This window comes from Zeus faber (genome assembly GCF_960531495.2).
Source record: "Zeus faber genome assembly, chromosome: 14".
Lineage (NCBI taxonomy): Eukaryota > Metazoa > Chordata > Actinopteri > Zeiformes > Zeidae > Zeus > Zeus faber.
In genome coordinates, this window is record NC_137200.1 from 13,292,579 (window position 1) to 13,353,855 (window position 61,277).

Genomic DNA, 61,277 nt, shown 5'->3' on the forward strand with positions numbered 1-61,277 from the left:
TTAAATTAAAGCGACCCTTCACATTACCCTTTTCAAGCTCTGTACGTTCACACTTTCATATCTTCTAATTTCTTTCTTGGGCCACGCATTGTTTTGGGTTGTCGGATTTATTTCAAAAAGCTTTAGAGATGAGAAAATGAACCTGTCTGACCAGAAATGGGACCTGTAGTGAACTCCCAATGTTTCCTTTAATTAGCCATAATGCGAGATTATGTTATTAATTTATTATTAACATTAGTTATATTATTATTAGTTATTTCTAGCCTGTATAAGACTCTGATTTCCGACCAGTGTCGATTATATATATATATATATATAATCGACACTGGTTGGAAATCCGAGCCTTATACTTATATATATATATACGTTCATGTCACCAGATCTGTGATCCATTTATTATTTCTCTGAACCTTTATTGTTCTGCAAAGACGTGGCCCATACAGTCACAGTGGTATAGGAGGGCAACGCCAATGTTGTTTTTCTTTTCTAAATATATTCCTCGAGCCGCTACAGACACTTTGTCGTGACATAGCCTCTGGTCAAAGAAAGGAGCTCTCCTCGGCGGTTCTGTCCCATACGACCCGGCAGATCCTCCTCATTCTGTGGGCACGGCCCGCCACTGGGCCGTGGACCTGCTGTTTTGGGCCCGGCTCATTTTGAACGCCCTGCTCCTCCCAACGGTGGTCACATGCGTCAGATGGATCTGCATTCGACTCTCCATTTGTAGACTTCTGAGGACTCTGGGATCTGTCTTGTACGTCTCTGTGGGTTTTTAAACGGTCCCTTTGTTCTTTTATAATGTGGTGACTTCCTGTGTCCTCAGGGTGGTGTTGGTGCGTCCGGACCTCCCAATCGCTGCAGCCACTGATCTTCTGGTTCCTTCGCTGTGACAGATGTATCAGCTGATGGTGCTGTAGGCTACCGATGCTGCTGCTGTTGGTGGTGGTGCTAGTGGTAGTGGTAGTGGTAGTGGTGGTGGTGGTGGTGTTTGAATGTCGTTTGAGCTCCGGGCTCTTTTGCTGCAGTTCTGGTTCTGGTTTGCAGTCAGGACCATCCAGGGCTCCATCCTGCGGGTGCTGGTGCTGGTTCTGGTGCTGAGTGTGTTTTTGCCAGAAGTTTCTGCGGTGCTGCTCCAACTCGGTGAGCAGAGGAAGGCCAATGTCCAAATGCATCTGCAGGTTTTCCAAACACTCTTCCAACTTTAAAAACGCAGGGCTGGATTGGGAGAGAAACAAAAATCTTAATAGGTTTTTCAGAAAAATCATACCTGTGCAGACCAGTCTGTAACAGTTTTTCTTTTAATCCAATCCCTAAATTGTCCCTTTAATAGTCATTTACTACGGACATTTTGGGCTGTAGTAGCTGTGTAAGGGTTATTCATATTTTCGACTGCAGTGGTGTAAAAAATGCGAAATTAGAATAGTCACAGTGATATATGCCATTGGCCGTGATGCCAATCCCCACGTCAATCACATTGTTTCACAAATGGAACATGCTGATCAACTGTTTTATCAACTGACCAAATATTGTATTTGCATTTGCATTTAAAAAACGTAATAATAATAATTATAATTATTATTATAATTCATTTCATTTTACTTTCACATTTACGTAAAAATAAACTATTTACAATTCACAATACAATAAACATTCTATTGTGAGGGTAGGCATCTTATTGTGTGACCTCTGATATTCCAAATTTTATGTGAAATAGTCTGAGGCCCTGAGGCCCATCACATTGAGCCATTATGTCATTTAAAGTATATTGGGCAACAAAAATATATATTTTTTTCTAACTTATTAATAATAATAATAATAATAATAATAATAATATTATATATAAATAATATCCATAAATATCTTAAGTCATATTTCCCCATCATCATTAATTTACCTTGCAACAATATCTAATATAACAATGTGAAACATCCAAAAAAAAAAAAAAGATGTAGTCTTTAATATTTATTTATCGGGCACCCCTTTGCAACATTGACTTATTATTATTTTTTTTTAATGCTGCTGTTTTACCGTGTGTCTGCGTCCAGGTCACAGCAGAGGGCAGCCAGGGGCAGGAGGGCAGGGGGGCACGCTGCAGGGTGGTACTGCTCCAGGAAACCGACCACGTTCAGCCCAAAATCTGCATTCCGGGGAAGGTAGTCCGGGTCTGCACTCACCCTGCCTATGATCTGTCAAGTCACCACAGAAATAACAATTAATTTGTTTCAACAAAAGCAGAACTTTTAATAAGAGCATCAGCAGAGGTGTTGAACTTCTGGTGCTCAAATTCGTTATTTGTCAAAAATCTACGACAGTGCCTGTGGAATCAATATATTGCAGCAGGGAGTGCCATAGGGGGGAAAAAACATTGAATAGCTTTAAAAAAATAGTTGTTACTGAAATGTTTAGAAGCTATGCCCTTTCTTTTTAGATGATAGTCTTATTGTTATTTTTAATTACAGTGGGCCTTTTTTCTTTTTACAGAAAGTTGAGTAATTAATTCCATCAATATTTTGAGTGAGTTAGTAAGTATTAAAAGTAACAGAACACTGCAACTTAAATAAATCCAGCTCCTTGTGTTTTATCAGAATAATCGACACCAACCGCACGATAGCTTCCATAACTTGTGTTCCTACCTCACACACCATGATGCCGAAGGAGAAGATGTCAACTCGTTCATCATAACTCTTTCCTGGGAGACAGAAGAGACATAGAATATATATATATATATATATATATATATATATATATATATATATAGTCCATATGTGATCATCTTGAAGCCAAGTCATTTAGTCTTCAAAAGCAACAGAGCTCCTATCGTTCCATGTTTTCCATCTGATAAAAAAATACTTTTATATAATACGTTTATACATCATCTTGATCTGATTGATATAAAAACTTTGTCTGAGTTTCAAATCTGTAATTGTATACTTTGTTGATTCCTCTGGGGGAGCTCTCTGCATTTGATCCATCCTCTTATCTGACGCATCTAGGAGCAGTGTGCTGGGGACCAACTCCAGATCTTGACCTAATGCCTTGCTTATTTGGGGTGGGGAAAACTGGAGCACGGGGAGATCATCCAGACTCCACACTCCGAAGCCAAAGCCTCCCATATCCCGTGTGTCTCTCTACTCACCGTGGATCATCTCTGGTGCCATCCAGTAGGGGCTCCCCACCACCGTGTAGCGCTTCCTGCGGTCGGGCCGGCGAAGCTCGACCAGCCTCCCCGTGGAGCGCCGCTGCTCCGCGGGAGCTCCGCCTCCACCTCCACCCTGGGTCCTCTGCTGCATCACCAGCCTGGCCAGCCCAAAGTCCGCCACCACCACGCTCTGGTTCTAAAACAGGGAGTGAGGCACGGTGCACATATTTAAACTGAAAAGGCGTGAGTTGAGTGTTTTTTCCGATTATTTTGTGTCATGTGGTGAATTGGTGTGATGTGGTTTGATATAGTTAGACTGTTAGTCTAGTGGAATGACTTACTTACCTCTCTGACAAGGCAGTTGTTCGAGTTCAGATCTCGGTGGATAACGTTCATGGAGTGCAGGTATGCCTGGAGAGGAGCGATGCTTCATGTGAACAAATATTCTCCACCAAAGTACCATCGAGCATTTATTTCTATTTGCTGTAGTGGGTTAACTAAAAAGAGCTTTACCATTCCAGCTGCGATGTCCTTAGCAAAGCTCACTCTCACATTCCATGGGAAATCCTCATCCTAGAGAACCAGAGGAAACAAATTGGGATTTCCAGACGAGATTGAACCCTCATTTTAGGGTTCATAACAGGGACAGCCAAGACTAGTTTATCCTACCATTTTATTAATGGTCTCCCTGAGTGTCCCTCCCTGGATGTATTCCGAGATGAAATTTAGCCGTTTGTCTTTATAAAACAGGCCGATGAACTTGAGAACGTTGGGATGATCCAGACAACGCATCACCTTGACCTGACGGAAAACGAAAAAGCCAGATGGTGAGTGTGAGTGTGAGGTCATTCGCTGGGCCCGAAGTGAATGAAGGAAACAAAGAAAGGGAAATTGTGTTCTCAGGAAGTCTAGTTTCCAGCTTCATTGGGTCCTACTGTGCTATCTCAGACCAACCTACCTCCTTTAAAAAGGTCTTCTGTGTCTCTTCGTCGAAACGTATCAGTTCCTTCATCACCATCACCTCCCCTGTCTCCCGGTGCGTAACCTGGACAACGGCAACTCCGTCAACGCACTGAGCGCCTTCTTTCAACCGTGCTTCAGCCGATGTGATATGATGTCATTTGTGTACCACGGATTAGGCGTTCTGTACCTTGACAGCTTGTCCGAAGCAGCCCTTGCCAAGCACCTCTCCATGAATGAGGTCTGAAGGTCTGAAGATGCGGTGGCTCCTGTCTCCAGGATCAACGCGCAGAGACTCGGAGCGAACCATGTCCCTTCGTTGGGACAGAAGGTTGACGGAGCCGGCGGAGTGGGGACACTTGTCTATACTACAGCTACGCCTGTCACGCAGGAGACAAAAGAGCGTTGATCAAGGGAGGGGAAACAATGGGCAGTAGGAGCAACCTTTTTTAGCCCACACTGATGTCTGAGATCGTACAAGATGTGTCTAGAACGCATTCCATGCTGCTGCGGCGGGGACGCGTTCCTCCTGACGGCTGTGTCCACGTCCTCCTGTGGACTAGGCTCCTCCTCCTGTGGACTAGGCTCCTCCTCCTGTGGACTAGGCTCCTCATCCAGACTTGGGAGTTTGCACATTACGTTGAGTTTGTCACAGATGCGGGTGTCGGGGCCGCCGGCGGGGCTCTGGGTACCGCCTGTAAGGCGGCAGTTTCCGGGAGGCTCAGGGCAATGCTCTACGGTCAGCCGGAGGGTCCTGGTGGTGTCCTGGATCGCACGGTTTATCTGAAGGATATTAAATCACCAGGCTTTAAGAATGTGACATGGGCAAAATGTGAGCAACTACCTTGTTGACACCGAGTTGAGTCTATTGAAGCATTTGTAGTTCACTCAAGACCTGACTCCACTACATACAAACTAATATGATTACTTTAAATGTATTTCTTTCTGTCCTCAGTTTAAAAGATTATATATATATATATATATATATATATATATATATATATATATATATATATATATATATAAGGCAGTTTCCGGGAGGCTCAGGACAATGCTCTACGGTCAGCCGGAGGGGCCTGGTGGTGTCCTGGATCGCACGGTTTATCTGAAGGATAAAAAGGAAGCATTTTTGTCTGAATTGTCTCTACTTTCATAGTCGATTTTTCATAGTAGAGCACGATTTTTAGGGCACACCATACATTATGACATAATTTAGTATAAATACATAGTTTGTATTTTATAGAATATAAAATAGACACCGATCAGCCACAACATTAAAAGCACTGACAGGTGAAGTGAAATACATTGCTCATCTTGTTCCAATGACTGTCTGTCAAGGGGTGGGATATTTTTAGCGGCAAGTGAACAGTCAGTTCTTGAAGTTGATGTGTTGGAAGCAGGAAAAATGGGCAAGCGTAATGATCAGAGCGGCTTTGACAAGTGCCAAATTATGATTGCTAGACAACTGGGTCAGAACATCACCATGTGGGGTGTTCCCTGTAAGCAGTGGTTAGTACCGATCAAATCTGGTCCAAGGAAGGACAACCGGTGAACCGGCAACAGCTTTATGGACAGCCAAAAGGCTCATTGATGCGCATGGGGGAGCAAACTCTAGCATGTCTGGTCCAATCCCACTGAAGAGCTACTGTTGCACAAATTGGTGAAAAAGTTAATGCTGATAGCAGCATTAACTTTTAGAAAGGTGTCAGAACACAAAGTGCATCGGAGCTTGCTTTGTATGGGGCTGCATAACCGCAGACCGATCAGAGTGCCCATGTTGACCCCTGTCCACCACTGAACGCACCCACAACGGGCACGTGAGCGTCAGAACTGGACAATGGCGCAATGGAAGAAGGTGGCCTGGTCTGATGAATCACATTTTCTTTGACATCATGTGGATGGCCGGGTGTGTGTGCATCCTTTACCTGGGGAAGAGATGACACCAGGATGCACTATGGGAAGAAGGCAAGCTGGTGGAGGCAGTGCGATGCTCTGGCCAATGTTCTGCTGGGAAACCTTGGGTCTTGGCATTAATGTGGATGTTACTTTGACCTCTTTCGGGAGGATAATGCGCCCTGCCACACGACAAAATGTATTCAGGAATGGTCTGAGGAACATGACAAAGAGTTCAAGGTGTTGACTTGACCTCCAAATTCCCAAGATCTCCATCGGATGGAACATCTGTGGGATGTGCTGGAACAACAAGCCCGATCCATGGGGGCCCCACCTCGCAACTTACAGGACTTAAAGGATCTGCTGCTAACGTCTTGGTGCCAGATACCACAGGACACCTTCAGAGGTCTTGTGGAGTCCATGCCTCCACGGGTCAGAGCTGCACGAGGCACGACACCAATGCAATATTAGGCAATATTTGTGGATATGTGGATTTTTTTTTTCCCAATATTTCATTATTAGTAAACATATTCCTTAAATAATCCAATGCCTTGTGACGCCCCTGCCCTTGCAGCTAGTGTTATTAAACTGATTTGTCATGCATGTCATGCATTAATGGTTATGATCACCCTTCTCTATGTTTTTGTGTATGACAAATTTCATGTTATGGTGTTGTGCTTGATTTTGTTTGTTTCTTTGTCGTGTATTTTTATTTTCTCTAACCGAGACCCAAAAGAACAAATATGAAGTTGCTTGGGTACAATATTTGAGTTGGATTAATAGTCTACTGTACCTCTTCCAGGGGAATGTTGCAAACTGGCAACCCGTTTACATCTAGCACCCGGTCACCAATGTGTACGGAGGACAGCAGATCTGGAGCGAGGAGGGTCGAGTCGAGTCTGAGAGAGCAGGGGAAAGGGAGTTAGTGGCGTCAGACTAGATGAAACATTTTTTTGTGAATTGACAGTAGTTTCAAATCAAAATTCCCTCTGTCTGAGAGCCAGACGACTCACTCTATCACAGTGACAAGAGGTACTTTCTCTCGGCTGAGCTTTAAAGTGAGTCCTCTTCTGCCTTCCGTATGTGGCGGGAGGGACACTAGCGCCACCATGTGGTGGCTGCTGTTCAGCGAGGAGGCGGACTGGGTCCCCCGGCAGAAACACTGTCCGCTATGAGACAGATATATATAAAAGAAAGCAAAAACAAGGTCGGCAGGAAAGGTCGGCACACCAAAGAAACAAGAACGAGCCCCGAGTCATTTCAAACATTTGTTTGCGACGAACGAACCGTTCGTGAGTCTTGCATCACGACGACTGTGTTGAAATGATTTTTTTTTTCAGAATAATTTCCCCCCCCTTGTGTTTTTAAGTTTACCAGTAGAGTTCGGAACGTTCCACTAGTGTGTATGTGTCTCCGTCTCCAATAAACACGCCGCAGCGGCTGCAGGTGAAGCACTCCGGGTGGAACTTCTGCTCTCCAGCGACCTGCGCGGACAGGGAGGGTGAGGGAGAAGTAGCGTGACTTTACAAAATATATATACTTGACAATGACAATAAAGAGGTTCGACAAATGTAGTTTAAGTCAAGGCACTTTGGAAGTCAGTAGCTGTTGTGGTTTAATTAGTAACCCTTTATGATTAAATCTAGTCACCCCACATGAAAACCCTTTATATATTATACAAAAATCAATGCAAGAACAAACCAATTTAATACCTAATTTAATATGAAAACTAACCTTTAAAAATTCCTTTGAAAAATAGTACACTCTGTAAACCACCAGATGGTGCCTCGCAGGACACCATCTCCTGAGGTCATATAAGGGACAAGCCCAAACTGAAGAGCATATATCAGCCTTTTTTTTTTTTTTTTTAACTTTTGGCAGCTGATAGAAAACTACAAATGAACACCATCTTCAAAAGAAGGAAGGTTGCAGCTATGACGGCTGTGATTGGCTGGCGGAGAAGCGACGTCAGAGAACGGCTAAACAAAGAAATAAGGCTACGATTGGCTCAAAACATACTTCTGATTCTCACATAAAAGAGGCGAGATATGTTAAACCAGCAAACAGCGCGCCGCGACAATAAAAGATATGAGAACAAAGGGATGGATCAGTTCTGGTTTCGCGAGACCAACTCCGAGCTTCGTTGCTGTGTCTGTATTTATGATACACAATAAAACTTTTTTTTTTTTTTTTTTCTCCAAGTTTTGAAGGTCGCAGGAAGATAAGAACACCTCGCTGAGACCCAGCTTTTCAAAACCTCGGGCTGAGCTTTTTTAATGAGCCCGAGATGGAGGCTCTCCTGCACGGACCTTGGCTGTAAATCTTCCCAACGACAATTCACAGATTTTGGCTTAAATTCTTTTCGACCATAATAACCAACTTGTGCCGGAGAAACCACCGGCTTTCTCTGGCGCTCGTGGGAATTGCAGTCAAGCAAAATGCGTGAACTTGTCCAAGCATGGTGAACCTCATGGACAATCGATGAGGTGTCGACTGTTCTTTTGAGTTGGCGTTTACCATGATGAGTCCCGTGGTGATGGTTTCCTTGCAGCCGTGGCAGGGCTCCCCGTAATGAGAGCGGTAGTGCTTCTTACAGTAGAGCTGTTCCGCCCTCTCGTAGTACCAGTAGGAGAGGGCACAGCCACACTCAGCGCACCTACGCGGAGGGAGGAACGATGGGGTGAGAAGATGTGAATGGAAAGCAGTGATTGGCATGTGGAAAAAACCCTTCAGAAAGAAAGTACATTACACTTAAAGTCCCCGTGAAGTCAATTCCGAGATTTGTTTTGAGACACATACATGAGTAATTGCTTAAAACATGTAAGAAATACTGAACTATGAAATACTAAATTGTGGTGTTAGACTAAATTAGGGACACGTGACGTAACACGTTCCAACCTGGCACGACACCACCGATTATAGAATTGGTCGATTCAAGAAAATGTTTCCCTTTGACGTTCCCTTATTTTAATGAAGCTGCTTTCAAAAAGGCTACTGCTGTTAGAATGTGGGTCATCATCATACGACCCATCATCATATGAAAAAGTGTTTTTTTGATGATTCATGTTGCATGAGAAGACTACTCCCATTCCAAAGCTTTTCTGATGAACCTGAGCCCTGGAGGTTGATAGGTCAACAAGCGTAAGTATCAAGATGTGTCATCACAGCCATGTCTCCTCTGACCCGCAATGAAATGTGCTCACTTTCAGTCCATTTCAACCTCCAAACGGCAGAAACCCTCAAACTTTTACAAAGGCTACCCAAAGGACAAAGCCGTTTTTTTGTTTGGTTTTTTTTTGTAGACTGGGAGCTCTTTTACCGTCACAACCTGCTTCCTTATCTCTCAAGCATGACCGCCATCGAGGGCGTCAACTTCCTGGACGAAATAAAGCCCAATGCTTCCCCCCTTCCCCGTGTGCGAATACTGAACAATGCACACAATAGAGGTTGGGAAGGTTTTTTTGTTGAAATTGAATGTAATAAAAAAATTAAAAATAAAAAGACTGAAGATGAAGAAGGACGTACAGCGGCTTGACTTTAATATGAGAAAAAAAATTACTTTGAGAAAGAAAATTTTGAATAAATGGACACGGTCTGTTAAACAACGACTTGACGTAGCTGTAAATAGTTCATTGTGGGATCATATACAGTGATTGATTACACTATTGTAGTTGAATCTGCTATGAAATACCAACAATTGTCAAACGGATTAACTCACTAATCCACTGCTCGTAAATGGGAACAAGTCAACTATAACTAGTTCATCATCGTGACGCCCTGGAAGCCTGGTTGGATGGGATTAGGCTGAAGTGCTAAATCCACTTGAAGCTGCCTGACACACAGGGTATCATCTGAGGAAATGACATCGGGATAACACCATCAGTACGACGCAGCTGCGCCGTACTTTTATTCCTGTCCTATTGTTTTTCTGCCGTGGCCGTGGCCCCTGAGCCGCACATCTGCGATCACTGCGAAAGGTCTGGGCCAAAGCATCACAATTAGTGGAGATGTATCCTTCTCTGTGTTCTGTTTTCTGCTTCCCCCTCCACCCCTTTCTACCTTCTGTCCTGTCCGAGCCTTCTCCCTCCCCAAAGTCCGACAAAAATAAGGCGACTGTTTGGTTATGATGTCATCGCCTAGGTCAAATGTCAAGCTCCCGTGATGTTGTTCTTCCTGACACTGTCTGCAGCTCTGAAGCGCTTCCTTTTTACGAAATATAACTGTTACAGTAGACCGTTGCAGGGACACGCTAGAGAAAAATACCTCCCTCAAACTGTGGTTTTTACAGTAACTGGAGCCAGACGGACAGACAGAGAGACAGACAGACAGACAGACATAACAGTCGGGTGGAAGTACAAAGAAATGTTCAGCAAGCCTTATTAGTATTTTAGAGTGGAAGGTTATTGCATGACTAGATTGTTGCAGTCTCTCTTGGTCACACAAAACGCACACACACAAACACACACACACACATACACACACAAACACGGCGGCGGCTCCCACCTCCCTTTGGTTCCCCTGCGAAACCTCTGGTCCCGACGTGACATTCTTTCCCTCTGGAAGGGCTTCAGGGGAAGACAAAAACCATTTACTTGAAAAAGTCTCCCACTCCAGGTCCTCTGTGTGTCTGTGTGTGTGTGTGTGTGTGTGTGCGTGTCTGTGTTTCGTAGTGTGGTGCGCTGGTCGGCAGTCAGTAGCTCACACACTTCCTGTGCAGATGAGTTCCCCCTCCACACTGAGTGGGGTAGAGAGGTGTGAGAGAACAGCGACTAAGGAGCAGCAACTGAATCGCTCTGCTGCTCTGAACCGGCTAACAGCCTAGATAGATAGATAGATAGATAGATAGATAGATAGATAGATAGATAGATAGATAGATAGATAGATAGACAGATAGATAGATAGATAGATAGATAGATAGATAGATAGATAGATAGATAGATAGATAGATAGATAGATAGATAGATAGATAGATAGATAGATAGATAGATAGATAGATAGATAGATACATAGATAGATAGATAGATAGATAGATAGATAGACAGATAGATAGATAGATAGATAGATAGATAGATAGATAGATAGATAGACAGACAGATAGATAGATAGATAGATAGATAGATAGATAGATAGATAGACAGATAGATAGATAGATAGATAGATAGATAGATAGATAGATAGATAGATAGATAGATAGATAGATAGATAGATAGATAGATAGATACATAGATAGATAGATAGATAGATAGATAGATAGATAGATAGATAGATAGATAGATAGATAGATAGATAGATAGATAGATAGATAGATAGATAGATAGATAGATAGATAGATAGATAGATAGATAGATAGATAGATACATAGATAGATAGATAGATAGATAGATAGATAGATAGATAGATAGATTGATAGATAGATAGATAGATAGATAGATAGATAGATAGATAGATAGATAGATAGATAGATAGACCTAACCCTAATAACAAACATACAATACAAAAAGAAAAGCAATAAGAAATAAATATGTCAGGATAAAAGAATAAACCTGAATATATGAAGCAGTATAAGCTTGAAGAATTTAAGCAGTAAAATAGAATGTTGACAACAAACCTAAAATGAAAAAAATAACAGTAAAATAAGTATATTTATTAGGGTATTGATTGTGTTGTGTTTTTTAGGGTTCCCTACAGTTTTTTTTTTCAAGATGTTTTCTTTTTGTTGTCGCTGCTGTGCCTCCACTACAAAACCAAATAATATGCACTAAAAACACCAAACATTTTTAAATCTTATCACTGTATTTTGTCTTCCTTGATGTTGTTTTATACTGCTTATACGTTTGTTATATATTTTGTTATATGTTATATGTTTTTGTTTACTTTTGGGCATTGGGTATTTCCTCGCATGAATCCAAGTACGAAAAGGGAACATTTTGTAACATTAAGCAATTTCCTGACTTTGTCTTGTATGTGTAATATGCCATGGTATTTAAAAATGCACAGTAGTTTGACAGAAAGTGAAGCAAATAGTGATTGGTTGAGTTGATAGTGGCCGGGATAACAGAGATACCCCCCCACCCGCTCCACATGCGGGGCCCCATTTGGCCCCCGGACCACCAGTTGAATAGCCCTGGCATGGGCGCTAACGCAAACAAGGTTCATTACTGGGTCACTGCACCCGTGCTGCAGTGTGTAGTCTTGTCAGGAACTTATGTCAATGTGTAGATCCAAACCCTGTGTGTGAGTGTGTGTGTGTATGTGTGTGTGTGTGTGTGTGTGTGTGTGTGTTAGTGTGTGGGTGTGTGTGTGTGTGTGTGTCTAAGCTCAGTCAGTGAAACAGGAGCCGTTCCAATCAAACACGGGGCGTAATCTCTTCATGAATGCCCTAATCACCGCATCGGCCCCGAGTCCTGATTCCCAAAGCTCATGACACACATAGAACAATGAGGGATATTCATCAGGAGGAGGATTCAAGTTCCAGTTCGGGAAATATATTGGAAGCCAAACACACATTTGGAGCATCTATTGATATTCGTACGGTGTGCGCTGCCGGAGAGGATTATAAAACGGATTGTAAATCCAAATATCAGTGGTTGGAAGAAAAAGTACTCTAAGTACAAATGTAGGCGTAGCGGTTGCAGTTCAACAAAAGACGACCAAAATGACCTCTCTGTAAGTTTCTGTTTTTATTTCCAAAAAAAATTAACCGTCAGAAACCGTACACAGCCGTCCACGATAAAGTGCACGGCGGTGTCCGCACAAAAGCCATTTCCTTCATGGGATGGATCGAACAGATCGGCCTTTTAATACAGGAAAAAATAAAAATAAAAATCTGCCTCGTGATGGGATATCCCATGAGAGATACAACTACATTACACTTTACCTAACCTCCCAGTTGACATCAGGAAAAAACGCTTCAGCACGACGCGGAACTTCACACACTTCAGTTTCTCTTCGATAATAGTAACATAGGTGAACGCTGGATTAGTGCCACGTGCACGCAAAAAACACAGTAATTCAATAATTAAACGTTGCCTTGATGGAAATGGATATCTAAAATGTGTCTGATAGCTGAAACATTTATTCATGCTTTTGCGATACAGATGATGCAATCTAAAGTCAACTACATTTGCATCCGTTTTTGTTTTTTTTTATTAAAGGAGGTGGTTAAGGAAGCTTATCCGGGCAGGGTGTGTTTGACCCGCTCTATTATAGTTCATCTTACCTCGCAATAAGCTTCATAACACCTTTCTGAACGACAAATGTACAGCAGTTGCAAACCTTGGAAGCAACCAACATTGGAAGAACATACGCAAAGAAAGACGAGAATTTATCAATCGACAAACACAATTCGCCGATGTATAGCCTTAAACCAAAAATAAAAAGGTGATATTAACAAGGACATTGGAGGGTTGATGCACGGAGAGCCGCTGAGCTCCCGCTTTTGAAAAGTGACCCTGGGAGCTGTCTTTTTTTACGATCTCTCCGATTTGTTTTGAGCTTGTGAAAATGTTCGCGCCCAAACAATGTCTCTTGTTTGGGCGCGAACGGTGCAGGCCGCGTCTTGAATTCAATTAATTTTATCCCGAACTGTGACGCAGGGGGGGCGGCGTTTGTTTGCCGGCACAGAGACAGGCGAGGAGCAGACAAAAACACATAAATGAACACAAATCGCTTTACAGTACAGTCCAACTCCATAGTTTGGCGTCGACAGCTATTAAAAAGACAGAAAGGAAACAAAAAAGAGCCTTGGTCTTTAATTTGACAGGAGATTGAAGCACATTGAAAAGGATAATGCAACGTGTGGGGGCCGCGTAGACGCTTCGGCTCCCACGGCAGTCGAAGTACATTCTAAAAACGAGTAGCACCGCCTTCCAGAGGGAGGTCACTTCCTTTGCCGTTGGCCTCACTTCCGCCTCCTGCCGCAGTATTTGCCCTGGCAGCCGGCACCTGAGGAGCGACCGCAAGCACAGAAATGACTTGGTCCGCGTGACTCGAGGTACAGCGTTTCTTGCAAAGAAGTCTGCGTGCTAGTTCTGCCAGACAACTCGACGGCGCCACGCGACGCGGAATAAAGATTGTTTTAAAGTCAATCCCGGAGTTGTCTGTCAGAATCAGCGTTGGATAGATGTTATTTTGGATGATGTCTTTCTTAAAATGTCCGTGCTGTTACCTCTGTAACCCCCGGATCCCAGCAGGGCCTGCATGGCTGCGTACTTGGCTGCCTTCTGTGCCTTAGCTGGAGAAAGGGGAAATGCGGCAAGAGGAAGTATTCACACCCGCTACATAATAGAGTAGTAGTATAAAAGCAGTACTTTCCCCCCAGCAAAAGTCCTCACTTCAAAATTTTGTTCAAATAACCGACGTTAAACATAGCCTCGTATCAAGTGTGATAACCTCACGTTTCGTTGTGTGAAGACACTTTCCACTTTTGATGCATTGTCCCCGATTGGTTTGGCTGGAGGCATTGTTGTGATGGTGTGGTTTTTGGTTGACTCAGTGGTTTCCTCTTATTGTCAACTAGGCTCAAACGTGAAATTTAACCCCTTTGTGACCACATCGCCTCCATGAAAAACTCACAAAATAAACTAGGACTTGCACAGATAGTGTAGTAAAAAGTTTGATATTTTCTTTACTCAAGTACAAATAATTGTAAAGTACAGTAGTCAGTAAGTCTCAATTAGGCGACAAATACCCTGATCAGTGTGCAACTTTTGAGTCTTTGACATAAAGTCGCATCAACCAATAAAGCAAAAGTAAGCGTACCCTGAACTCATGTCAGGATTGTTATACTTTACAATATTTTTTACAAATATTTAAGCATAAATGCTGAAAATCTCTTTATTTTTGAGGCAACTTTCTATCTTGCACAGGGCTTTTAATGGCATTTGGTCTGGAAGCGATTTCCTTCATATGAAATAGACAAGGCAACAAAAACACAGTGTGTGTGTGTGTGTGTGTGTGTGTGTGTGGGTGTGTGTGTGTGTGTGTGTGTGTGTGTGTGTGTGTGTGTGTGTGTGTGTGTGTGTGTGTGTGTGTGCGTGCGTGTGTGTGTGTGTGCGCGCGTGTGTGTGTGTGTGTGTGTATTAATTAGAATGTTTATCGCAGATGACGGAGGGGGGTTATCTTACATTTCTGTCCGGCTCCGGCATATCCTTAGGAACAATAACAGGAAAGAGAAGAGACAGTTCAGTTACAACAAACAACTGATAATTCTCACCATGTGCACTTTCAGCCTTTTGTTATCACAACCAAGAATGAATGAACCAACACCCCCACACACTAAAAATAAATCCTTGATGATCCAGCATCATCACATGAACTTAATATACTGTATATACTAAATATGTATAATAATATCCTTTTTTCCAATCTTCCTTTTAGAGATTACATTTGACATTGGAAAAAGATTAAGTCCAAATGGCGAGAAACAGAGTTTTGAGTTTACCTGCCACACTTCCGAAGCCAGGGCCACCGCCCATGCCACCTGTTGGGAAAGCCTATGCATTACAGGCCATACTGGATTCATACCGGCACCAGCACCACTTAAAAGGCCTTCTTAAAATGTTGGCTCCCATCTTCCCATTTTCTCAAAGGATATTTAACTTTTTTTTTTGAGGACTTAAATGTTTGCGGTGCGGGACTGCATTTCGACGCAGTGAGGAGCTGCAGCAGGGTGGTAAGGTTCTCACAGAGGTAGAAAACCCGGGTTCAGAAAGCAAAACCCCACTCCAGGATTTTGAGGTGGACTATGTGGATTTGCTGATTAGCGTCTGACTCAGAGGTCAAACTAATGGATGAAATCAGCTGATCAATGCACGGCTGGAGCGAAAACCTGGCAGGACTTTTACTTCCTGACCCGGGAATTTTCCACTGCTGGGTTCTCATAAAAAAAGAGCGAACATATACTTGTTATTAATACCTAATATACTTGTTTAATACCAGGGACGTCGTTTTGGGGGGGGGACTGATTATTTAATTCAAAATCAAAAGGGTTATGTTTCAGAGACTGTCGCATCAATCATTAGTTACGGCGCCAATGCTCAGTAGATTGAGGGATGCAAGCAACTCGCAACTTATTTTCTGTGGTGTCTGTGCGCTGTAACCTGACCTGATGGTCCACCCTGTCCTCCTCCTCCTGTTCCCGCCACGCTACCTGCACGGGAAAAGGTGGGTCAGTGTTTGGAAATCCAAAACAGTTCGCCGTGGAAGGAGATTTCTCCACAACCAAAACACACGGCGTGACCAGACACATGGCGGGCGACACACTCACAATCGAACAACTCACTGAGGAGTGGAAAGGCATCATTTGAATTTGGATGCTATGGCTCTTTGAAGCAGACGTGCAATAGTGTTCATAAAAACAATCACTCCTCAAGATTTGAGAGATTAGATAGTTCTCCAGAAACGATCATGCAACTATTTCGAACCAGTTGCACAATGTTCATTGTTGATGGTAAATGGGAAGTCGGTTTTGGTTTGTTGTTTGTTTTTTGAGACTTTTTGATGCAACAAGGTTTCCACCCAACAGAAAATGATGCTGGTGACACCCAGAGAGTGGTTTTGCTGCCTTGCTCACCTGGTATGTAGCCAGCTCCTCCATACACCCCTAGAAAGGAGTAAAAATGAGAAGAAAAAACCCAACTTAAATGATAGCATACAGCCTGGTTTGCACAGTGAGGCTGAAAAACTGGACTCATATTGTTAAATTTTAAACCTGACGTAGGTGATGCTCAGATATCACTTCGATTTTTAACATCATTTAAATGATTAATTATCAATGCTGAAAAGTACGTATTCGTACGTACCCCAGGATTTTCACAAATACGGTCATAGTTATGTGAAAAACTTTTATTGTGTTTAGCCTTTTACTCAATCATGTAAGGCAGGTGTAAGCACCTTCAAAACCTATTGGCTTTACGGGTGAACTTACCTGGGACCCCACCCGCAGTACCTGCAGCTCCAACGCCAGGACCGCCTCCAACACCACCTCCTGGACAGGTGGAGGTTCAGAAGGTTGATCACACACTTAAAGCGCTGAGTACATTTCTATCATTCAGTATTTCATGTGTACAAGGCTAAGCAACAATGCCTTGTTTGTTACCCATGTATTACCAATTGGAGAAAGATATCTTTCCATACTGTAATTAATTACATGCAAAACGACTAAATGAGAGTAACAAGAAATTACCTGCTGGTAGGAATCCCCCCAGTCCAGCTCCATAACGTCCTGCACCCGTACCGCCAGGCCCATAACCTCCAGTGCCAGTCCCGGCTCCAGCGGGGCGGAACCCACCTGGACCTGTACCTCCAGGTCCATAACCCCCAGACCCAAGACTACCAACCCCAACGCCACCTGTACCGGCACCTGCTCCAGCAGGGAGAAGAGGTGTATAAAAGTTAGTACATGAAAATATTTAACTCACTGAAAAAAAAAAAACCCAAAAGAAACACTCACCAGGTCTGTAACCGGCTCCCTCCAATGTGGAGGATCCGTAACCTGTTTGAGAACAAGATGTGAGAAGTAGTCAAACACCAGGCCTTATCCTGTTGAATTAATCTTGTGTCCAGTACTGGTACTGACACCTTGACTTAGACTCATTGGCTGCTTAGATATGAAGAATTTAGCATCGCATGCCAAATAAGGTTTTCATTAGACTCAATAGATTTGTAATTAATCCAGTTGTTACAAGGCACAACATATAATCCATACTAACCTGACTTAGATGGCTTTCTTTTTCCCAGTCCTTGGCCAGCTTGACCAAAGCCACCAGGTCCAGTCCCAGCGCCACCTGGCCCAGTCCCAGCACCACCCAGTCCAAAGCGACCAGGCACAGTTCCAGCACCACCAGGACCAAAGCCACCAGGCCCAGTCCCAGCACCACCCGGTCCAAAGCCACCAGGCCCAGTCCCAGCACCACCCGGTCCAAAGCCACCAGGCACAGTTCCAGCACCACCAGGACCAAAGCCACCAGACCCAGTCCCAGCACCACCAGGTCCAAAGCCACCAGGCCCAGTCCCAGCACCACCAGGCCCAAAGCCACCAGGCCCGGTCCCAGCACCACCCGGTCCAAACCCACCAGGCCTGGTCCCAGCACCACCCGGTCCAAAGCCACCAGGCCCAGTCCCAGCACCTCCAGGTCCAAAGCCACCAGGCCCAGTCCCAGCTCCTCCGGGTCCAAAGCCACCGGGCCCAGTCCCAGCTCCTCCAGGTCCAAAGCCACCAGGCCAGGTTGCAGCTCTTCCAGGTCCAAAGCCACCTGGCCCAGTCCCAGCACCACCAGGCCAAGTCCCAGCACCACCGGGCCCAGTCCCAGCACCACCAGGCCCGGTCCCAGCACCACCAGGTCCAAAGCCACCAGGCCCAGTCCCAGCACCACCAGGACCATAGCCACCTAGCCCAGTCCCAGCACCTCCAGGTCCATAGCCAGCTCCACCCAATGAGGATGCATCATATCCTGTAAAGCAGAGTTGTTAGGCAGATGAGGACGAAATACCTTCTCAATAGTATATCGTGTATAGCGATGTGATGGCAAAAGAACACTGCACCTGATTTGGATGACTTTCTTTTGGCTAATCCTTGACCCCCAGCAGGATAACCACCAGGACCAACCCCGATGCCACCAGGACCGTAGCCCCCTGGACCTGTACCAATACCACCTAATGCAAAACTGCCCGTCCTTGTTCCGGTGCCAAGTGGTCCTGCACCAGCACTGCCTGGTCCATATCCACCCTGTCCCGTACCTCCGGGCCCAAAGCTGCCAGGCCCAACTCCAGCACCTCTTGGCCCATAGCCATCTAGAGCCAGACAACAGTTCCATATTATACTTTATTGTCTTTCAGTGATGACCTACCATCATGAAATTGAGATCGTTTTGAATTGTTATACGGTTGTGATAGTCTAAATTAGTGATGAAAAGACATGACCAAAAATGTCTCACTACATGATGTTATAATTGGTTTCATTTGAAAAACAACAATTTTAGTCACATATCATACTTTGAGTTACAATGTAGATCAAACTATTGGCCGCAGTTGACGCGTGTTGCGTAAACAATTTTGCCGATATTATATTCCTCCATGTCACCCAGCCCTTACTGGTGCCAGCACCGGCTCCACCGGGTCCAGTTCCTAAGCCTCCACCTCCTGTACCAGCTGCCGCCCCATAACCTGAAAATAAAGGATTGTGTCGTTTCAATTACGTGTAAAACTGTTCCAGTAAATAAGTCTGCTCTCTTATTTATTATCATACTTTTGGATGCTTTTCTAGGGGCAGAACCTGCTCCTGTGGAGTAGCTGGACCCTTTAAAACAAAAGCATAACAGCACTGTATTAAACCATAGAAACACCAGTATAAAATGTCCCTTTATCTTGTAACTTTTGTCATACTGGATCATTCAATTTCTGTTTCATATTAATAGGTAGTCTTGTGTTGGAACTCACCTCCAGGTGCTACTCCAGTCCCGAAACCTCCTGGTCCACCACCAACTCCTGCTCCCAGACCTCCACCTAGAAATCCTCCCAGGCCTCCACTCACTCCCCCAGTCCCTGCTCCACCAGGACCTCCACCTCTACCACCCTGCCCGGTCCCATAGCCGCCAGGTCCGTACCCGAAACCTCCTGGTCCCGTACCATAGCCCCCGGGACCACCGTAGCCCCCAGGACCGGCTCCATAACTGCCAGGCACAAAGCCACCCTGCCCTCCTCCAAGCGTGCCATATACTGGAAAGAAATATTCAGTATATTTTTAGGTAAATGGCAAATCGATTTAAATTGTGCTTCCCTCGACACCATGGCCACCAAAAGCACTTTACAATCAATTTCTCTAATCAATTAAACTTGAGCAAACATCCAAGGAATAATCGGTCGGGCAAAGTAAGCAGTTGGCATCTTAAAGCGCATCTCAGCAGTTTTTGCCAGTAGGTGGTTGCTGGGCAGAGGGATTGAACCAGAAATTCCCAGGTGAACTGCTCCGGCCTCTTAGCAAGCTTTTTAGAGGCGCTTCACACTTTTCACATCAGCATGCTGTGACGTCTGTAACGATTTGCCAAATGCTTCCATCTGTAAAATGCTTAAATATTCTCATCACGTGCAGCTTTAAAGTTGAAGGTACCTTTGCCAGGCTTCCCAGATCCATGTCCTGCTCCAGCTGCTGTAGGGTAACGCACCCCTGAGAAAAAAGAAGTCATGAGAGGATTGCACATATTTCAATGATGTGTGCGTGACTTTTGTGATTGGTAAGGAACATTAGCTCACCTCCCACTGGCAAAACTCCACCAGCGCCATAACCTGTGATGGAATTATGCAAGGGTAATAAAAAAAACGATTTGACATCAAGTTTTAAAGAATGTACGTATGTTACTCTCATGCTACTCATATTTAGTTCTGATACGATTGCTCACTTTTTCCTGGTTTAGAGGTTCCTGTTCCAACTCCCCCTGCTACGCCACCAGTCCCGGGTAAAACGCCTGCGCCACCACCCACGCCTACTCCGCTTGGACCACCTCCAACTCCGCCCGGACCCACTCCTGCTCCGCTTGGACCACCTCCAACTCCGCCCGGACCCACTCCTACTCCGCCTGGACCACCTCCAACTCTCCCTGGACCCACTCCTACTCCGCCTGGACCACCTCCGACTCCCCCTGGACCAACTCCACCACCAACGGCTCCAGCAACAGCACCATCAGGCCCATAGGCTAGATAAAAGGAATGTATAACTTATAACAGGAGCAAGTCACTTTTCACTTTCATGATTTTGTGAGACTTCCTGAATTTCACATTTGGCCAAAAGTAGCATAACTATATCAAGATCCCAAATTAAAGAAAAGTCAAACATTTTTTCACAAAGGTCAGATATTTTATACACAAAACTTTGAGATTGATCCCAAACTTCGGCAAAACAGCACCACAGCAGCCACAGCGGTTGATCGTTGATCTGAAAATGGCACCTTTTGGGGGTTTTGTCGTCCATCCTCCCCCAGATTCTTTGGGTCCTGTTCCACTTCCTGCTGCTGCTGGACCTCCTGTCGGCCGGCCTCCTCCACCCTCAGAGCCTCCCCCTTGCCCCCCGCGTCTTCCAATCGCATCTCCATCAACGGGTCCTTCACCATCTCCTTCACCCGGTGTGTCTCCCCTGGGGACGCCTGCAGATGGACAGCAGGAGAACACCATCACACCAGACAAACTCCATCATACCAGGGGAAGTTATGAAAAGTATGTCTGGTAAACATGCCGCTTGATATGTCTTTTGTGAGCCAAATTATTGTGAACTGGTTCTCCAAATGGAATTAGGGTCTGAGTATTTTGCTCACCTGGGGGTTTTAGAGGTCTTGCTCGAGGTAGCGTCCCACCTGTGACATTTCTACCAGCACCTGTAAAATCCAAATCGGATGACAGTATCAAAACTATGTCGAGAGCTATGTAACATGCATTATTTTTTGTCTCATCAAACCAGTTATGTCCTTATGCGAATAAAAACTCTTTCTAAGTATTGTTATTCCATTTGGCCACTAACTTCCCCATGAATGCCATATTGAAAAAAAGGTTTTCTCCTCCAACACTAACGACCGTCATAACATCACCCATTCCACTAATGGGACCAGTCAAAATTAGATCCTTTACACCGAGATAAGATAAAACAATATTTTCCCACACATTAATACAGAATTAAAGTAAATTAAGATAAGCACGTTTGATGCTTTTTGTTTAAAAGATTTCAATACAAACATTATGATTGTGCTCTTAATCATCAATTGTCAATGTACAAGTAGGAATGGATATTTGAATATTTGTTCAAGTAATGTAACATGTTAGAAATAAAACCACATGTATATTAAAACTGTTAGGTATTTAAGATATAATTTAAATAACTGCACTGGCCAATGATATATCACTGCATGAAATCTATTTTTTAAACAGAATAATAAGTAGTTCCTATAATATTATGGGTAATAATATTTGTTGTATTCCATACAAAGATTCAAGTAACAAAAACATGCTGTAGGAATAAAAGTCACCTCCAGAGGGCAAACCTGCACCACCTGCAGATCGGAGAAGGCAACAAAGTTAATTTAGAGAACTCCATTAGTTCATGCCAACAGGAAGTATGTGAAGTTTATATTTGAGTTAGATACTTACCGAGACCATCCCCAGCTGTGAATAATGAGAACAGGAATAAGAATAATGGTAAGAGTAATAGGAACTATTGTTAACAAATCGGAAATACAGCATGCGGTGAAAGTATGAAAGCACCGTATATCAGCTTACCACCTGGTTGAACCACATCACCACCAACTGGAACGACAGAAGCACAAATAATAACTGACAAGCGATTCAAAACATTGCACTTTCACTTCAGCCATGTAACGCAGAGCGATAAAGCAAAGTGATGAAATCATGCAGTGGCTGCACCATGCTGTAGTGACAAGCAGTGAGAGGTCAGTGCTACCGTATTGTCATGGCATATTTACACGTCAATTCAAGCTCATGATGACAATTTGACTGAATATGATTTCTGACGATATGATGTCTGCAAATAAATCTATGATGACTGCAAATAAACCTATTCACCATGTCATTTGAAATGCATTGGCAGCTCTCCTGATATACAGAATGTAGGTGAATTTCCTATGGTAATTGTAATAATTGGAATCATAAATGATTCCATATCGCCCAGCCCTGTGTGTGTGTTTGCATTCGTGTTGATTATTTGGGAGATGCATGTGGGTAAAAAAGCACTTACTCTCTGGTACAGGTAAACCAGTGACAACTGCAAAAAGGATTTTTAGTGACGTCATATACAGGTTTCCATCAAAATTACTGGCAGCCTCTGTGATAGCGTGATTAATCAGGTAACTCTACAGCATCTGCATTTGGTGTATTCCATGCGAGCTTACAGCCTTTATGAGCCCTGTGGTGTCATATATTATACTACAAAAGATATTCACTACAAGAAATAACTCTGCATGTAAACTGGCTTTCAACCTACCAGCGGCTTTTCCCGAGGAACCTAGGAAAACAAAAATATTTTTTAAATAAATAATTGCATTTACCTTCAGACAAATAGAATGGGAAACAAAGAGCTACGTTGAACTGGAAATCCATAATATCGATCCACACGTTGTTTTTCTTTTGTCTTGGCTCTAAGGCGCCACCTTCTTTTTTCAAAATGATGCCTTCTTTTGATCGATCGATTAAAATTTTTACTCGGTCGACTCGTGTGGCGGGGATATTTTCCATCCCAGGGTGCTATTGCTTTTTGTGAATGTTCAGTTTACTGAGCAGATATAGCTGCGCTTGCTTCATCAAATTCACCGCGACTTCCTTTCACTTCTCGCGCGTGTCCGATCAGCGCATTCCTCCCAAGGACCCCACAACCAACACTAGAAACAGCATATAGAACAGCACATGCATAACGCAAAAACATTCAATGGCTGTTTCTTATAAAGAGCTAACTAAATCAAAGTATCAATTGTGTGATTTTTTTTTTTAACAAATTGATCTCACGGATTACCACTTTAATGTAACAAGAACGCGTGACGCAGGAGGAATTTGACACATGGATGGGACAGCTCTACGGAGGTCGGGGGTTCCCGTATCCCGGTGAATAATGGCCGCTTCACTCTGGACTAGAATTAAGAGATTATGAGATGTAACTGAGCTGTTTGGATGGGAAAGCGTGAGAAAATCAAAAGGATTGAGAAAATCACAAGACTTCAGGGGAGGTGAGAACAAAGAAAAAACGGAAAAAATGGTTCTCAGGACCGCAGTGTTAGAGGGAGGCTTAGCTGCAGTGACATTGCATAAATAATACAGATGTGAAGAAATGGTGAGAATGAGTGAAGATTAACTTTGACATCACCATAGCCAGAAAAAAATATCCCCATACGGCTATCGAGTTATTACCTGGAAGAGGAGTCCCACCGAGTCCTGTTGGGTTTGAAGAGACGTGAAAAAGTTCTTCAGGTCAAACATCGTGTCAATACGTGAGTGTGTACATTTCACCCTCCACTAATTACAGAAAGAAGCCGCGACGTAGTATTTCTTTTGCGTGCGAGTAGCCTAAACAAATTTCGAAAAATTGGTGGCACAGTTAGAAATACCTGGTTTTGCGCCAATGATCGGGATCCCGGTCACGCTGAAGCCGTCTCCGTCCACACCGGCTCCAACCGCCCCACCAGCGAAGGCCGTGCTCCCTGAAAAAAAAACCACCACCAGACCATCACTGCCACGTGTGGGTCAATCAGGGTCATCAGCCTGTGTGTGTGTGTGAGTGTGTTTACGTTTCCCACCGAGTTACTGAAGAATCTTTAGCACCTGCCGGATTCACACATACCCTCACCTCCAGAAATTCCAGAACCCTCCAGAACCACGCCTCCCGCCACGTCTCCTGATGGAATAAGAGTTGAATTTGTATTTATGGATGGAAAGCTGAAACCATGTGTTTTCCCAATGGAGATTAGTCTAACTTCAACCTGCTCGATTACCTTCTTTTCCTTCCTTGCCAGGACCAGTACCACCCAATCCACCTTGAAAGCATACATTTCAAACACAGATCAAGAACATTTAAAACAATTGAATCCAATAAGCTAGTGAATGCCTGTCACCTCCTCCTGTTCCTGCAGCTCCTGGTGTTCCTGGAGCCCTTGTGCCTCCTGTAGTGCCAACGCCTCCTCCTGCGTCACACAAACACGACACAGTTCGCGGTCACTGACCACATCTGCTTTCAATTTTCATTGTATCTCTTTTTTTATTTGCATTCGCCCCGAATCCCTTACCGGTTCGAGCTCCAGTCCCGGTCTCTGTACCGGTTGTTCCAGCACCAGCCCCTGTTCCAATTCCCGTTCCGCCACCGAGTGTCACACCTAATCCACCTTGCCGTCCTACAGGTTTTAAAAGGAACAAATGCAGAATAAATAGCTTTATTGCCATGAGAGGGGAAGTGGATCAATGGTCTTTCAGTTCATATTTATTATATTAGAACCCTCACAAAGTAACAATATAGAAATGTACTAATACATACTATCATTTAATAAATGTGAATAAAATTGATTCTGATTACATCCATTCATACCATATTTAGCAGCCTTAGATCCAACGCTGGTACCATAACCTATAGATCAAAACACTCACAGTCAACCAGTTGGAGGAGATAGATAGATAGATAGATAGATAGATAGATAGATAGATAGATAGACAGACAGACAGACAGCCAGACAGACAGACAGACAGACAGACAGACAGATAGACAGATAGATAGATAGATAGATAGATAGATAGATAGATAGAGAGATAGATAGATAGATAGATAGATAGATAGATAGATAGATAGATAGATAGATAGATAGATAGATAGATAGATAGATAGATAGATAGATAGATAGATAGATAGATAGCATCCACGGAGGAAAATTGCAAAAGGTACAATACATGTGAAAATTGATTAATATTTGCATGGAAATGATCATTTATTTACCACAATGTCATACAACGATAGAAAGAAGCGGAAAGATCTGTCAATTACATGGACATGAGACTAAACCAAGAGGTGTGAATCTTACCTGGGCCTCCACCTAGGAAAAAACAACATAATAAATGTCTGCCTGTCTGTTATAATACTATATATAACCTGTATTATATAGAATAAATGTTGGTTTAGCCTTTGATTTAGAGGAGAATTTAATTGAAACAGCTTTGATGCAAGTAGATTTCTTCTTGAATTACCTCCTGAACCAGGTCCATATCCAGCCCCTGGTCGTGCTCCACCCCCGAGACCACCGCTGTATCCTGCTCCTGGGCCGTAGCCAGTCCCAGTACCTTGTCCAGGCCCGTACCCAGTTCCTGCTCCACCTCCAGGCCCGTACCCAGTCCCTGCTCCACCTCCAGGCCCGTACCCAGTCCCCGCTCCACCTCCAGGCCCGTACCCAGTCCCCGCTCCAACTCCAGGCCCGTACCCAGTCCCCGCTCCACCTCCAGGCCCATACCCAGTCCCCGCTCCACCTCCAGGCCCGTACCCAGTCCCCACTCCACCTCCAGGCCCGTATCCAATCCCAGTCCCATAACCAGCACCAGGTCCAGATCCTGTTCCACCTAGTCCTCCTGTCCCTGGTCCATAGCCAACACCTCCAAGGCCTGATCCTGGGGCTCCTCCACCTCCAGGAGTGCCTAGAAGAAGATCCAAAAGTTTCCAGCTTCAATCATCTATTTTCTGCTGATTTCAGGAGTAAATCACCTATTTTATCTCATCCCAACACTGAGGGACGAATTCACAAAGAGTGGATTGTAGCCACTAAAAGTGCAATGAATTCCGCATCAATTGCACCCACTATCTGCCAGTCTCAGCGTCCGATTCACAAAATATTTGTGCAAACGCAGCCATAAAGTTTTGCTGCTGATTTGATGATTTGCGCTTGTTTTGCGTCTTATGTGGGGGGGGGATTTAATAAACTGTATCTTGCTCTACAAAGTTCTGGGCCACTGCACGGGAAGGGCCAAGGCCTGCGGAGCTGTCCAGGGTCCTGCAGGTTCAATACCATCTGTGGTTCAATGCAAGTTTTGACCACTTTATCGCTATTCCCTATAACTTTTAATTGTTCTTTCGATACATTTTGAGTTTAATAGAAATTATGAAACCATTTCTGTCAAAGTTTGTTCGGCCTTTTTATACAAAAACATATTCACCGCTTCAACAGGTTGCTTTTGGAGTGCATTTTGAAAACCACCACGGACTGCTGCCCGTTCTACTACCTTCAGATGCTGTGACAGTAATAATAATTATAATAATAATATCTTATTATAATCTACAGATCACTGGAAAGTCTGGGCGTTACACCCCTTATAAATGTGCTTCAATTACCACCAGGTGTCTGAAGACCAGCAGATCTTTTTTTTGGGTCTTGTGCAGTTAGCACCAGGTCTCTGAAGGCGATCGCACAGTGCTGCCTTTGTAAATTTTATTATGTGGTCTCTGTGCAGTTAGCACCAGGTCTCTGCAGATGGTAATATTATCACACTAACTGTTAGTGGCTATTAGCACTGGCGTTTGTGAACTGGACACTATTTGCAACGAGGCTCAGTTCAAAAGAAAGGGGTCAATTTTGCACCACATGTATGCATAATACCTAATTTAAATACGTGCAAATAGCACCGGCAAACCAAGACGCTATTTGCGTTGCAGCCCAATTAGGGGTGCATTTCATCATTTGCAGGTGCGTTGTGAATTAGACGCTTGCAAATTCTGTTATTTGCACTGGGTTAGCGGCCAAAGTGAATTTGCCCCTGGATATAGACTGAATGTGTTATCTAATTCAAATGTAAGAGCCAAAGCATAGTAGCATGAACTTACCATATTTCAGTGACTTGGCACCTCCAGGATATCCTGTGAAAATAAAATCAATGTTTTACAACATTTGAAATAAAAAAAACAAAAATTTGGATAAAAAACTAGTCAAAACAATATTTACATTTACATTTACATTTACATTTAGTCATTTAGCAGACGCTTTTATCCAAAGCGACTTACAAGGGAGAATAACATTCAAGCTACAGGTACAGCTATAGGTATTTAAAGTATATGCATACCTCCAGCAGCGTCTCCTCCTCCACCTATGGTTGCTAATCCAGATCCTGGTACAAAACCAGTTCCTAGTCCAACTCCTCGTCCAGGAACCGTGCCTCCTCCTACTCCCAGCCCAGATCCAGGTCCTGCTCCCTGACCAAAGCCAGGTCCAGGTCCTGCTCCCTGACCAAAGCCAGGTCCAGCTCCTGCTCCCTGACCAAAGCCAGGTCCAGCTCCTGTTCCCTGACCAAAGCCACGTCCAGGTCCTGCTCCCTGACTGAAGCCAGCTCCTTGTCCGGCTCCCTGACCAAAGCCAGCTCCTTGTCCTGCTCCCTGACCAAAGCCAGCTCCTTGTCCTGCTCCCTGACCAAAGCCAGCTCCTTGTCCTGCTCCCTGACCAAAGCCAGCTCCTTGTCCTGCTACCTGACCGAAGCCAGTTCCTTGTCCTGCTCCCAGGCCCCCTGTGCCTGCAGCACCTCCACTACCTCCAGGCTGAGCTGCAAGTTGAAATACATTATTAAAATAACTATCCAGCATTCTTGGTTCAAAATTAGTATATATATATATATATATATATATACTGTATATATATGCAGCTGGCAATACTGTATGCCCACTACATTTGCTTAAATGAGCATCGTGGAGGAGGAGACATTTTTTCCAATGTAATGGTAATTTCTCTGGCTTCCTCGAGCACTCCATTGTTACTGATTGGTCCTTTAAAATACAGAAATTCTGAGGTAAGTAACTTGCACCTTCTTACCATATTTGCGTGCCTTGGCACCAGCATATCCTGTAGAACAAAGAAAGAGAACACCAAGAGCGAGTGAGACTAGCTCTATACAGCATAACATATTCGTATATGTGGTGTGGTTTGAGCAGCCTGAGTCTAGGTAATTGGGCCCAGGATCAGTGTGGCTGTATACCTGTTGCTCGTTAGACCAATCAATGAGCAATGGGTAAAACCCCCATCCCCACATACACACAGGATAGGAGCCCTTATCATGACATGTCTTCCATCTTCTCTGGGGCTTGTTCCACCTAGCCTACTCGCTACAATAACAGTGGGGTATTCTTCTACCCCATCGTCTGTGTCTCTGTGCTGGAGGGCCCTGAAAACGCCAATTAGGTGGCGTGTGGCAGGCAGATCTGCCACACTGGCATCTGAACAGGGACTCTCTGGTCAACGGGCGGCCCCAGACCAACCCTCTCCCGACTGGCAGTAACAGAACCCAGGGTGTCTGGCGGAGGCCTGGGGGGGAGAAGCAGTCGCCGCAGCACAGCAGCCCGAGGCCCCACGTTCCAGAAGGGAGGAGGGAGTAGTCTGCTTTGTTGCCCTGGGGGAGGGTCACCGTTGGGCCATGCTGTTCTAGGGAACCATGTCCCCTGGAAGGGTACCAGATCTGGGTTTTTTTTTACATTGCTGTTGGATTGAGATATGGGAACCGTGTTTCAGAGCCCAGTGATTTATAATTTTAAGGTATAGGACCCTGTGTCAGAGTCTGTCCTTTTAGGTATTGGAACCCTGTGTCAAAGTCTGTAGTTTTAGGTATGGGAACCCTGTTCCCATACCTGTTTGGACAGTTTGGTGTCAGGGGTATGTGGTGTGGGGATGGTGTGGTTTGAGCAGCCACACCTGTCCTGGGTCTTGGAAATTGGGCCCAGGATCAGTGTGGTTGTATACCTGTTGCTCATTAGACCAATCAACGAGCAACAGGTAAAGCCCCCGTCCACACACACATACAGGAGAGGAGCCCTTGTCATCACATGTCTTCCATCTGCTCAGGGGCTTGTTCCACCTACCCCACTCTCTACAATAAAACTGGTGTATATTCTACTCCATCGTTTGTGTTGGAGGGCCCTGAAAATACCACTTGAGTGGTATGTGGCAGGCGAAACTGCCACAGTATACAAGTTTTATTTTCTCATACCAGAAATACTGAGTTCAAGGTATTGAAATTTGACATCAAACACCACAGAATTGATGGATACTCAACAGTATTTCTGTTTGGTCAGTGCCATAAAATGATTGGACTTTAGAACACAACACTCCACATGATTTCCTATATTTTCTGTGGTACAACCTACCTCCTGGTCCATAGCCAACAGCACCAGGCCCAGCACCATTTGGTCCATATCCTGTGATAGATCCACCAGGTCCATAGCTTGTACCAGAGGAAGCAGGACCAGTCCCAGCTCCACCACCACTGGGACCAGCTCCAACACCAGGCCTAATTCCAGCACCAGTTCCACCACTACCTGGTCCATAGCCACCACCAGGGACAACTCCAGAACCTGCTGCTTGACCTCTGCCTAGTGCTCCACTTAGCATCCCTATGCAGGAAACAAAACTGCTTTTTGTAATATTCTTTAGTAAATATGACATTTCATCAAAACATCATTCAATGTAAAAATTTTATTATTTTCCTTCATGATTGAGTGACACTCACCATATTTACGGGCTTTGGCATTGGCGTCATACCCTGTAACATGGAAGCAAAATGATTGACCATCTAATACAGATACAAGGGATATAAAACTGTAGTTTAAATCATAATTTAGCTGTACACTTTAATCTAGAAAAACTAAACTTTCCCAACTAGGGTCATAATTACCTCCAGGGCCGGTTCCTATTCCTCCAGGTCCAATTCCAGTTCCCCCTGGACTATATCCAGTTCCACCAGGTCCAATTCCAGCTCCCCCTGGACCATATCCAGCTCCCCCTGGACCATATCCAGCTCCCCCTGGACCATATCCAGCTCCCCCTGGACCATATCCAGTTCCACCTGGACCATATCCAGTTCCACCTGGACCATATCCAGTTCCAGCTGGACCATATCCAGTTCCACCAGGTCCAATTCCAGCTCCCACTGGAGCATATCCAGTTCCCCCTGGACCATAACCAATTCCCCCTTGGGCATATCCAGCTCCCCCTGGACCAGTTCCTCCAGAGCCAGTTCCAGTACCACCAGGTCCATAACCACGGCCGCCAGGACCTGCACCAGCCCCTCCTGGTCCAAAACCAGTTCCAGGCCCATAGCCACCCCCTGGTACCCCGGTCCCAATCCCGGAGCCAGGCACCCCTCCAGTTCCCGCTCCAAGGCCTCCTCCTCCAAGCCCACCAGCTGCACCAGTACCAGCACCACCTGTCTGACCTATAGGGAGAAAGAATGCAATGCACTCCTTATACACTCGAATGAAACATGTGAGTGAGTAATGGTCACCATATTCCTGTGCTTTTGCTGAGCCAGGTCCATATCCTAAAAGACAAGATTGTGACCAACAAAAGGGATTATAAAGCAGAATACTAAATTGTAGTAACCAGTGGCAAACAGCTGTCGAAAGTAATGAGTTACAGCTACTCTTGTTAAAGTACTTGTGTACTTCTCTGGATATAAGGGACATATAAAGTCGAAAAGATTCTACAAGTTCTGGAAGTTCTACAAGAGTTCCATATCACTTTAAACCTGCCTGAGCCAGGTCCTCTGCCTGCACTTCCTCCAGGGCCACCAACAGAACCTGCTCCTGGACCAACTCCACCTCCAAGACCAGGACCGCCTCCTCCAACTCCTCCAAATCCAGGTATTACTCCGGCCCCCCCCCCAAGAAGTACTCCTGCACCACCACCACCACCCCCACCTATCCTGGCCACATCTCCTTGACCAAGTGCACCTCCAGAACCACCTTTTAAACATTACATTTAGCAGACGCTTAAAGATAACAAACATGTTGAGTTGACACCAATATACTCCATTCCATTAAAACAAGACACAGGAATTGGAAGGGACCGCCAATTGATGCTTAGGCGGAGTATTGTGATATTTATTCTGTTTGTGATTTAACATTGGACACTTTATTAGTCAAACAAAATGTTGTATTTCAGGCTAAAACTTAAGAGAAACAGACATTTAGCCAAGTATATACTAATTTTACCTTTAATTATGTGTGCTTACCATATTTAGCTGCAAGCTTGGCTGGATTCTTTGACTTGCCTGACCCTGGAAAAAAAACAACAGAATTCTGGATTTCTACATAATTGACTTAACTTATCATTAAGTGCATTAGACTAACATGTGACCTCATAGTTTGTTGTATTTTTGCTTGCTACGCTTACCCGCTTTGGGTGATATGAGAGGATAACCACGGAACACTCCAGGTAACTGCTGTCCACCAAAACCTCCACGGCCAGCTGAGAGTCAAACACATCATAGATGCTAAAATTAAAAAAAATTGGTCGATGCCAACTAGAGTGTGCGACGTCTTCACACATCTTTATAACCTTGATGTCTTGGGTTTAGTACATGGAATGATGACACTCACCATTTGCTCCGGCCCCAGCACCCCCTTGACCCAGCACACCGGCCCCTGCAGGCAGCAGTTAGTCAGTATACTAGGACTACAGTTATATACAGTAAAATGATTATTGGAATTGAATAGAGCATCCAAGAGATCTAACTGGTTACCAGTCTGAGGTGCAAGTCCAGATCCTGTGGCCACACCGGGGAGAACTCCACGACCTCCAAAACCTAAGCAAGGCATGATATTAGAGCAAGAGAGAAGTCTGTCAGCAATATATAAATGAACAGTTTATTATATTATGTTTATTCTGATATTTGGTAAGATGTCATTTGACTTTAAATGTTAAGGTCTGGAACTAGTTCAAAATGATTTTCAGACAAACCTTGACCCGGTAAGATTCCACCTTGATAAATTCCAGGCACCCCAACTCCTATATGAAAAAGGACCGTAGAAATGTGTATCCAAAAGATATGTATGTTTGGACATGAACATCATCCCATGTTTGCCAACTGAAACGTCTGAGCAGATGTTGTTTATCCATTAGATCTGATGAAGTCACCCCCTTTTAGCCCTTGTTCACCTGGCACTTGTTTGGGAGCTTTTCCACCACTCTTGGCTCTCGTCCCTCCCCCGGGGACTCCTGTCTGCGGCAACATTGGAACTGGAACCAAGAGTTACAATATAAATGGAGTCGTCATTGAGAACATGGCATAAACTAGATAGATAGATAGATAGATACGTAGATACCTACCTCCTGCTGGTACAGAACCTCCTCCAGGACCAAACCCTCCTGCGCCCCCAAGTCCAAATCCTCCACCACCAGGACCATAACCACCTACTCCCCCTGCACCACCTGGCCCAAAGCCTCCTGCACCACCAGGACCAAACCCTCCTGCTCCCCCTACTCCTCCTGCACCACCAGGCCCTACTCCACCAGTCCCCACTCCCCCTGCACCACCTGGCCCAAAGCCTCCTGCACCACCAGGACCAAACCCCCCTGCTCCCCCTACTCCTCCTGCACCACCAGGCCCTACTCCACCAGGCCCTACTCCCCCTGGCCCAAAGCCTCCTGCACCACCAGGACCAAATCCTCCCACTCCCCCTACTCCTCCTACACCACCAGGACCAAACCCTCCCACTCCCCCTACTCCTCCTGCACCACCAGGCCCTACACCCCCTGCACCACCAGGACCAAACCCTCCCGCTCCCCCTACTCCTCCTGCACCACCAGACCCTACTCCACCAGGCCCTAATCCTCCTGCACCACCAGGTCCTACTCCCCTTGCACCACCAGGACCAAACCCTCCTGCTCCCACTCCTCCTGCACCACCAGGCTTTACTCCCACTGCACCACCTGGCACAAAGCTTCCTGCACCACCAGGACCAAACCCTCCCGCTCCCCCTACTCCCCCTGCACCACCAGGACCAAACCCTCCAGCACCACCAGGACCAAACCCTCCAGCACCACCAGGACCAAACCCTCCCACTCCCCCTACTCCTCCTGCACCGCCAGGCCCTACTCCAGCAGGTCCCACTCCCCCTGCACCACCAGGCCCAGTTCCCCTTCCACCAAGTGCTGTTCCTGTCCCACCTGAGATAGAAACATTCAATCAATTCAATATCAATGCTTTATGTAATTACTTAATATACATTAATTTATTTATTAATAATAATAATAATAATAATAATAATAATTATTATTATTATTATTATTATTATTGTTATTTGTGTAATATCCATTCTAACATACTTTTGAAAATACCTGATTTTGGAGGCTTGAGGCCTATTCCACCCCTTCCTGGGTACTGACCACCACTACCTGGTCCATAGCCATTACCATGTCCTGCATAGCTACCTGGAGAAGGAAAGAGCACTGTAAAAATGCATTATACGTAAAGTATATTTGGAAATGACAACACACTTGGAAGAAATCCAACTGTTATATCGCATGGCAAATAGATCTTTCCTGTCTAAAATAACAAATGAAAACCTCTAACCTCCAGGTCTGTATCCACTTGACCCTAGACCTCTGCCAGCCCCAAGACCCCCTCCACCCAAGCTGCCTCCATATCCTAATATGAAGAAAACAGCGAAGCAAACACTTACAACTTGTTTGCGATCTTGATCCGGTGAGCACATTACGCTCCATCGCACATTAATTCATTCAACATGTTCCTATGTGACCCCACCCTGCCGTAATGTTAAACATCTCCCACTGGTGCCAGAGACAAACCTCGCCAGGACTAAAGTTTCCCTCGGAAGGTTATACCCGTCTTTGTTTGAAGTTTGAACGTTATTCTGGAAAGCCATCTCAAACCTTTGACTACACACAGGTCTGTAGACATTTAAAAAAAAAGGGACAGATGAAAAAAAATCCAAAGTAGAGACCAGTCACTTACTTTCTCATACATTTTGGTGCCTTGAAAACAGGGATAGACCGTTTTCAGCTTTTTTCCAACGAGTAAGTATTTAAAAATCATTTTCTTGCTCTATATAGTCCATCCAGAACCTCCTTGTTAAAGTATTTAATGTGTAAGAGACCTCATTTGTTTGTCTGGTAGAATAACTTCACATGGTTAAAAAATTGTACAAGAGTATAGAACAGGGAGAGTAACAACACAAGTTAAAAAATATAGAGATATACTATAAAGTATTCTATCAAATGAATGTATCATACTGTATGTACATTAGCAGAAGGAAAAAAAATCTCTTCATTTCTCTATTCAGTTTATTTTCAGCTTTGAATCGCGATTTTTGCAAATGCTTTCGTCTCTTGCTTGTTCAGGTGATTTAAAGCATTTAAGGATTTCTGTGGATGCATTCTTCAGGTTACAGTTAGTAGCACTATCCATGCGGAGAGGACCAGACCACACTTAGTAAACTGGAAAGCCTGACCGACAAGTCTGTTTCTCATGCTCACACTGACCTTCCTCTAACCTGTCAGCATTGTGGAATTGAATTACAAAAGGCTCCAATTGAACCGAGGCTTAACCTCTGTAAAAAGCGAAATGGCTCGGATAATGTCACCAACACCTTGCATATGGGCGAGCTGTGTGTTGGGGGCTGAGGGGGCCGAAATTCCAAAGCGAATGAGTCTTTTGAAAAACACGTAATGAGCTCGGCTTATTATCAGGGATCCAGGGGGTGTCCCCTCAACAATGACTTACATCCTGTATTGAGGAATGAGGAAATGAAATAATGTGAAAGGAAACATGTGTTACCTCGCTGCATTAAAAGGTCAGTAAAACAAAGCACGGGGCATAACCACTGAACTGATGGAGACTCAGATGCACATGGCATTGTGTTATTTTGGCTTCACCCACTTTGGAACAAAGCATCTCACTCAAAAGTGTATGATGTCATTGTAATCATTTTACGGTCTTACCTGTTTTTCCAGATATCCCTCCAGTGCCTGTGAACAAATTAACATTTTGTAAAATATGTGCATATGAGATCAATGCTTGTCAATGCTTTTCCCACCATAATAGAGCATAACTCACTTCATTGGGTTTCAATTTTTCAATTTCACTTTACTTGATCTTTGACTTATGATAAACAAAAAACAAAAGCAAGACTTCTGACCTGTCCCTTGGCCACCTGCGCCTGTACCGCCAATCCCAAAGCCTCCAGGACCGACTCCAGCCGACCCAGTGCCAAAGCCTCCGGGACCGACTCCTGCCGGCCCAGTACCAAAGCCTCCTGGACCGACTCCTGCCGGCCCAGTGCCAAAGCCTCCTGGACCGACTCCTGCCGGCCCAGTGCCAAAGCCTCCGGGACCGACTCCTGCCGGGCCAGTACCAAAGCCTCCAGGACCGATTCCTGCCGGCCCAGTGCCAAAGCCTCCTGGACCGACTCCTGCCGGCCCAGTACCAAAGCCTCCGGGACCGACTCCTGCCGGCCCAGTGCCAAAGCCTCCGGGACCGACTCCTGCCGGCCCAGTGCCAAAGCCTCCTGGACCGACTCCTGCCGGCCCAGTACCAAAGCCTCCGGGACCGACTCCTGCCGGCCCAGTGCCAAAGCCTCCGGGACCGACTCCTGCCGGCCCAGTGCCAAAGCCTCCTGGACCGACTCCTGCCGGCCCAGTACCAAAGCCTCCGGGACCGACTCCTGCCGGCCCAGTGCCAAAGCCTGCGGGACCAACAGCCCCAGGACCAGTTCCAGCTTGTCCAACTCCACCAGGTCCAAGTCCTGCTCCCTCTCGACCTCCAGCTGCCAGTCCCGCGCCGAGTCCTCCAGGGCCTCCGCCACGGCCTCCGACACCATAGCCAGTTCCTACAAAAAAAAAATCTTTAATGTCTGACGGCAGGGCTTTTAATTCTGGGTCTCGGGAACCTTTCGCAGGCTAGATGTGAAATTTGTCCATTATTTAAACCAATAACATAATATTTACAAGGCGTCCTACCTGTTTGAGGAGATTGTCCACCTGTACCTGTAGGTAAAAGTCACAGAAGCAATTTACTACTTTGACAAAAAGGTATCAGGATAAGCAGGATAACAGGATTTAAATAAGCTGTGTTTTTCTTACCCGCCCCAGCACCTCCAGTTCCGGCTCCCTGTCCACCAGAGCCCAAACCAGTGCCTGGTCCATAGGAACCTGGTCTAAAACTTCCTGGTCCAACTCCTCCCACTCCCTGACCACCATAACCAGCTGTTGGTCAAAGAAATTGAAATAAAATATATTAGAAAATAAAATATTAATTATATTAAAATATAAATAATGAATAAATAAAGAGATAATAAATAATAATAATATAATAAATATCTTCTTCTTCTTCTTCTTCTTCTTCTTCTTCTTCTTCTTCTTCTTCTTCTTCTTCTTCCTCTTCTTCTTCCTCTCCTTTGGGCTGCTCCCATTAGGGGTCGCAACAGCGAATCACCTGCCTCCAATATCTTCTGTTCTGCGCATCTTCCTCCCTTACACCAACCGCCTGCATGTCCTCCCTCACCACATCCATAAACCTTCTCTTTGGCTTCCTCTTTTCCTCTTGCCTGCTCCATCCTCAGCATCCTCCTCCCAATGTAACTCTCATCTCTCCTACACACGTGTCCAAACCATCTCAATCTGGCCTCTCTCACTTTTTCACCAAACTGTCCAACCTGAGCTGTCCCTCTAATGTACTCATTCTTAATCCTGTCCGTCCTTGTCACTCCCAATGAAAATCTCAACATCAATAATATATTAAATATATTGAAATAAAATAAAATATCTTCAAAATACTTGTGGAGTAAAACACAAGGTGAACATGGGCCTAAATAGCTTAAAGCAGTCCCACATTATTTAGATATTCATGGAAAGAGTTACATGAGATCCATGTGGAATTCATCATTCATAAGACATAAAAAAAACACAATATGTTTTTGCTTTGCATGTCACCTGGAAATTCCCCAAAAGCTTATGTAATTTAAACAAAATATATTGTTAAATTTAAGACTGACTTTTCCGTGAGCTATGTTGCAATCTAAGTGGTTTGGATATTGACTTTGGCAAGAAAATATGCATCCAAAAGCAATATCCAGCCTTGTCCATAATGGGTGGCAGGGTAATGTGTTACAAATCATGGACAGTCGGATCATGGACACTCGGATCATTGAGCGACTCGTTTAAAAAAAGAGTCGAATCCTTTCATCGCTACAGACAGTTGTCACTTTGAGCATGAAACTTGAGCTTGTTCTGACGAACGCAGAACTGCTATTGACTTGATGCTGGAACTGAGGAGTTGGTGCAATTTTGATCTGACAACACCAGAGCTAATTTCCATTTCTTATTCAAGTGGAATTTGAAACATTTTCACAGCAAACCTGGTGAGCTCTGATGAACAGTGAACACTGCATTTGATTTGATTCAACTTAGTGTCATTGCATGGAGTACTGAGGCGTTACACCAATCCTAGTAACTGATGTATTTGGGAGCAGTGGGCTGCCATATAGCGGTGCCTTGGGAGCAGTTAAATGGTTAAGTGTCTTGCTCAAGGACACATCAGCACGCTACCAGGAGGAGCCGGGGATGGAACCAGCAACCTTCCGATTATTAGACGACCCGCTCTACCTGCTGAGCCACTGCCCCTGTAAAGAGTTAAACACGATGAAAGACTTGCAAACGGCTCGATCGTAGCAAACAAATCTTTTAAATGAGTCGGGAGTCACTCCGGCAGCGAGTGGATCTGTGACTCTCCGATGAAAATGATTCTTGTGAGAATTCCATTCACAACTCAGAGCGGCCGACGGTCCTTGATTCCCATTCATCGTTCACACCAGAAGTCCTCCCAACGCTCACCGCGCATTACGCAAACGGAATCAAATTGAAAACGGCTGTTTTTAGTGAGTCACTCGTCAAGAACTAAATCTGAAAAAAAGAGTCAAACCTTTCATCGCTATACACCTACTGTACCTATTTCACATAGCGCTGATAAACCGATCAATTTTTTCTTCAGAAATTGTGATTGAATTCGCCTGGAGTGAAAATGTTCACGGGGGTGTTCCGCATAACACTGGGGACGTTATCTTCTGGAATTTCCGCTCCTTCAGTTAGTGGCTGGACGTCTTCGGCGAATTTCTTTCGCACATGCACGGGCGCCCTGGCACGCTGGGCCCAGGGGTTGACGCCCTGACTGGGTCTAGCCCCAGTTTTATGGAGCATTCTGAGGCATTCTGTGCAGCTGATAGCAAATGTAGATCTGAAGCACACCCTGAGCCAAGCGTTATGTACCTCCACCAGCTCCTGGTCCGAATCCAGTTCCGGGTCCTTGCCCAGCACTTGCTCCTAATCCTGCTCCTCCAGTGGAAGGTACATAGACGCCTAAACATAAAGATATGACATGTTATAGTGATAAAAAAAAAAAAAAAGCCACCTCATAACGCAAACATAACATACTTCTATTGTTGAATGCAGCTCAGTCGCTTTTACTGTGTCATTTTTCAGCAACAAGTTTGGAAGAAAATCAATTTGTCCTCGATTTGAACAGAGACCAAAGGTTTAAAATGATGTAAGAATGAGGTAAAAAAACATGTTTTGTCGGACGGCACACTCCGTCTGTGTTTCCCTCCGAAAGTAGTTGGCAGGCGGCTTTGTAAAAGCAACTTCAGTTTGATTTAATTTGAGCTCAGAGACCTTTCCTTATCTAAACATAAATAGCAATCAAACAGATGGGGCCATATTTATTGCTCTGGATACTTCGAAATTAGAGAACCTTCGGAGCTCTATGAGTCATCCGTCAGAGTCAAGGAAGCATGTAAACAATATTTTAGAAAGAAAAGGCTTACTAATGTGCCTCAATAATGACAAAAAAACACAGATCGACACAAAAGTAATAAAACATTAAATAATAATTTAGAAACTAGGGAGAGTGGGAGGATATATATAAAGTGTGTGTGTGTGTGTGTGTGTGTGTGCACGCAAGTATATGTGTGTGTGTGTGGGTGTGTACGCACAGTCTCGTAGGCAATGCTTATCAACTCTGTGCTTGTAGTCCTAAATTTCTCTGCGAACAATAAAAAACCCTCAATCTGAAAGCTCTTTGTTGATCATTCCAACACATATTTGCACCTATATTCTGCTGCCCAACATAGAAAGAGTCCTACAACATGAACAGCTATAAAAGGGAAGGTTTTTGAAATCCCGTAACTCATCGGTGGAGGGGGGGGGGTCCATGGGGATTCCTAAATAATGGAGTTCCAGATGCCATGTACAGCATGTTAGCAATGAATATCAACATCTGTGACCAAAATAAAAAACTTTATTAGTACATACATCTCTGAAAATAGATAAAACCTCAAAGTTTCTTAAGTAAATTGTACGGGACTTTATATTTTATCTTTGGACATTACATTTTTTATTATTATTGTTTTTCCGTTACTTTTTGGCTATATCTGTTGTTTATCATTGGGTTTATTGTATATTGCCATGTTTTATTGTGTGAAGTAAAATGTTAGGTTAACTGAATATTTTCCAATTGTTCCATAAAGTGCCATTCTTTTTTTCATATTTCTATTGTGTTTTCGATTGTGTTTACACCATTTACACATTTTGGATCAAGCCAGTGTAGGATAGCTAAGTTAGAATATGTCATACTGTAATAACTACTAAAGAATTATCACTTGGTTTATCTTAACACTTTTCTGCATCTTTTTATTTTTATTTTTTTTAGAAAGGTTAATTCATCAAGATATTGCTTTTTCAACCAAATCAATGCAGAATCAGACATTTAAACCTGCAAGACATTAAATGTGCGATACAGAACTATTCCTCGCTTCCTGATTGGCCGAAACTCCGGCTAAGTAGGCTGAATGAGGCTGAATTTGGCGATGATGTCACGTTTGGTAGCAATTCTACCTTCTCACAAGAAAACAACTTTACTGTCTTACAAGCTGATGTCTAGCGGAAGTTTGTCTTGATTTCTGTGGGAATACAATTTGCATGATTTTAACAACGCTAAATTAAATCCATTCTTAATCTATACTTCACTTTCATACCTGTGCACACTAGCTTCAGGTTATTGCTGATGTTATTGATCTAAATTGTTCATAAAGAGTGTTAACCATTAATGTCATCATTTTTACTGCAGGATTTTTACCCTTGGAATAAATTCAACTAGAGCGTTAAAACTCTGGGTAATTTCAGTTTTACCTCCGGGATTTCCACTTCTTTCAAATGTGTAAATGTTGTTTCATATTGTATTTCCCATGACCTTTTACGTGTAATATTTTTATATTGTGTATTCAGTAACATTGTTCTGTTGCTCTCATTTACATTCTGAATCTCAAACAGACTAACCTGGAACAAAAAAAAGGGTTCAACTAAATAAAATAAATCAAATCATCATACTGATGCACATATTGCATCGGCTGCAGGGCTGAGGCTCTGGACACTTCACAAGTCATAGGACCCCGAGCGATGAAAAGCTACACGAGCCGCAGGTTGATCGATAGGTACCGGAGAAAGGTAAGAGAAGAAGGGATGGAAGTCCTACCTCCTTGCACGGAAGGCCTCCACAGCGCCAGGAGCAGGACTCCATGTAGGTACGTGGCCGCCGTCCCTCTCGCCATCTCCCAAATGTCCCTCTCTCCCTCCCGAGCCCCAGGTTTTATTCCCACTAAGACCTAACAGGGCTTAGCCAGGCCCCAGGAAAAGGAGGGGGGGGGGGGTAAGGGAGAGACAGCAGAACATGTGGAAAAAAAAAGACCAGAATTGTATGTAATGGGTTGAGAGAGGGGGGGGGGAGAGAGAGCGAGAGAGAGAGAGAGAGAGAGAGAGAGAGAGAGTTTATTCAAAGGATCACCCCCAGGCTCCTATTATGATCCTATTAGATGGAGAGACTAAAATATGAGAGAACGATAGACAGACAGACAGACAGACAGACAGACAGACAGACAGACAGACAGACAGACAGATAGATAGATAGATAGATAGATAGATAGATAGATAGATAGATAGATAGATAGATAGATAGATAGATAGATAGATAGACAGATAGATAGACAGATAGACAGACAGACAGATAGATAGATAGATAGATAGATAGATAGATAGATAGATAGATAGATAGATAGATAGACAGACAGACAGACAGACAGACAGACAGACAGACAGACAGACTGACACATAGATGCTTGTGTGGTGTTTGTTTGTATTTATGCCTGAGTGGGTGTTCCTGTCTGTCTTTCAATTAATCTTTCTTTTCTGAGTGTGTGTATGTATGTATGTGTATGTGTGTTTGTGTGCGTGTGTGTGCGTGTGTGTGCGTGTGTGTGCGCGTGTGTGTGTGTGTGTGCGTGTGTGCGTGTGTGCGGGGGGGATTTTGCGGCGGTCCACACATCACAGAGCCGCTTCCTGAAGTGAGCATGAAGTCATGTCAATGAGTGGAGATGGAAAGTGTAATGCATACATGTTATTCATCCGAAGGGCCTGGCTGTAAAATGACATACATAAAATATGTAGAGCTCGACGTTGTTGTGGAAAAAGCCGGGGCATTCTCACCGTGTTCTGGGTGAACGGGGGCGACTACATGTAGTTACACGCCAGAGTTAGAAAAACAGGCAGCAAGCGGAACAAAAATAACCAGAGAGATAAACGCTGGGAGAGAGGAATAAATCAAAGTCAAGTAGAAACATTTTGTGTTAGATTAGTGATTATATTACACCATCATATGTTTTAATTCATTTATTTGAACAAGAAATATAGTATATTTCATTATCCCTGACAGCAGCGATGCAAGCACAGCACGTGTGTGCTTCTCTCGTGGAAAGGTTCGACTCGGTTCTTTGACAAGTCACTCGGTAAAAAAGGTGTCGTTCAATTCGTCGGTTTGGTACAGTCGGTGTACGGGCGAGGTGAGCGAGGGAGGACTTCCTGAACGGTGAACGAGAGGAGGAAGGGTCGGCTCGGTTGTCTTGAGCTGGGGACTCACTTAATTGTGTCAAAAATGATGGATTTTGGTGGAGTGCAAAGAGTAAATCAGCCAAAATCAAAATGAATTATGACAAACGCCTTGACCTTTTTGTCCACATTCCTTAATTTGTTCCTCAGTTAAGACGCTTGCTGCGCGTAGCCTGGACACAACGAACAAACGGCTCTTTTGACCGTCGGCGGATTCCTGAGTCGCGATTTGTTCGCCGTCGTCGTCAGCATTCTCCACCGAATAAGTGATAACGGTTCAAAATGTGTTATTGAGACTTTTATCAATGTCAGTGTTAGTACTGAAGTGTCGCCGAAGCTTTATCGAGGGCCCGTCCGGTCATTTCTGTATGGAGCTCTCTAACACACCATGAAAGGATCTCATATTTCTATGAAGAGAATTATGGGAAACAATGTGATGCACTTTTTTCCCCCATGGCTCTTGGGATGAACTCTATCTGAGATGCCGTCCCAGTTGTTGTCCTTGTTTGGGTGTTGTGGATCTGCTGTGTCTTCAGCAGTGACGGATTGGCCATCGAGCAATTGGGCAAATGCCAGAAGGGCTGCCTTACCATGGGCCGGCCAAGTAGACCGCAAAGTCCCTTGGCATGTCGGGCGGCCGGGCCCATAACCTATATTATGTATAAAAAAATACCATAATTATGTATTCAAATAATAATTTGCTGATACGATGTCACCATTAAAAGCATTACCATACCTCCAATCAGTGTATATACAATTGTATGTACAACGCCTAAGTCACCTTGGAATTACAGTCACGGTTGGAAGTAAATTGACAACAATTTGGGTCATAAAACCATGAAAATGAATTGAATCATTTCGAAATGTTGTGTTGCATGAGTAGTCGTTTTGTTTGCACGCTCACATTTAATGTTACAACATGCCGATGTACAACTGAATTGCTTCCAAATGTATGCAGGGTAATACATTCTGCGTCAACAACTGCTGCCAGAAAAATCTGTACGTCATCCAGAGTTTCCGTATAATTGGTGCCGGTCCACCTGTCCTGGAAGATTTCAATTTCCCAGACAAATGGGAGAGATTCCGGTTCAATATTATCTGTGTTTATTAAGCTTAAAAACAATTGATAAGCAGACTATAGAGAGAATGACATCATCAAAGCATGTAGACGTATAATATTTTTAATTGAATATTCAAAATAAAATAAGTCCCATCAGTAAAGGGCCATTTTAAATAAAAATAAATTTAAAAATTCTGGATATTACTACTTGAAATCGAACAATAAGCAACATGGGCAGCTTTAATTAACATTTCACTAAAATTTATCTTTGATCAAATCAAAAACAAAATAGATATGGAGAGTAGGCCTAAATAATCAGTGGTGGTGGCTTGTGGTGTTGTCCGTCTTCGTTGTGACATCCTGTCGACTCGATTTTACACAATGAATATTTACCGTCAGCTTTGGGTCGGAACTTAAATATCCCCAAAAAAATGGCAAACTATGGATGTATGTGTCCCAACGACACATCATAGTTCTGCTTCTCCTCAGAGTTCTCCACACTGCAGCTCTGTCTACGCTCTGAGTGTACTGTGGGTGTGTGTGTGTGTTTACAAAAGCAACCTGTTCACAAGGGAGGGGGCGGGGCTAAGTTCTATATCGACAAGCGTGATTGGTTCGAGCTGAAAGGTCAGCTATGGATCGTCCAAACTGATTGTTGCAACTTGCCCAGCCCGAAAATGAACTGATCCGCAGAATGTTTTATCAAAATGATCCACCCAGCACTAACCGGACATTATGATCATTATGACATATTTAGATTTCAATATGTCGGACTTCAACATATTTTCCCTGTCGAAATCCAGCAAATTACCGGTTAACGAAAACGCTGACGTCATCGTCAATCACTTGTAAACAGTTCCTGACCCTTCCCGTCATCGTCGCAACTGCAGAGTGCTCATAATTCAAACTTAAACTCATTAAAAACTATCTGAGGAGCACAAAGGCACAGGATAGACGGAGTGGATTGGTCACGTTATCAGTTGAAAATGACCGGGCGGAGAAGTCGGACATGGGGGTGTGGGGCGTATTGTGGATGACTTTGTGTCGCGCACGTCTTTCCGAGTGCCATCAAATAGTGGTGGGTACTTGAGTTGAGTGGTGGGTACTTGAAATTCACAGTAGGTAGCCTACCTGCCCCCTATGCTCATGAGTCGAAGCGGGTTCCAAAATGACATGAACAGCGGCTACAGCGATCACAACCTGTCAGTGGTGCTGTGCGTGCGCTCCACCGTGCACGATTTGTGCCACGCTGCCAGCCACGCGTTGTAGTGCTACTCGAAAGGAGCTTTCCTTCACACAAGTAAAGACATTTCCACCTGAACTTGGGTTGGGTGGGGTTGGTGTTGGGTTTAAAAATAGAGCCTCCCTGTTGCAAATGCCGGGACCGCATTTTGGATCCCGGTCCGCCACTGGCCTCAAAACGTTTTCTCTGCGCCTGAACAGCAGGTGACCCCGAGATAACCTGAACGCAGAAGTAGAGTACGTCTGTGTTTTCGACCGATTCACAGAAAGCGGGGTTGACGGATGGACGCCAGGCAAGTTCATGCTAACTTGCGGATAGGAAATGTAAGCAGAGTATTTCAAGGCGGATAAATGAGGTAAATGGCTCTACTTAGCAGAGAAATCCAGCTACATTGGTAGTCCTCAGCCGGGCACTTTCACTGCAAACATCCACAGCTCATTGCCTCACCAAGTCAAAAATCCTGCTTGTTTCTGGCAGACGGCCACACTTGGCCAAATATCAAATGTTTGTGTGAGTCATCATCTACACCTCCACTCTGAGCTTTCAATAACAACACAATTGACTGAAAAATGTATTAAATATTTGCTTCTGACCCGCGTCTGGTGTGTGTCTGTGTGTGTGTGTGTGTGTGTGTGTGTGTGTGTGTGTGTGTGTGTGTGTGTGTGTGTGTGTGTGTGTGTGTGTGTGTGTGTGTGTGTGTGTGCGTGCGTGCGTGCGTGTGTGTGTGTGTGTGTGTGGGTGCGCGCGTGTGTGTTTTCTCGTGCGTTTGCGAGAGAGGCGCACGGATGAGAGGCGAACTTACCTGTGCACCCCCATAATTGGTCTTAAACCCTGGTTCTTATGGCCTACTTTTTTCGGCCCCGGGAATGTTGCAGTTTTTGATGGAATCGCATAGTTATGCGGTGATACAACAGCGGAGAGAGAAAAAGAAATAAGCGCTATACAGCTCACAGCCCTATGCATTTTTTCCCCCCTCCCAAGTAAAGAACGGCGAAGGCCTTGCTGACTGACGCGGAGGACAGCGCGCGAACGCGACGAGGCGGTGATTGGCTGGACACGCGAAGGGAACCCCCCGAGACTTGCGCATCGCGGACAGGCTGCGCAAGAAGAGAGCACAAAAAGACACTCCTTTAAAAACTCGACGTCCTTCCGTTCCCATGGCAGTGCCGTGCCCGGAGACCCGACTTACGCGCGGGCAAGGGATGGAGGGACGAGGGGCAAGGGATTCTCCAGCGGGACTCTTCTCTATCTTCCCAGGTTTTTTTTTTTGTAACAATGATACAAATCGTAGGTTTCCGAGCCTTTTAAGAGCCGGCGGAAGGGCGAAGCACCTTAAAAGCGCCCGACAACGGGTGTCACGTGGTTTATTTACAGCGTGTGAGTGTGAAACGACAGGTGAGGTTTTCTGGTTTCCTTCTGGTCTCACGTCGGTTGCACTTGCACACCAGCGCCATGCTTCCATCCACACACACACACACACACACACACACACACACACCCACAAACACACCCCAACACACTACATATAGTTTTTGTCATCCACCTGCCATTCACCACCAGCTTCAATCCACACACAGCTTTGACAGCTAAAAAAAACAAAACATTGCCGTTATAAATAAAGCTGCCGACTGAGTCGTGACTGTTTGGGTTTACCTAACGTCTACCTAGCGTTTACCTAACGTCTGCTGCCTATATAAGGGTGTGTGTGTGTGTGTGTGTGTGTGTGTGTGTGTGTGTGTGTGTGTGTGTGTGTGTTGTAGCTCACCCCCCTCCGGAGTGAATGGCCATTTTTGGGTGATGGAGGGAGAGAGATATAAAGAAAGGAGGGAGAAAAGCAGGAGAGAAGGTGCGGGAGAAGGAAAAACAAAAACAAACATTTGGCAAGAGAGACAGACAGACGGACACGCCTATTAACGTGTCTGTCTGGTCCGATTAATGTTGGGTATGCAGGTGTTTTGCCCTTTAAATCCATATATGCACACACACACACACACACACACACACACACACACACACACACACACACAAACATGCGCCTTCGGAAACACACTTGTTTTCACGCGATAAAAGTGGCCAAAGAGCTGTTGTATATCAAGCTCTCGGTCTGAGCAGGATCAGGTTTCGACCTGAGCCCAAGCATTACGGTCTGCACTCCCACAACAACGCGCGCTCGCACACACACACACACACACACACACACACACACACACACACACACACACACACACACACATACACACACACACACACACACCATGAGGTAGGTGAAAAAGACTATGTACGTTTTGGTGTAACTTTGGTGTCTGCATCATCATTGGAGGAGCGGCTCTGACTCGACATACAGTATCTCTGTGGGAAAAAATGAACAGCTTGCGTTCCACATCGCAGGGTTTGAGAAACTCTTCAGGCTTAAACTGCGAGTAGAGTGTTTAATAAGGCCGAAGTGCCTTGAGTATTGATAAAACCATTAAAAGGCAACGGAGGACTTAAAGAAAGGATGATAAGGAAGGGACTGGACGAAATTCCACCGGACCGGCATGGGAAAACATAGACCTCAACAGGACTCTCCCTCTCTCACACACACACACACACACACACACACACACACACACACACGCACACAAAGGATAACATTGATAAACCCCAACACACACATGCACTTACCCTCACACACACACAGACATGCAAAAACATTGATAATGCACACACACACACTTGCACTCACTCTGGCTTTCTATCACCCAAACACAGGGGGGGTGGGCGGTGATATCAGATGAGTTATGCGGCATGATGTCGCCCGGCGCTAGCGGTGGCCCTTCCCATGACTCATAACGGGCCAAGGGGGCCAGAGCCGTGAGGCTTCTCCTCCTCCTCCTCCTCCACCTCCTCCTCCCAGGGGGTCAACTCCAAACAACAGCAGAACCAGCGCGGGGCCCTAGAAAAACTGTCGAGTGCCGCACGGTCATCCATCACACTGCTGCTGGGAGGCTGGAAAACAAAAGAAAAACAAAGTGGACAATAAAAGAAAACTGTAGGAATAGAGCAATGTGGGAAATAGCTGGGTTAAGGGAAGACACGAGTGGGGAAAAAAAAAGATTTAAAAAATATTATATACAGTGTATGCATCTGATTGCAACCTAATTTACTATGCAACCGATTTGCAACCTAATTTTATCTCACGATTCAAACATTTCATAGTGGTTATGAATCTAAATCTACATAATCCCAACAAATTTTGTTTTTAAAGGTTTTTCTAGATGACGATACACCACCTATGCCTGTGTGTGTGTGTGTGTGTGTGTGTGTGTGTGTGTGTGTGTGTGTGTGTGTGTGTGTGTGTGTGTGTGTGTGTGTGCGTGTGTGCGTGCAGCCGTGTGTCTGACAAACGGACATGTGGTACACGGTGAGTCTTTTCCTACAATCACCCACTTCAAAAGTCACAGGTGAGGGCTGGAAAGCCATTGTAAGGCTGCGTCAAAGACGTGTCGGTGAACTCAGCCTAATTCAGGTAATTTCTCTGTGATGTCAGAGATCGGGTTTCACACACACCGGAGCGGTACAGCGAGACAGACTAACTTCCTGCCAAGTTCCTTTCACTCCGCCGAACCCACAGAGGGGCTCCGAATGTCGCAGCGTCAAATTTGCTCTCAGATGTTTTGCATTCACTCCCTCTAAGCGGAATGACCTAAGTACTGTGATGAGGTCAATGCCGCATGCCAAGCTTCCTTCAAAAGGACACGTGTGCGTGCACGCACGCACACAAATTAAATGATTAGTATGAAGAGTTTCCTATTATTTCCCTATGAGTGTTTATGTTCATTTTTGGATGCGTCTGTATAACCAAGACCATCTGCAATAAGATTGACAATTTCTCTAGAATAATTGAGTTACGGCACGTGTATTATCTATGGCAACCCAATTGCTGTGACCACTGTATAATGGTTAATAATTAATGAATAATGAATAATGAAAGAGCCATGCATGGATGTATGGCTTGATGCTGCTCAGGCCCTTCTGATATTCTATTTAATAAATATGTTTTCCATTTGGTATAGTTGCATTTCTTTCCAATCAATCAATTTTCCCAATGGTGACCATAATATACACTACTCAAAAAAAGATAAGGATATTTGGCTTTCGGGTGAAATTTATGGAAAATGTAAAAAGTTCACGCAACAGTGATATTATATCATGAAAGTAGGGCATTAAAGTAGAAGCATGCAATGGTGATTTCCTCATCTCAAACAACGTATTGAAACAAAAGCCAACAACAGTGGTGGGTTTACCACAACAAAAAATGTCAATGTCTCAATAACTTGTCATGTGCCCTTGAGCATCAAATACAGCTTGACAACGACGTCTCATGCTGTTCACAAGTTGACTTATGGTCTGCTGAGGCCTGGCCCCCCACTCTTCTTGAAGGGCGGCCCTCAGGTCATTGAGGTTCTGGGGTGCAGAGTTACGAGCCTCTACACGGCCACTCAGCTGATCCCATAAGTTTTCTATGGGAGTCAGGTCTGGAGAAAGTGCAGGCCACTCCATTTGAGGTGCCCCAGTCTCCAGCAGCCGTTCCCTAATGATGCGACCTCCATGAGCTGGAGCATTGTCGTCCATGAAGATGAAATGAGGCCTGTGTTGTTCATGCAGGGGCACAATGACTGGATTAATGATGTTATTCAGGTAGTTTGGGCTTGTCACTGTACCATTCACAAAGTGTAGGGCAGTTCTGTATTGACTAGACACACCTGCCCACACTGTAACACCACCACCACCAAAGGCTCGTCTGGTGACAACAGTGGCTGATGCCAAGCGCTCTCCTTGACGTCTCCAACATTTTTAATGAAGTGGTCATCAGTGTGGGATGTGGCCAAAGGACGTCCACTTCTATGCCTTTCTGTGACTCTTCCAGTCTCTGTATCTCTGTTGGAACCTGCTGATGACACTCTCTGACACTCTAAGCTCAGTGGCCACTTCCCTCTGAGAACATCCTGTTTGAAGCCTCGCAATGGCGAGGTAGTGTTGATCAGTTGTTAGGTGTCGTGTTGGTCTCATGATGTCATAATGTGAACAGCATGATGAAGAGGACTGTTTAAATACCAATTCTAATTGAACCAGGAAATGTATTGGTCGATTCATGGATCAAACACCTGTTGTGAATTTTTCCGTTCAGCTCCTTGTTAGAGAACAGCAAGTTGTGCAAAAAGTACTGAAACATTGAACAGTTGGACATGTGCATTCAAAAGTTTAGAGAAGGTCAAATTAATCTCATCTGTAAAGGTTATAGTGCATCCGAAATTTCACCCAAAAGCCGAATATCCCTTACTTTTTGTGAGTAGCGTATATTGTATAACAGTCTCTTAAAAGTTGGGGCTGGAATTTTGGTGTGGCACAGTGGCACACAGCACCAAGGTCCCGGGCTCGATTACCGCCTGGGGCGCTTTAGGCACCGCGCTCCAGTGGTTTGTATCACAGCTATTAGAGGCCTTTCTGAGCGGAGTTGGTGTGTTCTGTGTTCTGTGTCCCAGTGTGCACATTAGGGTTTCCTCCATATAACATCGGCAAGGACCCCCACCGAAAACATGCAGAAGATTGCCGTCTGACTAACGATTGACGTTCGGAGTTGGTTCCAGGGCGCGTTGCTGTATATGCTTGGTTCGCATCAAACAGCCCCAAAAGACCCTTTCTCATCACCCGATTCACTTCCCATTGTTCGTCTCGCGACACACACGCAATCACACATTTACACATTACAGAGATGACACCGCATGCGCGTCGCCGGTTCCATAACTGCGATGTCATGCGGGAACCGAGAAATGACAGGCCCTTGTTTAGCTCATCCACACGTCCAAAGGGCCACACGGAGGTCAGGCTTTTAGCAAACATGTACAACCGCTTGATTCGTATTTTACACCGCATCTATTTAAATAGGAACTCCGATCATGCAATCTGAGGTCATTCAAAACTTAGCTCATACAACTCCTGTGTTCATAAAGGCATATCTAGCCGAGGACAGAGATGATGGGCCCATCTCTGTCATCACTACATCATCAGGAGTGTAGCATCCAGATGGAGGCAATTTGGCCCCAGTAATTGTTCTCATTCTCTCTCTGACATCATCTGAGAGGACCAATTAGACCACAAGCTCATCCATCTTTTTGTCTGATCAGATAGCACTTTTACACTTCTGAAAGCAAACGCGGAGAACCGTTCTGGTTCTGATGCAATTCACACATATCAGTTTTCTTCTGGTGTTTCCACTCGGGGACCCCTGATTGGTCACAGTTTAAAAAAGATGATGAATGTGCTGATGTGATGACGAGGGGTGAGCGCCGCAGTTCAGAGTCGTTGGAGTCCGCGGCGGAGGAAGTAAGTCGAGGTGGAACATTAATCGAACATGGCTCCAGATCATTACAGTACGTTGCATTACATAATTTGTCTAATGAGTACGTTCTTTCAGTATCAATCCGACTCTATAATCCCAGTTACAACAAGCTGCAACTTCTCTTGGATCGAGTAGCATTAGTAGAGTAGAGAACTTTTTAGTAAAGGGAAAGAGGTCCATATGAGATAGACAGGTCAGGGTCCAGGCGCTGTCTGAAGAGGTGGCTCTTCAGTCTGCAGCTAAAGATGGGAAGCGATTCAGCCGTTCTCACGGACAGGAGTCGCACTTTTGGAATGAGCGACTCCCGAGTACATGTAGTGATGATGGAACTCGGTGGCCTGCACGGGTGGAGGAGCAGAGCAAACGAGCCAGAGTCTGGAACTTGCTCAGCGACCGGAGATATGGAGGAGCATTTAGATGTAGGGCCTTGTGGGAGAGTTACCCGTGTCTTAAATTTGATATCTCGCCACCAAGGGACTAAATACAGAGAGAATCCTGAGGGAAACCACTTCAGAGTGCAGGGTCGAAACCTCTGGATGCTCTCCATTAGCCTTGGTGTGAGCAATTGGCCAAATGTGATCCAACCCAGGAGTGCGCAGATCCCATAATTCCAAGCTCCTAGAGGTAGGGGAGAGAAGGATTTTGTGGTTCGACGTGTCGAAGGCAGCGGCAAGACGGGGGGGGGGCGTCCCGGCCGAGGAGAGCTTCCATCACAGATCACGGAGTGCGGGAGAACGGCACGCGTGACTTTCGTAACAAAAGACATGGAAGGTGGCAGATGGAAGATAACTAACGCGCGTACCAAGAAACCGGCAGATCCTTAAAGCCTCCCCCCGCTTTCGCACTCAAGTGCAGAGGAGACATAAGGAACGTTCCAACCAATCTCAGAAGGTCTGGAGGGAGAACTCTAATTTTCTTTCACTAGCGGAGGGACAGAGGTGGAGGCTTGCCAGTCAGATAAGAGCACTCACTGAGCCCGTTATCACCCCCAAAGTGAAAGATGACCATCTGTTTAACTTTTGGAAAAAGCCGACAGAAAACACACAGACACAGCGTACATGCATATGTATGCATGAATAATCCCACATGCTCGTACACACAGGCCTACAAAGACACCGACACACACACAGAATAGGATTGAGGGAGTATACCTATAATTCTTTACTAATACCCCACATTATTTTAACATATCACCCTGAAAGTAACAACATATGTACTTAAATGTGATTAAATTCCAGTTGCTACTCTTCCCGCTGGACAAATACCAGCTCCTCTGTTACAGTACTTGCAATTAATCATCCGCTAATGTAACAGGCTGGTGGCCAAACCCAGTCCAACGGCTGATTCTGTGGCTATTTGTACACAAACCATATGGTCGGCTCCTTATCGCGGCAATTGATATCGTTGTCATCGTGCCACAGTCATGGCGGGCAGGTGGCTGGATCTCCGGGTCTGTCAGACGCTGACGCTGCACAGTCACACGGTCACACGCTGAGCTGTATGTACCGGGGCCAGGATTTGCACACACTAAACGCATACTGAGCATGCATATCAGTCGTGCACTACATCAGTCTGCCCAGGCTCAGACATTTATGTTGGCATTTAAACCGGATTTATTTTCTATTGTGTTGTTTTCTGAACTTCTGTCAGAAAGACATAATTGGGTTTTATCTTTAGGAGAGAGAGAGAGAGAGAGAGAGGGATGATTCTTTACCTAAACAGGCCTGAGTCCGAATCAAGTAATTGGCTAAATGGAGGTCATTTTAATGGGCACACACAAGATTTTGTTCTCTGTTTATTCTTCATTAAATAAAAAACACGTTATAATCTTCCAGAACACACCTACCTCGACTGCTCTGCGGCTCCCCCTTTTTCACCTGCTCTGGCACGCACAGGCCTGATACACAGTGAAGGCCAAATAAATAGTTTATTACTTTTCAGTGTAGATGAGGGATGTATGCGTGTTGATAAATTAGGCCCGGTCGGTTTTATGAAGTAACCCAGAAAGAATGCAGTTATTTATTATTATTTGTAGTCGTAGCGTTCATATTTCTTACTCAAATTCACCGTATAAAGTAGGGGATTGATATAAAGTACATATCCAAGGACTTGACCGAAACGGGAGATTAAATGTGCAATCATTATTCATCAATAATGGAGTACCTCCCCCCTTACACTGTGCAATCGACATTAACTTCATAATGATAAGCAAAAGTAAAACAGTTTTCTATTGCTCCTTTAAGCAGCTGGCTAGGGACCTAATAACCCCTTACAATACCACACGACCAGATATTGCTCGGCCTGCACATGTAAGTATGTCAGCATAATATACCAGGTATACAGTATAGCTCAAGAATCCACTGCCTGTTGGTGGTAAAGCGGCGAAGGCAGAGCGTAAATCAAACCGGTTCTCCGTCGACTCTTCCAACATCTTTTCCCATCAGAGTGACATTTTACAGACAGCTCTCACCGTCAGTCTGAGTGCCTCACACCTTGGATTTGTGGCAAATTACGCTTAAAGGCTTGTTGTGTCCGGCGTGCATATCTATGGATCTATCGTGTGTGTGCTGCGGTGTGTGTGCGTGTGTGTGTGTGTGTGTGTGTACGTGTGTGTACGTGTGTGTGTGTGTGTGTGTGTGTGTGTGTGTGTGTGTGTGTGCGTGTGTGTGTGTGTGTGTCTCTGTGCGTCTGTGTGTGTGCGTGTGTGTGTGTGCGTGTGCGCACGTGCGTGTGTGTACGTGTGTGTGTGGGGCTGGGTGTGTGTGTGTGTGTGTGTGCGTGTGTATGTGTGTGCATGCGTGAGTGTGCATGTGTGTGTGTGTCTTTTTGTGTGTGGGTGTGTGTGTGTGTGTGTGCGTCTGTGTGTGTGTGTGTGTGTGTGTGTGTGTGTGTGTGTGTATGTGTATGTGTGTGCACGTGCGTCTGTGTGTGTGTGTGTGTGTGTGTGTGTGTGTGTGTGTGTGTGTGTGTATGTGTGTGCACGTGCGTCTGTGTGTGTGTGTGTGTGTGTGTGTGTGTGTGGCCTGTGCATGTAACAGCTATGATCATACCTGATTCATGAGTCACTGACCAGATGCAACAGGAGAATTTAATCACACAAGAAGGAGAGAAAGGTGAGGGGGGAGAGAGAGAGAGAGGGAAAAAAGGGCAGAGGGGGGAAAAAAAGAAAGGGAGGGAAGGAAGGAAAAACAACTGATATTGGACAATTGGACTGAGCTGTCGGTCAAATCTTTGGCAGCGGACGTAATCGCCTCCGCTCGTTGTACATACCTGCGATACGTTCTCTCCTTCTGACCATACATAGAAGCAGCCACTATCAGACAGCCATGACTTAAATACTGAGTTAAGACACTTTGGCAGCTCAAACTGTGACCTACATGCTCAAACTATGAACACTACGAAAGGGGGAATTCTTGGAGGAAAGGGCTGAGGGTGGGGGGGGGGCGGCTGAAGTTACTGTATTCTTTTTATAGACTTTCTTGGCATTCTGCTGTGGCATACTATTAATCACGAGGAAAGGGGGAGGGGCCGAATGCCTGCGCTGGTGGTTACAAACCACAGCAAAGTCATGGTCAGAGTTTGATCAACTCCATCTGCATCCGTGTTATAGGACTTGATCGCAAATGAATTGAAAATCGCGAATGGGAATTCAATCGATTTTCTCCTTGGTCCTGACGCTTATAGCATTTCCCAAACCGCCCCGTGTGTCCCGGCCCCAAGACAAAGCTCCCTGCGGATCACTCATCGAAGAGACATTGATTCCCTCATCAGTCTTTGTCCCTGTTTTGTTTTTGTCCCATCTATTCCAGACAGATTTCATTACACCTTATTTTTACACAAATAAATATAAAAATATATAAAAGAAATAGACCCAACACAGACAGCATCGCAAGTCCAAATCTTTTCCACCGATGAACGCCAAAGAAGTAGAAATGGCTTTATACAGCTTATACAAGAATTTACAGGGATAGCCACACAGAATTGCACTGCCACTCACTAGATTTCCAGGAGCTGCTACTGTCAATCTATTGGAAGTTTAAGAATTATTATTTGTCACATGGCTGCACTACAACACATACATAAATATATACACACACACATGCTTTTTGGGGTGGTGGCCGGTGAAATGTGGCCTCTGCATTTAACCCATCCTGGCTTGTCCTTCCTCCGGGGGGGGCAGCCAGGAGCAGTGGGCAGCATTCGTCGACGCGCCCGGGGACCTGGTACTAAGTGTCCATCGCTGGTCAAACGATGATGGGTGCGTGTTTTTGGTGGGGGTCCTTACTGACGTCAGGTGGAGGAAACCCCATGTGAGCACGGGGAGAACATGCAAACTCCACACAGAAAGGCTCCTATTTGGGAGATAACCCGCCCGGAGCACGGTGCCAACAGCGCCCCAGGCGGGAATCGAACCCAGGACCTTCTTGCTTTGAGGCAGCAGTGCAATGGTTATGTTAAATGTACCCTTATCAGTCCCACAACGGGGAAATTCGCAATTTCTCTGCATTTACCCATCCTAGCAACTGATGTATCTAGGAGCAGTGGGCTGCCATATAGAGCAGGGGGAGCAGTTAGGGGGTTAAGCATCTCGCTCAAGGACCCATCAGCACGCTACCAGGAGGAGCCGGGGATTGGCTTCCGCTTACTAGACGACCCGCTCTACCTCCTGAGCCACTGCTCCCGCTGTTTTCAATGTCGAGCCTTTCTGTCGAAGGGAAGGCGACGGCACATTCTAGCAATGGCTATGACGGCCGTTGCTCTACTCTAACAAACTAACAGACGTTCCAAAGGCAACGTTTGAATTTATATGTTTGATAATCGAATCATCCAAATGGAGAGACCCTACCCTCGCCTTCTTTCCTTCTGATGACCTCAAAAGTCAGTCAGCCAAAAGCAATGACAGACAGACGCGGGAGGCAGTGAGAATGAAAAAAAAAAAAATGAAAAAAAAAAAAGTGAGGTCCAGCTGAAATGTCCTCACTTCCCGAAATGTCCTCGCTCAAAACACACACACACGCACGCACACACACACACACACACACACACACACACACACAAACACACACACACACACACGGACCTTTCCCTTCTTCCCTCCATTTGTCAAAAGGCTTTATAGCCAAACCATTCTGTCACCTTTGTAACTGTTGTTCTATTTTGAAACGGTTTCCATGCTCGCCAGTTCGAACATCTTTCGAGGGGTCAGAGTATTCATGCGTATCACGGCTGAGGTCATGTTCTGCTCGCTGCTCGCAGCCTAATTGTGCTTTCAACAATCCCCCGGCTGAGGAGACAGTGCCCGCCCGAGGTCTCCCTCTGAGACGCAATGTCCTCCGTCTGTTCCACTTGCTCAGCAATCCCCCCTAGCTGGAAACAACTCCAGACTGCAGCACAAGTCCAAATGACGCTAAATGGCGACGATACGATGGCGCGTGCTTGCAGCTCGAACATGACGCGCAATTATCATGCGAGCTCATACTTTTGAGTCAAGGGAGATGTGATTGCGGCTATTCTGAACAAGGTTTTTCATAATGTTCCGCCGCATGGATTTCGGGTCAAGAATCGATCATTGCACAACAGATTCATAAATAGAATGAATGAAACCAGCACAAATCTGGCATAGTGACAAAACCAATAGGGGTGTGATCAGCTGTGTGTTGGTGTAAATGTAAACCATATTGAGGACGCATTGTGGGATTGATGCTTACAGCGTGGGATTTCACGCGCTGCCCTTGAAGCGGCCGTAAGGAACCGGCTTGGACAGGGTTGTCCGGCGTTGAAAATCTGTCCTCGCGTTGAGGAGCCATCACTCGGCCTTACTAATCCATCAAAGAGTACAAGCATTGCTGAAACGGCACCATTCAAAAGACAGAATCAACATTTGAGTCAAAGCAGAATTATCAAATGACCATGTTTGAATTCAATACCTTAAAAATAAATTGTCATCATTCTGACTTAGACAGTGTTGTCAGATTCGGAATATGAGCTTGTGTGATCAAAACAATTACAAAGTTGACAAAAAATAATAATAATAATAATACCGAAAAAATGTAAACACACAACAAATAAACACCTTTTAGTTACCAGAATGTTACAATATGTAATGAGTTACTTCCATTTCTGGAAGGGAGGGCCGGGTGTGTTAACACCCTGTAAAGCTGGTGTACTCAGTTACAACTCATTCACTCACACACACACACACACACACACACACACACACGGCGCTGGCAGCCGAGGCAGGAACGAATGATGTCATTACCAAGGGAATATTGAAGAATCCCCACTGACGCGGACAGTTAATTTATAGCACATTAGACAAACTGGTACCACATTGTTACCTATGACCCTCTTTCTAACTAGGAGCGTGCATCCTCCCTGTAACTTAATGGACTCGAGTACGATGCCCTGTTGGACGCCTCGGTTTCCTCCTGCCGGGTCATACCTTCCACGCTACAAAAGGAGACATTTTGTCAAACTTTCTGGACGAAAGGGCTCCTGATGCTGGTGTGTTTCTCAACGTGGGGTCTGCAGACTCCCAAGGGTCCGACAAGAGGTTCCACTGGGGTCCCCAGCAAAATGATGCATCTATGGTAAATTTCAGCATTGTTACATTAACAATACGCCAGCACCGTTAGAGAATGTACAATAATGAGTGTTTTGGTCCTAGTTTAAGTGTTACCTACCTCACTAGACAGGATAAGAAGTTTGAGCTAAATGATATCCAACGTTAAAAAAACCCCATCAGATTGAGGTCCCATCTGATCAAATGGGATCTGTGGCCTATTGTGCATCAAATTGAAAAGAGTCCTTGGTGAGAAAAAGGTTGAAATTCACTGGTCTACTTTATTCATTACGGCATTCCACAATGAATAAGGAAAATTAAAAGGTTCTGAATCGTGGCTGAGTGAAAGATCATTTGGATATACTGTTCAAGGGGACCTACAGTAATTTGAAAAACTCCCTTTTTCAGTGCTTGTGCGCATACATTTTGGTCTCTGAGGGGCCTAATAACACACAAACTGTGAAATAAGACTGCTTGTTAGTGTCTGTGGGCAGCGTATTTCAGAAAGCATGTTACAAAACAAGGCATTGAGCTTTGCAGCATCATGCACGTCATTCAGGGCTTCAGTGGAATGAGAACCGCCCTTCATCTGAGTAACTCAACCCACGGGCTGGAGCGCCACCGGAGCTCAGCATGGGAACTGCTCTGGTGGCTGCAGAGACCAGCACAAATCTTTTCAAAGAAAAGAGGAATTAATACCAACTGTCCGTGAAGAAACTGCAGACGAGTGAAATGTGAATATTTAAAAAATAATTCTGCTGTGAGTTTTTTTCTAAGAAGTACACAGCAGATAGACTGCAGGCTGCGGTGCGCGAAGAAAAAAAGAAATAAAAATTAAAAAAAAGTTGTGTGTTTGTATTGTAGATGTATTTATTTTACTTTAATTTTATTTTACCACGTTCACATGAAACAAACAAAAAAAAACCTCGCATGCTCTGTCCCGGGTGCGATATGTCGGTGCAGTGCAACGACTGTGGCTGTGGCAACATTTGTCGGAAGAAACTTTTAAATGAGGCCTTGTAGATCTAATATGAGTGGACATTCAGAAACTGGATTGCTTATTTCTCCAATTTGTACGGAGAAAGATTTTAGTGGACTGATAACATGAAATCAGTGAGAGTTTACAGACTAAATACAACGGAACCCGGCGCTAAGCTCAAACCCCATTGGCTCACAGAACTAGGGGCCTGGCAGCTCATTCACATTTGAAGCGATACACACAGAAACGGCCCGTTTTGGAACAACATGGGTTCCAGGCACGTTAGAATGGCTCGAATGCATAGCCTTGGTGGTATTTTCAGCACAAAAAAAATTCATGAACAAGTTTTGGGGACCTCAAAGGTATCACCTTGTTGAAAATTAATTTTAGCATCTCTATAGGGTCTGTAGGACAACGCGCTCACAGACGGGGAGGAAGGAAAAAGGGGGAGAGAGAACATGACTAATAACAAATATCATTTTATGCCTTTCCTCCCTCCCATCGGCCAGCTCCAGGGTGATGTCATAACTTTGCACAAACCTAGAACTGTACTAGTAAACTAACATAAACAGAACCAAATGGCACATCCATCATATTTAAATTGTCGTTATTAACATTGCCCACAAATAACGGCAGAGGCACAGGGTGACAGCTTTGTGTAACGCTCTAAATGATAAAAATAAAAAATTGTAACTTGTGTGTGTGCGTGCATGTGTGCGTGCCTGCGTGATTGTGTGTGTGCGTGTGCGTGTGTGTGTGTGTGTGTGTGTGTGTGTGTGTGTGCCAAAACAAAAACAGAATCTCATGTATAGTTGCGATCTTACAGTTGAGGATTGGAGGTCTGCTGGATCAGCTGAATCAACCACTTTTCACTGATGAGATACCATGCAAGGGGAGAGGAAAAACTGACCAAAAGCATGAATTTTAGAAACAGCTCGGCCAAAGGAATTTTTGAACAAGTCACACATTTTTGAAACTATGCTTTTCATTTTCATTTATACTTCTGTGACAAATTTTGTAAGTCTGCCTTTTTGCTAGATTTTTTTTTACATTTTTAAAGATGAGGTCAAGAACTTTGAGTTTTAATATAATTTTAAAAGGATTCACTTAACCCTCCTGTTATGCTGACACATTGACCCAATTTGAAAGTTTGAAAAAAATATTGGAAAAAATATTTGGGTAGAACCACAAGAAAGTAAAATACCCAAAAAAAGTAAAACGAATGTATGGTATGTCTATTTTTTGTCACTGTACCAAAACAAGAACAGTTTGAATTTGTGTGTGTTTTGTTTTGTTTTTCTATTATAATAATGTAGGTAAGAAAAGTGAGCACAAACTTGTAGGTTTATTTGATTTTGTTCGTTTTGGGATAGTAAAATCCATGACTCCATTGAAATAAGAAAATTATTCGCTGAGGAACGCTTCACTCTGTTTTTAAATGTATTTCATTCTTTTAATTATTTAATTATTCGACTTTGTAAATGCATTTCGCTTTGCTTTTATTGTCACTATCTGACAGCTTCATTTTAATGTAAAGCACTTTGAGTTACATGTTGTGTATTACAAATAAAGGTTATTATTATGATTATTATTATTATTAGTAGTAGTAGTAGTAGTAGTAGTAGTAGTAGTAGTATTCATTTTTTAGTTTGATTTTGCTAATGATTAAACATACACTAGGTCGTTTTGAATTTTGATGTTCTTTTTTTTTCTTTCTTTTAATCTGTGCTGTCAGCATGCTGGGAATACAACACAGAGTATTTGTATACCATTGCATCTAGGACAGAGTTAGTCTGCAAGTGGAGTTCAACTTCTCAACCTGCAATGCAACTCTTTACTCAACTCTCTATTAATTCTTAAATCATCAAGAACTGCTGCAATAACTCTGTCCTGTGGACGACCCGTAGGAGAGCAGAGTATTTGGTTGTAGAGAACCACCACCAACCCCCCTCTTTGGAGAACTATTTGATCATGTTTGGGTCTATAAACAACTAATCACTACTCCAAGAGGGGGAGAATCACCACGGGTGAGACAAATAAACATAGAACCAAACAACATTTACACAAAAACATAAACTTTGGACGACAACATGTATTGAAAAACAGTTAATTAGTTCCAGGAAAACTGGAACTACAACTAGTCACGTGGCCTCTTCCTGTCATAGTTATGGCAGTAAATGAGGGAGGAACGGAGAGGGATGCAACCATGCATTCCAAGCAGGTGTGGTGGTGTGTGTGTGTGTGTGTGTGTGTGTGTGTGTGTGTGTGTGTGCATGTGTGTGTGTGTGTGTGTGTGTGTGTGTGTGTGTAAGGTATCTACTGGTGACTGTACATGACTTATCCCAATTGGTTCTAGTGTAGAAGGTCGGTATTATGTCGTGGCACCTCCAAGCAGTGGAAAGGGCCCCGAAGACACCCTACGGCTGCAGGAAAGCCCCGAGCACCCTGCCCCGAGGCCACCGAAGAACCCCCAACCCCCAGAGAAGCCAGAGGGCCGTGGACCAACCCCCACGCCCGGCCCCAAGGAGCATAATCCAGTCCCAGGGAGCACGAGGAGACCCCGCACGCCAAGGGCACACACATAAAAACAACCCCCAGGTGCAGGCACAAGACACAGCCGCAGGCACAGAACCCGGGCCACGAGTGCAAGGCACGGACCACAGGCCCGGATACCGGCCCCGCGCCGGCAGACCGACACCCTGCCCGAGCCGCCCGCCCTGCAGGCGAGCCAGCTGGACCCCCATGCCCACCCACGCCCCACATAAGGGCGAGGCCCGCCCCGCCACAGCCGACCAGATGCCCCAGACGAATTTTGATGTTCTTGACAGTTGAACATAG

The 61,277-nt window shown here is 44.7% G+C and overlaps 2 protein-coding genes across 2 annotated transcripts; both read right to left on the reverse strand.

The window, feature by feature from the left end:
* Positions 1-426: 426 nt before the first annotated feature.
* LOC307239859 (LIM domain kinase 1-like) lies at positions 427-10,618 on the reverse strand. The gene is made up of 15 exons (XM_080013438.1): positions 10,496-10,618; positions 8,510-8,648; positions 7,367-7,476; positions 7,006-7,161; positions 6,786-6,891; positions 4,578-4,882; positions 4,290-4,479; positions 4,098-4,184; positions 3,809-3,940; positions 3,653-3,712; positions 3,485-3,550; positions 3,137-3,335; positions 2,634-2,689; positions 2,029-2,186; positions 427-1,215 (listed from the first exon to the last, which is right to left on the reverse strand). The coding sequence occupies exons 1-15, from the start codon at positions 10,537-10,539 to the stop codon at positions 540-542; spliced, it is 2,484 nt and encodes an 827-aa protein (XP_079869564.1). The 5' UTR covers positions 10,540-10,618; the 3' UTR covers positions 427-539.
* Positions 10,619-12,652: 2,034 nt separating this feature from the next.
* On the reverse strand, positions 12,653-40,883 carry elnb (elastin b; the record flags this gene model as incomplete). Its single annotated transcript, XM_080013439.1, has 53 exons — positions 12,653-13,936; positions 14,160-14,225; positions 15,118-15,141; positions 15,435-15,473; positions 16,098-16,142; positions 16,566-16,595; positions 16,920-16,979; positions 17,178-17,354; positions 17,445-17,486; positions 17,704-18,444; positions 18,536-18,784; positions 19,085-19,156; positions 19,239-19,289; positions 19,430-19,708; positions 20,100-20,156; positions 20,243-20,275; positions 20,389-20,682; positions 20,935-21,129; positions 21,298-21,357; positions 22,003-22,026; positions 22,124-22,138; positions 22,253-22,279; positions 22,728-22,754; positions 22,974-22,994; positions 23,891-23,914; positions 24,088-24,180; positions 24,327-24,374; positions 24,472-24,513; positions 24,592-24,660; positions 24,763-24,867; positions 25,059-25,097; positions 25,709-26,149; positions 27,330-27,362; positions 27,566-28,039; positions 28,306-28,335; positions 29,631-29,876; positions 29,993-30,025; positions 30,158-30,697; positions 31,496-31,540; positions 31,657-31,731; positions 31,863-31,907; positions 32,006-32,068; positions 32,224-32,271; positions 32,422-32,502; positions 32,593-33,122; positions 33,362-33,432; positions 33,661-33,696; positions 35,640-35,804; positions 35,911-36,113; positions 36,244-36,270; positions 36,367-36,489; positions 38,548-38,637; positions 40,808-40,883. 53 exons carry the CDS (start codon positions 40,881-40,883, stop codon positions 13,893-13,895), a joined length of 6,567 nt encoding a protein of 2,188 aa, XP_079869565.1. The 3' UTR covers positions 12,653-13,892.
* Between the last annotated feature and the right edge of the window lie 20,394 nt (positions 40,884-61,277).

Excerpts from the sequence above, each read along its gene's own strand:
- LOC307239859 (XM_080013438.1), bottom strand. The coding sequence starts at position 10,539 with ATGTCACGTCGGGACCAGAGGTTTCGCAGGGGAACCAAAGGGAG. Across the intron at positions 4,883-6,785 it reads GCAACATTCCCCTGGAAGAG|ATAAACCGTGCGATCCAGGA; the intron begins GTACAGTAGACT and ends AATATCCTTCAG. Across the intron at positions 2,187-2,633 it reads TCGGCATCATGGTGTGTGAG|ATCATAGGCAGGGTGAGTGC; the intron begins GTAGGAACACAA and ends GTGACTTGACAG.